This window comes from Eulemur rufifrons, chromosome 16 (assembly GCF_041146395.1).
Source record: "Eulemur rufifrons isolate Redbay chromosome 16, OSU_ERuf_1, whole genome shotgun sequence".
Lineage (NCBI taxonomy): Eukaryota > Metazoa > Chordata > Mammalia > Primates > Lemuridae > Eulemur > Eulemur rufifrons.
Window position 1 is genome coordinate 40586445 of NC_090998.1, and position 69916 is coordinate 40656360.

General features: G+C 48.5%; 2 protein-coding genes across 12 annotated transcripts; both read left to right on the forward strand.

Annotated features, from left to right (window-relative positions):
* Positions 1-10198: 10198 nt before the first annotated feature.
* Positions 10199-49103, forward strand: ACVR1B (activin A receptor type 1B). Of its 10 annotated transcripts, XM_069490970.1 has the most exons (10): positions 10207-10378; positions 11233-11308; positions 31819-32058; positions 32896-33144; positions 36639-36869; positions 39341-39508; positions 40739-40895; positions 42499-42623; positions 44508-44638; positions 45997-49103. In XM_069490970.1, the coding sequence occupies exons 3-10, from the start codon at positions 31884-31886 to the stop codon at positions 46120-46122; spliced, it is 1362 nt and encodes a 453-aa protein (XP_069347071.1). In that variant the 5' UTR covers positions 10207-10378; positions 11233-11308; positions 31819-31883; the 3' UTR covers positions 46123-49103. The 10 variants fall into 10 exon arrangements, with proteins under 10 accessions (XP_069347077.1, XP_069347076.1, XP_069347074.1 ...); XM_069490969.1 differs by lacking the exon at positions 11233-11308 and having other exon boundaries at positions 10203-10378; positions 36780-36869; XM_069490968.1 differs by lacking the exon at positions 11233-11308 and having other exon boundaries at positions 10204-10378; positions 44511-44638.
* Positions 49104-56932: 7829 nt separating this feature from the next.
* Positions 56933-65098, forward strand: TAMALIN (trafficking regulator and scaffold protein tamalin). Of its 2 annotated transcripts, XM_069489858.1 has the most exons (8): positions 56933-57258; positions 59316-59365; positions 60945-60999; positions 61102-61204; positions 62910-63003; positions 63105-63171; positions 63371-63437; positions 63923-65098. In XM_069489858.1, the coding sequence occupies exons 1-8, from the start codon at positions 57007-57009 to the stop codon at positions 64408-64410; spliced, it is 1176 nt and encodes a 391-aa protein (XP_069345959.1). In that variant the 5' UTR covers positions 56933-57006; the 3' UTR covers positions 64411-65098. The 2 variants fall into 2 exon arrangements, with proteins under 2 accessions (XP_069345959.1, XP_069345960.1); XM_069489859.1 differs by lacking the exons at positions 56933-57258; positions 59316-59365 and adding an exon at positions 60608-60678 and having other exon boundaries at positions 61102-61270.
* The last annotated feature ends 4818 nt before the right edge of the window (positions 65099-69916 follow it).

Genomic DNA, 69916 nt, shown 5'->3' on the forward strand with positions numbered 1-69916 from the left:
TAATAGAGTTGGGATTTGAACTCAAATCTGTCTGAACCCAAAGGCCATGGTCTTTCCTCTAAGGTGCCTGGAAATAGATCTGGGCTTTCATAGCTTCCTTTGAGTACATTTGCCCGTAAGCCTGGGAGGAGGGTCATGGCTGCTTAGGACAGCTTTAGAGGTGAGTGGGGCATGTTTCTGTGTCTTTAGTGCTGTGCCAGCCCTTTCCTAACACATACGCACTCACACATGTGCCAACCCTTTCCTAACACACACACACTCGGACATGTGCACGGAAGCATGGGCGTGAACACAAGCCCTGGCAGGCGGATGCTCCCCTCCTCCCAGCCAGGAGTGGGCCCGCCTCCTCACAATGGGCTTCCTGGGCAGGTGAGCCTGCCCACACCTGCTTGCCTCACCTGGGAGAGGCTGCTAGAAGGCATATCTCCCCACCCCAGCTCATTCTGCGTAATCAGGCTGGTGCTCCCCAGGGAGGGAGAAACTTAGGGAGGTCTGTGAGGCACTTGAGACTTTGGGGTTTTTTTAATTTCTAAACCAAGCTGGAAGCCTCAACTTCAGAGCCTGGAGCCTGGGCTGCTTAGGGTAGGGAAGGTTCTGTCTCCCTAAAGGACCTTTCCCCTATTGTGCATCCAGTGTTCATGTTTTACTTAATATATTTTATTACCTGTCCCTGATTAGCTTGCTTTCCACATGATGGCCTTTGATTTTAAAGTCTCCTATTCCCTGTGGCAAGTGCAATGGCCCTCTGTCTATATCTTTCAATTTCATCTCTGATTATTCCACATTTTCAACTGAGAGCTTACCTCTAAGGTCTTGGAATAAAATCATGATATTTGCATAAAATCAGTCATTCCACAGATAGTGATCCTATGGCTTCCTCCTCAAAGGTGGGGTGTACATGGGAAACTAAAGAGACATTTAGACCCACCCTTCCCACCTCCACAAAGTCAAGGGAGGCAACAGAAGCCTCAAGTCCTGCCAAGTTCCCGTGGAGATGGCGGGCTAGATAAGGGGCAGAGGCCTGAAGGCCTGTCTTGCAGCAAAAAGCTTCTACACGTTTGGTGCCTGGAAGCAGAGTTAAGATCCTCTCCCCAACTCTATCAGTCTGACTGTCTGCCTCCATCTAGCTCCCTTGTCGCATCGACTGAACATCCTTGGGGAGAACATGGAAAAATCGTAAGAGGCTTGGACACCCCAGCTTTGTCCAGCTTCCACACACCCTGCTCCTAGACACAAACCCATTTCTGTTCCATGCCAACTGCAAAGGACTGGAGTAGCACATTGAGCACACTGCAGCTGGCTCCCAAGTTCTCACTGGTGTAGAAGCTAGCCTTGAAGCCTTTCTTTGGAGGACCCACACATCGTCCACAGGACAGCATGTTCTCCAAAGTGGAGGTGGGCAAGGGGGAGAGAGGTTGCAGACTTGCAGAGAAGGAGAGCAAGAAAGTGAGGAGGTGGGGTCTGGTGGGAGAGAGAGCGGAGAGGTCAGAGTGGGGGACCGTGGCCAAAATATGTCGATACCATGTCTGTTTTTTCCTTTCGTGGGGGGAGGCGGGTGGGAGAGAGGGAAGGCCTCCCTGCTGCCTTGAGTATTGAGCACCTGTCTCAGCCCCCGAGCCCCCTCCAGCCTGGCCCAGGCACGCAGTGGGCATTTAGTAAGTGCACACTAGAGCTGGTGGTTCTGTTGATGAGATGACGGCACAGTACTCAGTCTGCAAAGTCCAGACTTCTGTCTCTCCCACCCCCTGGGAATTTCATAAATAAATCCCTGGACCTGTTCCAAGAAGAATTTCAAGGCTTCTCTGCATGTGTGTGTGTTTCCAGAAACACAACAATTTTTACATGATGCCTGGTGTGCAAACTCCTAAGCAACTCGTGGAGAGGAATGAGGACTAGGCATGGCAAAGAGGAGGTGGACGGACCGGTTCGGGCTGGGCTGGAGCGGGCCAGGAAACCAGCAGTTAACGGCGTCAGTCTGAGCCCAGGCTCTGCAGCTGGCGGCTGCTAACCTGGCTCCCCAGACGCCCGGTCTGCCCCAGGCTCAGATTGCCCAGCCTCCCCTCCCCCACCCTTGGGCTTTGGCAGGATTCTCCACCAGGTTTTTGCAAAGTGCTGGGGTCTTAAAATAGCATAAAGGCGCACGCGCGCGCACACACACACACACACACACACACACACAGACACACACACACATTTAGACTATAGTGTCAATTCCCGTACCACAGAATGAGGATCAAAAAGGAGAGGGAGTGGTGGGTAGAGTGAGGACTCCCGGGCACCTTCCAGAGCTGAGTGCATTGAGAGGCCAGGCAGGAAACAGGGTGGGCACTTGGGGTGAGGAAGGAGAGCAGGGAGGGGAAAACAAGAGACAGCCTGCGTCTGGGTGTGTGTGACAACGTGACAGGGCTAATAGTCATGTCTGGAGTGTGTATGTTTGTGTGTGGCTGGGATCATGAAACCAAAGTCTGCGTTGGTGTGACCAGTTTGTCAAGGGGGACCTATATTTCCCTCCTGCACTGTGAACTCCTGGAGGGAGAGAACTAAGAACTTCACCATCATTCCCAGGGCCTAGCCCAAGTGGTCTGACACATGGACACTCAATACATATTCCAAGAATAAATAAATGATGGATTGATCTGTGGATTTGCTAGCACATAAAATGGCAGCAATAAGGATAGAATAACTTCAAATGGCAAAATTGGAAATAGGCATCCCCTAAGTTAGAAGATTCAATCAACGAGTATGTGCCGAACATGGGGAGGGAAAGGAAAGTGACTGCTTGCCATGGTAGGGTTTATGATCTGTCTGGGAAGATGAGACGAAAACACACAGGAGGGGGAAGGTTTCCCAAGGAGTCAGGCCCTGAGCTGGTAGAATTACTTGAGCTGTGTTCTAGCCAGGGCTCACAGGCTACAAGGACAAACACGCTCAAGCCAGCGGAAGTGAAAAGCGGATTTCCTGGGAAGATAGACAGGAATCTCAGAGAACCCAGTAGTGGAAAGTATAGCCAGGTCTCACGGGATCTGAGAAGACTCCGGGCGGGGGATACATTGGGTGCTGTTAGAGTGGGCGAGGCTGGAGGGCGTGTGTACATGGACACCTCCACATGCACACCTGGGGTAAACTCTTGTGCCCACCTCCCAAACCCCTGTGGTCTCTGGTCTGTCTTTTCCCCTGGCCTTTGCTCCACTCTCCTGTCCTGGCCACTCTGGCCCAGGGTGTCTTCCAGGCACTAGTGTCCAGTGCCCGCCACCATCTAAGCAACTGGGTTTCTGCACCTTCTTAGGAGTTCAAATGTTCACGAGAGAGGACTCGTGTGGCTCAGCCAGTCTATTTATATTGCTTTCCTTTGGCTCAGACCCCCAACCCTGATGCTCTCATCTGTGGTCAGAGAGCAGACCATGCAAACTCCCCCAGGAGAAGTGGGTATGACAGGTGAGAGCTCTAGACTCTCTTGATCCAAGCAGGAGGAAAACTACAGTGATGGTCTTGGGGCATGTGTGTGTGTGTGGGGGGGGGCGGACAAGCCAAGGCAGTAGGGGAGCTGTCAGGACGGGGGTTAGTTCGGTGACCTTGGGCAAGTTGCTTAATCCCTCTATGCTTTGTTCCTCATCTCTACAATGGGGTGAATAATACTACCTCTCTCATGGGATTTCTGGGAAGATTAAATAAATAATCTGTGTAAAGTTCTTAAGAGAGTCAATGTTCAGTCTCTGAGTGCTATTTTTAGGCACAGGGAAGTCAGACTGGATGGATAGTAAGTTCTTGCCATGTGGAGGTCTTGACTGCCTGTTTTGGCTCTGTCTCAGCCTAGTCACTTATCTTCTCTGGGCCTCAGTTTCTCCATCCGTAACACAAGGGAGTCAGATAAGATAATTAAATAATTTCTAAAATCCTCTCTAGGTTTGGAACACCGTGCTTTTGGCTTGGAGTTCTGGACAATAGGGAGCCCGTAAGTTCTGGAGAAGGGAGATGACAAAATGAAGGGGACTTTCTTGGAACGTGGCATGCCACAGTGTACTTGGTGGACTGGCGGGAGGGTGTCCAGGAGGTGGGGATCTGTGGCACCAGCAGTACCAGAGATGCGTGGTGTGAAGTTCTGGACCATGGTATCACCAAGGGCACGGAGAAGAGGAGACCAGCCAGATAGGCAAGAGTTGTGAGGTCCACAACAAAACAATGACCAGGAGAGCAATTCTGTTTGGCTTGTGGGCATGCCTGGAGAGAAATTGCAGTATGAATCATCAAGGCTGAGGGCAGAGGTCTATTTACCAAGGAGGCACTGAGGCAGAATGAGGTCAGCGTGAGGGTTAAAAGAAAGAAGTGTCGGGTGCGGTGGCTCACACCTGTAATCCTAGCACTCTGGGAGGCCAAGGCGGGAGGATCACTTGAGGTCAGGAGTTCGAGACCAGCCTGAGCAAGAGGGAGACCTCGTCTCTACTAAAAATAGAAAAAATTAGCCAGGCAACTAAAATTAGAAACAAAAAAATTTAGCTGGGCTTGGTGGTACGCGCCTGTAGTCCCAGCTACTCAGGAGGCTGAGGCAGGAAGGAGGATTGCTTAAGCCTAGGAGCTTCAGGTTGCTGTGAGCTAGGCTGACGCCATGGCACTCTAGCCTTGGGCAACAGAGTGAGACTCTGTCTCAGGAAAAAAAAAAAAAAAAAAGAAAGAAAGAAGGCTTGCCTCTTAAACAATGCAATATCTGGAATAAAAAATGAGTGAGAAAAGCCTGGGAGGGATTTCTTTTTTTTCTTTTCTTTTCTTTATTTTTTGAGACAGGCCTCACAGAGTGCTAGGATTACAAGTGTGAGCCACTGCACCCAGTCAGGGATTTCTTAAAGTACACAGGTCAGCACCATCCCACGAGACTACTGAGCACAGACTGCAGGCTGCTGACCACATCAGGTCCCTGACACTGACGCAGGACTTGGGGTCCTCATGGCCATAGCAGTCCCTGTAACAGCCCCCCATCCTCAGCCACCAGGCGCATCACATTTAAGTTCTTTCAACTGCCTAATCTGTCCTCCGTCTACTTTCCCAAACACCCTGGCTCATATGCGCCTCCACCAGCCCCTAAGCCCCACGCCCCACAACTTCAACTTCCAAACAGCCCCTCTTCTGCTCCCACCCTAGGCTGCTGAGCGTTTCCAGAGGAAACTGTCCCATAAAGAGGCTTGTTATTACCTCAACCCTACGTTCTGCAATCCTGGCTAGGCCCTGGTGGCACTCTGGCAATCCCTTTCTGCTTTCCTATGTCCCTGGACAGCACTGCCATTATCCACAGTGGCTTTTACAAATTCTCCCCACTCTCCTCAAGCACGGCCACATCATGCGTCACTCTGCCTCCTGAGCATACTGTGCCAAAACAGAAGGCCAAGACTGTAACTTGACTGAGAACATCAAGGCCACCCTTCATGCCTATAAACTTTCTCTTTGTTCACCTGATTTCTCCAGCCTCTGAGAAGGCCAAGGCCTGTACATCTGGATCTTGATTCTGTGTTCCTCATCTACCCTGGGTTCTGGCTTCATGACTACTTCTTCTTCCTGTATCTTTGAACTCCTCTTGGCTCTTTTATTGCAGTCGATGCTGCAGTCACTCTCTTCTTATTAAAGCAACAAAACAAAGTAGACACTTCCTTGACCTTGTGTGTTCTTCTGCAATCCCCTTTTCTCTTTCTCTTGTCCAGTTTGGAAATCTTTATTTTAAAATTGGATTATTTAGTCCATTTACATTTATTGTAGTCATGGATATATTTGGATTTATTTTCACCATCTTATTTTGCTCTTTCTATTTATCCCACTTTACCACGGGGAGAGTATCCCTTACCTGAAATGCTTGGGATCAGAAATGTTTTGGATCATGGATATTTTTCGGTTTTGGTAAGTACAATGCAAATATTTTGGCAAGTTTGTATTGTACTTACCTGTTGAGCATCCCTAATCTGAAAATCTGAAATCCAAAATGCTCCAATGAGCATTTCCTTTGAGCATCACGTTGGTGCTCAGAAAGTTTCACATTTTGGATTTTGGATTTTCAGATTAGGAATACTCAGCATGTAGTGTCATTTTCCTTTCCTTTCTCACCTCCTTGTGAATTCTTTTTTCTCATCCTATTTCCTTCATTCTCTTAACCCAGAATTTATTCACTCTGTTTCTCTGTTAGTGAATACCCAACAATTAGTAAAGTATGCATGAATTCATATATAACTTACACATTTTTTATTTCACCCTCATTTTTTTTTAGAGACAGGGTCTTACTCTGTTACCCAGGCTAGAGTGCAGTGGCATCATCATAGCTCACTGCAACCTCAAATTCCTGGGCCCAAGTAATCCTCCCACCTCAGCCTCCTGAGTAGGTAGGCATGTGCCACTATACCCAGCTAAGTTTTGTAATTGTGGTAGAGATGGGGTCCTGCTATGTTGCCCAGGCTGGCCTCAAGTGATCCTTCTGCCTTGGCCTCCCAAAGTGCTGGGACTACAGGCATGAGCCACTGTGCCCAGCCTGTTCCCTAGTTTTTGACTTGAGTATTCTTCACTTTCTTGCTAGTTTAGTGAGCATTTTGAGTTGAAGGTTTGCGCAAGGAACCTGGTCTACCATTCTGAAGGAAATCCAAATCTCCCTCTTCCATCGCAGCCAAGTTCTTTTAAAGAAGAGATGACACACAGTCTTTCTAAGCCTTCTCCTCCTATTCGCTTGTAGCCCCCTGAATTTAGGTCTCCACCCCACCCTCCACTGAACCTCTTTAGGTAAACATCATCAGTGGGCTTTAAGTTATCAAATCCAGGAGCCTCTTATTCCTCACCTTGACCTTTTCTCAACACTAGACTCTGTGGACCTCTTGAAAGCCTCTCCCACCTTGGTTTTCATGATTCTTATTCTCTTCAGGTTTTCTTTCTACTTCTGTTAACTGTTCCTTCTCTGTCTACTCTTTCCCACCAGTGTTGCTGTACTTCCAGAATTCTCATGGTCCCTTGAACTGTTTGGACAACTATGATATGCTGCTGACTTCTAAATTCACATCTCTGTGGCTGCAGGTACTTACGAGGTGGCCCTTCAAACCCAGTATATCCGACAGGGAATTCATTTTCTTTTTCCCAAACCTGCCTTTCTTATTCTGCTGAATGGAGCCACTGGACAGCCAGTCACCTATGTCAGGTTATCCTAGAATCATATAGGGCTATCCCCTTTCTTCATCTCTCATGTCCAATCAATCTTGTCATTTCTACTTATCTAAAATATTGTATCTATTTCTCTTTCCCACCTCCATTGCTGCTGTCTGGGGTCAGGTCCTTCTCCCATCTTGTCTGGGCTATGGGAATTGCCTTGGTTTGCTTACCACCAGTCTTGTCTTCCTCCAACCATCCTCTGTACAAAGGTCACTTGGGTCAGCAAAGTGATCTTCCTAAAACACAAATATGATCACTCTACTCACCTGGTTAGAACCCTTCCAAGTATACTGGAGAAGAATACACTTCCAAGCGTACTTCCATGTCTGCCTATCTCTCCAACATTACCTTTCGGTTCACCACCAGCCCCTTCCAAACTGCACCCTCTGGGTGTGCTGCTATGCTGCTCACAGTTCCCTAAATACCAGACAAACGTCTCTTGTCATCCTCTGCTTTTCCCCTTTGCTCACCTTCTCTAGGTCTCAGTTGCCTCATCCATAAATTGGGCACACTGACATGCCTCAACTACTTCACAAGAATGTAATAAAGGCCAAATGGTAACAGTAATAGCTGTTCTTTTTATATTGCTTCCTATGTGTCAGAGATGATGTTAAGTGCTTTACATACAATATCTTATCAATCCTCACAGCATCTCTATGAGATAGAACTATGATTAGCCCCATTTTATAGATGAGTGAATTGAGCTTTAGGGAGGTCAAAGATCTTGCCCAAAGTCAAATGCTATCAAGTGAGCTAATGGAGGTGGCATTTGGTCTGTGGACCCAGCATTCTGGTTCCCTTTTCTGTATATTTAGGCATGTGGCTGACCTTACTCTCTAGGAGTAAAGTAACCACAGGTCCCTTCTGGGACCTCTGGTCTTGCAGCCACAGTGGCAGCTCTTAGCAAGCATAAGGAAGGACAGCTCCTTCCTCCTTGGCCTCAGGGATGTGCTCCTGAGGGGTTAGCTTTCCCTTCCCAACTGCAGGGGTTGGTGACTGTACTGGGTTGAATAATGTCTCCCACCACAGCCCCCCCAAATGCATGTCCACCCAGAATCTGTGAATGTGACCTTACTTGGAAATAGAATCTTTGCAGATGTAATCAAGTCAAGATTACTGGAACTCATACTGAATTAGGGTGGGCCCTAATCCAGTAACTGGTGTCCTTAAGAGAAGAAATTAGGACACAGAGGTACAGACAGAGAGAGGACAAGCATGTGAAGATAGAGGCACAAGCCAAAGAACACCAAGGATTCTGGGAACCACCAGAAGCTAGAAGAGGCAAGGAAGGATTCTCTCCTAGAGCCTTCGGAGAGAGCGTGGCCCTGCCAACACCATGGTTTCAGACTTCTGGCCTCCGGAACTGGGAGAAAATAAATATTTATTATTTTAAGCTACTAGTTTGTGGCACTTTGTGGTACTTTCGTACTGCAACCCTAGGAAACTGAACCTACCACTGTGTCCACCACAGCTGGGTGAAGACAGCATAGTTTGGGAGACCAATCAGATGGCCTGGGAGGGGGAGTGCGCCTATGGGGGGGGGGGAGATGAGGAGGGCAGAATAAAAGGCGTTTGCTCATCTAGCTGCACTAATCAACTTACAGGCAGTGCTTCAACATGACTTTGCACTGGTGTGTTTGTGTGTGTTGTATCTGGTGAGTGCGTCTGCAGTTTTGTTTTTTCCGGATATGAGGACGGGAGTTCTTCAGGTTGGTGACAATTTATAAGGTAAGGATTCCATTTGAAAAAACTTACCCCTAGTGGCCATCCTCTCCCCCTCTAGAGCTCAGATGATGAAACTGTGCTTAGAGAGGTCCAACCCTTGCCCACATTTTCACAGCCAGTTAGTAATAAGTGAAATTCAGATCCAGAACTCTGGAAACTCCCAAAGACCCTGCCTTTTCATGATCTCAAGCTGTTTCTCAAGCTAAAGAAAGTGAACTCTTTTGAAAAAGATAGGGGTGATTTGGTTTACCTTTTATAAGCATTTTTTTCTAAGTTTGAAAGTAACATTTATTTGGAAAATATTTAGAAATTACTGAAATGTTTGAAGAAAAAGTAAAAAATTATTCCTAGCATAACTACTGATAATACTGGGTAATACTGTTCCAGTTTTTTTTCTGTGCAAATATATATTATCAGTAAAATTTGAATAATACTGCAAACTGTTTTACATTTTGCTTTTCATTTAACATTATCTCATGAACATTTCCTCATGTTATTATTTTTTGTAAACATGATTTTTAATTGCTAAATAATGTTTCATCATATGGATGGGCCATAATTTATTTAACAGTCATCTATTATTGCTTTCTTAGTTTCCAGCTTTTTACAATGATAAATACACAATTTACGTTTTGCATAAATATTTGTTCTCTTATTATTTCTTGAAGACGGGATAATACCGGGTAAATCGCTATGAATATTTTAAGGCATTTGATACATCATGACAAATTGTTTACCAAAAGAGTTCTACCAGCAGAATGAGAGTGCCTCACACGGCACCCTCACCAGGATTTGAGTATCATCGTTAAAAAGCCTTGCTATGTTTTGAAAAGGAGCATGCCATGTTCCATCACACTGGTTACAGCGTCCAGAGAATTGCAGGGGGCAAGGCCCGGCAGGGAAACCGGTTAGGAGATCGCTGCGATGATCCCGGTGGGACGCGATGGGGGCTTGAGGCTAGGCAGTGGGGAGGGAGGAACGAGAACACGCGCGGGACTCGTAGAATATTCGACGCGGGGCGGGAGATCGGTGCTGATAAGATAATTCTGCGCTGCGCCGGGTGCAGGCGAGGGCGGAGGCTGCACGTCCGGCTCCGGCCTCCTCCGCGCCTCGCTCAGCACCGACCTGAGAGGTTGGCCGAGGCGCGAACCCCGCCCACCCCTTTAACAGGGACACTCCCCTTTAAGGCGGGCGCCCGCGCGCACCCCGGCCCCGCCCTTCGGGGGCGCGCGCGGCGGTCGCGGCGCCGGCTCCGCCGGGAGCGCACGTGCCGGCGCCGGGCGGAGGAGAGGGAGGCGGGAGCGGGGCCGCGGGAGGAGGGGAGGCGCCGGGGACGCGCGCGCGCGCGCTGGGCGCTGCTGGGCTGCGGCGGCGGCGGCGGCGGCGGCGGTTACTATGGCGGAGTCGGCCAGAGCCTCCTCCTTTTTCCCCCTTGTCGTCCTCCTGCTCGCTGGCAGCGGCGGGTCCGGGCCCCGGGGGATTCAGGGTGAGTCCCGGGGCTGGGGGCGGGGGCCGGGATGGAGAGGGCCGGGCGAGGGCGAGGCCTCGAGCCGCGATCCCTGGGCTACAGCGCGCCCCCTCCCCACGAGCACAATATGGCCGGGCGGGGGGCGCGGAGGAGTCGGGGGGACCCTCGGTCAGCTTCCCCCGTCCTCCGAGGTGCTGCAGCTCAGCCGCGACCGAGCTCACGCCGGGCCCCTGGGGACCTGTGCCCTCTTCCAGGCGGAACTGGATTCGGGGAGCTCTCGGGGGTCGCGCTCCCAACACCCTCCTGTTCCATAGAGGGAAGTCTGGGCTTCCCTCTTCAAGATTTGGAGGTCTGTGGTTTCTGCCCTTCAGCGTGTCCAGGGGCGGGGGGCTTTATTCTCTACCTCCAGATGCTCCTGGGGGGCGTCTTTTCTCCCGCCAAGATTGTGGGGATCGGGCAGTGGGGTCTTTGCTTCTCCAGGGTATCCTGATGTTGCGAGTCCTTGCGCACCTCAGGCTACAGGGGAAGGGGTCTCTGACCTTTCCTTCAGGTCCTGCACTTGGGGTGTTTCTTCCCCTCCCTCCCTAATGTTCTGGGAAAGGGAGTCACATTTCCCCTTCGCTCAGTCCCTTGAGTTCAGTGGGGCAAAACCCCTCACCTCCAGCACACATGTCCCGTGGCAGCTATTTGGAGGAAGTGGGACGAACAGGCCCCTAAACCTTTTTGGAGCTTGGCCTTGGAGTCCCTCTAACCCTATGAAACCTAGTTCCCCAAGGGTTAGTCTGAATCTAGATGTATTTGCTTTCCTCCTCGCTTCCCCCACCCTACCCCAAGGGGCCCATTCAGTTAATCAGTTTGTGGATGCCTTTCAGGTGAAATCCTAGAACCTGCCTCCAATCCCCAAGATTATTTAAGGATCCCACCTCTGGAGTGTCTCTCCAGACCTTGGTCAGTACTTATTTACCTTCCCACACGCTCTCTCTTCCCAGCGCAGCCCAACCCCCAGTTCCCTCACCCTCACACACCCCTTGCCTTCCAACCCCCACAGCCTGCTGCTGCCTGACACCACCCCCAGCCTTCCCACTACAGAGGTGGGTACCATTCTGTGGGACACTCCACTGGGTGTGTTGTTTATGAGGCTTTGGGGGCTGAGAAGAGTGGATGAAACCCTAAAATATTTCATTTAAGAGAGTCATCTCAAATGTGTTTTGGCATTGGGGTAGCAGATGAAGGTTATATTTGGCAATTATATTGAAGTGATTATTGACCCACAGATGGATCTGGGAGAGATGATCAGGACTGTATTCTCTCCTGATGTACAAAGCCTGCTGCTCTGACTTCTCAGCAGCCCCTAACCTTCCAGCGATGGGAGATCCAGTGTGTGTGCTGTGGCTCTCCTCACCACTAAAAAGAATGATTCTTAGGTGGGTTCAGGCTTCTTTAACAAACCAGACAATCAGGAAGAGACACCATGCCACTTTGGAGTCTCAAAAACAAATTCATTATCTCTGGCTTTGATATTTGTTCCCAGTGGTGTAGCCTGTGCAGTGGGGTCTTTGTTCACTGGTTAATGCTTCTGTTAAGCACCTCGTGTGTGTTCTTCGGTCTCGCTGCTCTGTGGCATGGGTATCTGCCGTAGGGTCTGATAAACATGGTGAAGGTGTGTGAACACTGCCTGACATTTGTGATGAGATAATGATTTTTACGAATGAGGATGTTTGCCGGGCCTCATTATGGGCCATGTTTTTGGAATGTGTAACATAATGTTCTCTAGTGGGGTAGTAAAAGAAAAAGGAGGCTCAGCCTTCAGGTTTGTCTTTTTATGTGTATAGGAATAAATCTTTAAATTCCTTGCATAGGAATTTTTAGCCTGCCCCTAATATATCCAAGATTTTTAACAGTTGTTTCCCCACTGATTTGGTGTGGTGTTTGTGGGGTTTTTCTTGTTGTTGTGAGCCTAGTTAAGAATGTTTAATTGATAATCCAACTGGTTCTGAATGGGGCAGAGTTCATTTTTTGTAACCTCGCTAAAATGGATGTTTGTTGGGGTGAAGGTGGGTGGGCATAATGGGGAGTTAGTTTCTTTTTTTGGTAAATTGGAAATTAGGTTGTGTGTCCAGCAAACATTCTCAAGGGCCTTTAAACTTCTTGGCCAGACACTACAGTTTTTTCCGGGACACATCTAGTTGCCAATAGTGCGTGTTATGGAGACCACTGTTGCAAAAGGCTCAAAGTAAAACGTCAGTTCTGGGAAAATAGAGGCTGTAGGATAACAAGAAGTTGATTTTTCCCCCCTCCCCTGCGTTTCCTATATAGTGCTCTCCTGTGTGGGCCGGAGGAGTGGCAGAGCCAGGTATCTCTGATGCCTGGAAGTTGGACATGATATGAGGGCAGTAAGGGATAGGTGTTTCTGTTAATTAATGAATTAAGTAGGACTTAGTAAGAGGCCAGTGATAAGGAGAGTGAGTTTAAATTAGAAACAGCATCCGTTTGGTAGGTGTACCATGTTTTAAGGCCTAGCTTTGGAATTTTCACATTAGTATTTAAAAATGTAAAATTGAGTTGGTAGCAGGAGAACATGACATTCATTTCTTAAGACAAAAGCAACAAGAGAGACATTTGACGTTCTCATAGGAACATTTTGAATTTCTGTGAACAGACTAAAAATCTAATTTCAAGCCAAGTCTTATAATTTTGTTGAGTGGACATGGATTTGAAATACAGTGGAAGTGAACTCTTGTAAAAGAAAAGAGAGTCTGTGATTAGTTTTGTTTAAACAGCTCCTGGAACAGATGTGATAAAACATATTAAAATGGCTACTCTGGTTAAAGGTTAGAGCCAGATGGAGGGAGGAGGCTGGTTTTCAGCCCTAGAACTTTGCTCCCTTACAGATTGTCCTTGAACAAGTAACTCAACCTTTCTGTGACTGCCTCAGTTTTCCCTCGGTAAAGTAGGGAAATATTCTGTGTCACTCTTATTGGGACATTTGTGAGACTGACTTACTGATAGCCAGTTGGCAGGGAGGTATTTTTAGACACAGTTTCTGACTTCAGTGAATAAGCAATGTTGAGTTACTTTTTATCTTATGGGGTAGATAACATACTCTCTGATTGATATATGCACCACGTCTCACAGTGTAGTTAATTTCTTATTTGTGTTTTTTTGTAGACCTGTTTCAGATTACCTCAAGTTAATTTCTGTCTCTGGCAGGCTCTTGCATCGGAGTCGGGGCAGCATACCTGTGCTAATCAAAGGCAGTCTGGAGGGAGTGACCTGCTTTAGGCTTTATTGGTTTGGCAACGTTTTAATTCTTACGCAACTCTGGGTATGTTTATGGCACTATGTAAATGTTACATAAGAACATGGAGGCTGAGAGGTGGCCAGAATGGTGACTCTGAACACAGGAAGGTTAGACTGAGGACTTCATCTGAAAGGACCTTGGGAATCTGCAGTCAGTCCAGGAGGAAGCTGTACTTTATTTTCCTCTAAAAACCTTTTTAGATGATTGTGTCTTTCAGGTGGACTGCTGTGTTATAAATAGGTTTATTCTCCACCGGTGAGCTAATTGTAACCTTGCTACCAAAATATGAATCAGTAAATGTTGAGACGTGCTGCTTCTTTCAGCATGTCCTGTTGAAGCTGCTTGTTGCATTTTGGAACATGAGTTGAATTGCATTGCAGTCTGTTCTCATAATAACTCAGGAGTACAGGGTGTTGAGGTGGAATGGAATTCTCAGTTCATGGCGCTTTAGGTCATCTTTATTTTTGAAGGTTAAATTAGAATACTGAAGTGGCTCTTTTGTTTTAATTTTGAAATCTTTATTGTTTACTGTTCAGTTTTTGCTAGAGCAGCAGTGAACATTAATTCTGGAATCTCGCGTCTTTATCTTGAGTTCTTGTGTTATTTGTCTATTGTAGCAGGAGTTGATGTAAGAGGGTCTCATCTCATTTTCCTTTCTGTATTTATAAAAAGAAAATCCTAGAGTCCTCTTTCTCCATCAATCCCTCTGATGCTGGACGTGCTGCAGGCATCCGTAGCCCATCAGTTCCACCTGGACTGGGAATGTGGAAACCTTTTAAATAATCAACTCCTCAGATCCAGTGTTTCCCTGCAGTCTAACTTGAATTTCTCTCACTCTGCAGGCACTGCCTCATGGCCAGGTTCAAATACCTGCTCTGGGTTTTTGCTCTTCTCAGTTTTTCTCTCTCATGCTTGGTTTCAGAGACACCATCTCTACTCTTGTCTGTTCTCTCTGCCTGCTGGCTTCTCCATTATGGATAAATGGAACACCAAGCAAAAATACCATTTCTTTCTCTTACTCTGTAGAGTTGCCAGAGTTTGGTTGAGCTGTGAAGTTTCCATCCCAGGCAATCTTATCTGCTCTCTAGCTTTCAGAGACGGTGCCACTTCAGGCAACTCTGGTCTTTTTGGTTTTCTTCTTTCTCCACCCAGTGTTGAGCCTGCATTTTTCTTGCTAAATATTTTGGATTTAACACAATGAAAGTAACTGCCTTTCCCTTTAAAGTATCACATCACCCCTAATATTTACACAGTTACATATAGGAGATTTCTTTATTCATTTTGTTGGGTATGTGCCTGGAATAGTTTTTGGCATGGGAAAATAACAGAGAACAAGATGAACAAAAGTCCCTAAATCTGTACTGTTGTGGAATTTACAATTGCAGTGGATTATACTGAAAATAAATATGTAAATACAATTAACAGCCATGAGTGCTGTGAAGAAAATAGGATGATGTGCTATAGTGTGACTGGAGCTGCCATTTCACACCTCTCTCAGTTTCATTGTTTGATCTGTAAAATGGGGCCAGTATAGTCAAGTCTCATTATTTGTAGTAGTTATGTTCTGTAAAGTTGCTGCTAACACTGAATTAGCAGATCCTGAACCATTGCTCCTAGGGGAAATACAGGGTTAGGTTCCTGTGAGCCTCTGGTCACATTTTTATCAACCTTTCAATATATAACCTTGTTTTATGTGTTTCTGTTTAAAGAGATCTTATTTAATATATGCTACTGATATGTTAACATTGAACTTAACTGACAACAGCATTATTAACTCATGCCTGAACCAAGCTCATCTAACATGTTTTCTCTATGTAAGGCACATTGTTATCTTCTTGTGCTTAGGAACACTATAGACAGCACTTCAGCACTATGTGTGGGGGCCATTTTAAACAGCAAAATCATAATGAAAAAATGGCAGTAAATATATGGCAAAAAGAACACTTGTTTACAATATGGGGGCTGAAACAAGAAGGCCGAGTATTGCTTTGTTTGACCTCAGTTGGGAACATGAGTGGCACAGATTTTTCACTGTTTTGTGCATGTCCATGAATGACCAGGAAAGTACCATGAGCATTGATTTTGGGGTTACAAATAAATTTTAGTGAGCAGGCAAATTCAAAAATATGGAATCTGTGAATAATGAGGATCAACTATATTTTGTTAGAACTATACAAAAGTGGGAGAGATAAAGTTGTACTGTGGAATTTCAAGAACTCCTAAATGGTTTTACTGAACCACAATTTTAATACATACAGTTAGAAGTCTTATTTCCAGACTGTAAACTAAACATGTATATGCATGTTGAGTACCTACAATGGGACTGAAAATGGTACTGAAATATTTTAACATGTATTTATTGAGCACCTGCCATATGCCAGGCACTGTTGTAGGTGCTAGGGATAAAACGGTAAAAGCTTACCTTCTGGCAGGTGAGATATATAGTAAACAAAGTCCCTTACTCTGTAAGGGATAAAATATAAGGTTGTTCCTACCACAGCCCACCCTGTGCTCACCATTTCCCCAAGATTCCCTGCCTTTGGTGCACACACACCTCCTCCAGTTATTCAGTCAAACACTAGTCTTTGCACATGTAATTAACGTCCCAGTCAGTTGACCTTCAGATAGGGAGGCTATCATGGTTGGCCTGAACTAATGAACTACCCCTTTGAAAGCAGAGAAATTTCTCAGCTGATTGCAGAAAAGGAAGTCAGAGATGCTCCAGCTGGCTTGGAAGCAGGCAAACATCTATGTTGTGAACTGCCCATCCCAACAGGCACGTGGCAAAGAACTTTGGGCGAACTCTAAGAAGCTCTAGAAGCTGAGAGTAGTCCCCAGCTGACAGCTAGGAGGACAGCGAGGACTTAAGTCCTTCATCTGCAAGGCAATGGATCTTGCTAACAACCAGTAGGCTTGGAAGAGGACCCAATCCTAGATGAGAAAGCAGCTCTAGGGGTGATCTAGTAAAGAGATGTTCTTGGAAAAGTTGTGTGTGGGGGGTGGGGATGAGTCAGTTGGTGATGGTGAAGAGAAGTAAGGCAGGAGAGGGGATATTCCAAGCCTATCTTGGGATATATAGGAAATATCCCAAGATAGGCTTGAGGGTACTTGAGGCCTGGTGCTCAGCCTTCTCAACACTTGCATATGAAAAGAAGTCCTTGGACCACATGTGGCTTTCATCTGCCTGTATCCTTTTTCTAGATATTTTTGACTGTTTGGAGGATAGAGGGGATTATGGGTGCTTTGAGGATAAACTTTTTTGGTGCTTAGGATGTTTGAGTTGAAATCTGGGAATTGAAAGCTTTTTTTTTTTTTTTTTGGTCTCTTTTTTTTTGTAGTCAGAGGACCCACTTAACCCCAAATCCTCATATATTGTCTTGGTGTATATTTGTGTATTACCTTTTATACTTGTAGTAGATAATATTGAATTGAATTCAATCAGTGTTCATTTCTGACATCCACCACCAAATGCTTCCATCCTCCCTACTTTTCCCCAATTTCCCCAAAAAGTTGATGTGAAGAACTGGCTTAATCTTCTTATGGCTTTGGCCTTTCACAGAGCCTTGTATACTTTAAGTACTTAATAAATTTGTTTAATTAAATTCATTCCTTTTCCATCCTCTCAGCAAAAATCCTAGGAAAAAATTCCAATTCTATTTTGTTATAATTTTATCATCTGTGTGTGTGTGTGTGTGTGTATTTATCCCAGTCACTTAAAAATGCTGTGAACATGTATTTGTAAGTTACTGGGAACATAATAATCTCTCTTCCTACCTCACTTCTTTCATCTCTGTTTATTCTACCACCTACCCATTTTATTCTGACCAAATGAACTTGATCTCTCAACCTCATTAGTTTTATTCTCAATTTGGCTATCTTTTTTTCTCCTTCATTGTCCCAGTTGCCTGAAACAGTCATTCCTATCTCTCTTCTCACTCAAAACTGTGACATACACTGTCTCCTCTCTACTCATCCATAGTGTAGTAAATAGGTCAGGAAGAAAATACCAGTGATAAATATTCTTCCCTGTCCTAATGAGCCAGAAGTATGTCTATTTAGATGCAACAAAGAAAACAGAATGGTTTTATGTGTTCAATATAAACTAAAAGCTAAGGAGAAATACAAGTTCCTGGTAGGTAGTCTGACAGCTGAGTCTGCACACTGTGGTCCCGGGAACACTGGACGCGCTCCCTCATAACAATGCCACTCATTCCAATTTTACCTTGACATTCTCCTAGGCAGCAGGTGGGCCCTTGCTAGATGTTCAGGTATTTACAGTCAGCCATAAATTAAGTTGCAATGACAGGTCTCCTTAGCATAAACATCAAAAGTCTCTTTTGAGTGAGAACAAAGCTTTCATTCTCTAGACCTGAGGCTTAAGGTTGAACTTGTTTAAACAGCTCTCTAGGGTTGGGTTTGTCTCCAAGTAGAATGTCAGAAAGGCGGTTTGCAGAATGGATATAGTGTGGAGCTGGCTTTTCAAACACCTTTCTCTTATGCAAACCCCATTCCAAGACCTTTTCCCAGATTGGAATTAAATACCAAGCTTATCAAGTGTCTTATTGTTAAATCTGTGGTTTTTACCCTGCACCCCCCATACAAATAGCTTCCTTTTATTAAGTCGGTTATATTTTTTTTCGTAAGTGCTTTTTACCAGTACTTTTTTTTTGTTTTTTTCTAGATAACCACCAATGGCACATATAAAATTTGACTTTATTGTAGCCATTGAGTACTTGAAAGCTTTCTGTTTTAATGTATTTTTTAAAAAAATCTAATTTTGATAATTACGAAAGGTGAAAATGTAACTTGGGTCTTTTTTTTTTTTTTTTAACCAACAGCATGTGATTGGTTACTGCTGCCAGATTTTTTAACTTAGGCTAGTTACAACTTTGGCTGCTGGTATAGTATCATCAATTCCCAGTTATTGCCTTCTCAACCTTTTCCTCCACAAGAGAACCAAACATTACCTCTATTTTGTGACAGTACCAGACACCTCTATTTTTTAACCTGATTCAGAGTTTCATAAACATTTTGGTGATTGTCTAGATGTATAGCTGTTGAATGATTTTTTTTCTTTGTAAAAGTGGGACCCTTTTAAAAATGGTAATGTAGAAACATATATAAAATGAATGAAAGCTGAGCAACTCTGGCAGGGTCCCCCTCTGTCCCTTAAATTATTGGGCTGAGATTTATTAAGCATAGTGCTGTTTGCCAGGCACTGTGCTAGATACAGTGAGAAAATGGCAGAAAGGACTCTGGTTCTCTCTTTGTGGAGTTCCCAGGTTCCTGGGACACCGTGGAAAGCCTAAGGATTCAGGAGGAAAACAGTTTGAAAAACACAGTACCTCCAGGTTTTTCTCCTGTGCATGTATTAGAGTTTTTTGTTTTTGTAACAGATTGTATGTACATACTGTTTTGCAAATAGGGATTTATGGTAGTAGTTTTAAATTATGGTAAAATATGTATAACAGAAAATTTACCATTTTAACCATTTTGAAATGTGCAATTCATTGGTGTTAAGTACCTTCGTAATGTTATACAAGCCATTGCCACTATCTAGTTCCAGAACTTTTTCATTATGCCTGAAGAAAACCTGTATTCATTAAGTAGTCATTCCCTATCCCTAACCACGCCGCCCTCCCCCCACTGCTAGTCTACTTTCTGGATATTTCATATAAATGGAATCATAATATGTGGCTTCTTTTACTTAACATAGTATTTTCAAGGTTCATCCGTATTGTAGCATATATCAGTAGCTTATTTCTTTTTATGGCTAAGTAATATTCTGTCATATGAATATACCACATTTTGTTTATCCATTCATCATTTGATGGACATTTGAGTTGTTTTTGCCTTTTGGCTATTGTGAATAGGTGAATAGTATTGTTACGAATATTCACGCACAAGTTTTTGTTTGAGCACAGTTCAATTCTTTTGTGTCTATACCTGGGAGTGGAATTGCTTGGTTATACGGTAATTCTATGTTTAACTTATTGAGGAACCATCAAACTTTTTTCCACAGCAACATACAGAGTTCCAGTTTCTCTCAGTCTTCACCAACACTTGTTAATTTTCTTTTTCTTTTTCATTTTCTTACGGCTTTCTTAGTGGGTGTGAAGTGGTGTCTCATTGTGGTTTGATTTGCATTTGAATTTGAAATGCATTTGAGGCCTGGCACTGTGGCTCATGCCTGTAATCCCAGCACTTTGGGAGGCTGAGAGGGGAGGATTGCTTGAGGCCAGGAGTTTAAGACCAGCCTGGGTAAAACAGGGAGATTCCACCCCCACCCCTCATCTCTACAAAAAATGAAATTAGCTGGGCGTGGTGGCACTGGTGGCATGTGCCTTGTAGTCCCAGCTACTTGAGAGGCTGCTGTGGGAGGATCACTTGAGCCAGGAGTTCGAGGTTACAGTGAGCTATGATTATGCTACTGCATTCTAGCCTGGGCAAGAGAGTGAGACCTTATCTTAAAAAAATGAAAAAATTTTAAAAATCCATAGTTGAAATATATTTGAGATGATGTTGAACATCTTTTCATGTGCTTCTTGGCCATTTGTGTATCATCTTTGGAGAAATGTCTATTCAGGTCTTTTGCCCAGCTTTTTATTGTGTTGTTTTAAGAGTTCTTTATATATTCAAGATACTAAATTATCATCATATATATGATTTGCAAATCATTTCTCCCATTCTTTGGGTTGTCTTGTCACTCTCTTGATATTGTCCTTTGATGCACAAAAGTTTTTCATTTTGATGAAGTCCAGTTTATCTGTTTTTCTTTTGTTGCTTCTGCTTTTGGTATCATATCTAAGGAACCATTGCCTAATCCAAGGTCATGAAGATTTATCCCTCTTTTCTTAGAGTTTTATACTGTAAGTTTTAGCTCATATATTTAGATCTTTGATGTATTTTGAGTTAATTTTTATACATGGTGTAAGGTAAGAGTCTGACATCATTCTTTTCCATATGGATATCCAGTTGTCTAGCACCATTTGTTGAAGAGACTTTCTTTCCCCCTGAATGTTCTAGGCACTCTTGTTGAAAATCAGTTAATCATAGATGTATGGGCTTATTTCTGAAGTTTCAGTTTTGTTCCATTGATTAATATGTCTGTACTTATGCCAGTATCTTTCTGTTTGATTAACTGTAGCTTCGTAGTAAGTTCGAAATCAGGACATGTGAATCCTCCAACTTCATTATTTTTTTTCCTTAATATTGTTTTGATTATTCAGGATCATTTGCAATTCCATGTGAATTTTAGGATCAGCTTTTCCATTTCTGCAAAAAAAAAAAAAAAAGCCACTAGGATTTTGATCAGGATTTTATTGACGCTTGTTGTATATATAATTTATATGTACTATATAATCACATATTTAACTATTAATAGTATACATTAGTATGTATAATCTATGTTGGAGGGCAAATTGGGTTGTCAATTTTTCATTATCACTCAATTTGTAAGAAAATTCCTCTTGAAAATATATTAGTGCATCAAAGAAACCCTGGAAGAATATACATCAAACATGTAATAGTAAATATCTCTGGGGCAGGAATTAAAAGGGCTCTGTGGTGTTTGAAATTTTTTAAAACAAAGCAATATGGATTACTTCTGTAAGCAGAAAAAACAAACTGGTAAAGATAAAGTATTAAAAAACCCAAACCTGGTATACAAATTCATAATTCCATAACTAACAGTTACAGTGACTGGACCTCCCTAGCAGGTAGAATTCTCCACAGTGAAATACAGAATTGGAAAGTAATTCTAGTACTAGCAAGTGAGAGTGGGTGGGAGGATGGCCAGGAAGTTGGAGATGTTAGACTGCAGGCCTGTGGGGAGGATGGGCCTGCGGCAGAGCATGACATGAGTGAAAGCTTCACCGGATAAAGACAGTACCATGTGAGCTCTTTCAGTGAGGTCTTTTCCTAAGATGGTGGGGTTGGGCTAGGAGAAATAGGGTATAGAACACCTGACCAGGATAATGAGCTTAGAGAAGCCCCGGACTTAGGCTAGACATTAGTGATTGCAGACTTTAAAAAAGAGTGAGAACTAACATCACAAAAAGAGACAGCTGGAAATTATGTGCCTTGTGAGTATTCTAACCAGAAATTTGAACCTGAATCAGATCAAACCTCTCAATCTAATTACTAGTTTATAGAAAATACAGAGGAGAGAGGAACATGTTAAATGACACCTCAGGAGTCAGTCTTAACAAAATCCAGAATGTGGGAAACTACAGGACAAATGGCCTAGGTTTTTCAACAAATAATTTGCAAGGGAAAATAACAGAGCAAGGGGGAAACCTACAGATTAAGAGAAGTTTAAGAGACCTATCAGTCAAGTGTAGGGAAAGGACCTTATTTGGATCTGGATTTTTTTTTTTTTTTTTTTTTTGAGACATAGTCTCACTCTGTTGCCCGGGCTAGAGTGCCATGGCGTCAGCCTAGCTCACAGCAACCTCAAACTCCTGGGCTCAAGCAATCCTACTGCCTCAGCCTCCCAAGTAGCTGGGACTGCAGGCATGCACCACCATGTTCGGCTAATTTTTTCTATATATTTTTTAGTTGTCCAGCTAATTTCTTTCTATTTTTAGTAGAGACGGGGTCTCGCTCTTTCTCAGGCTGGTCTTGAACTCCTGACCTCGAGTGATCCTCCCCCCTCGGCCTCCCAGAGTGCTAGGATTACAGGTGTGAGCCACCATGCCTGGCCTGGATCTGGATTTGAACAAGCCAACCATTTAAAAAACTTTTTTGAGACAATAAGGACTTTTGGACACTGGACATTTGATTATATTAAGGCTATTGTCAATTATTTTAGGTGTGATAATATTGTGGGAAGCTGGACAATTTAAAATGTAACTTGCAGAAGACTCCCATGTCACTAACAAAAAAGGGCATTTAAAAACATTCAAGGTGGCAGAAATCTGCTGGAGAATCAGTGGCTGATTGTAGTGGGAATATCTAAAGTTGAATTGTACACTTTACTGGCACTTTGTTAAGAGCTTTATGTACCAATTCTCTTACTCCTCTGAGCCACCCTTTGAAGTAGATTCTCTTGTTATCCCCATTTTATAGTTGGGCAGCTGAGGCCAGTGAGCTTAAGAAACTTGCCCAATGTTGCTCGGCTAACAAGTGTTGGAGCCAGGATTCAAAGTTAGGTTGTCTGACCTCAGAGCCCAGGCTGTTAACCACTAATGCTATCTCCCTAAAGGTGCTCTCAGAGATAGAGGAGATAGTAGAGAAACCAAAAGAATTGTTTCCTCCATTTTTATTGAGAAGCATACTATGGAAATATGCATCCCCAAATTCTTTTTTTTCTTTTTTTTTTTGAGACGGAGTCTGGCTCTGTTGCCTGGACTAGAGTGCCGTGGCATCAGCCTAGCTCACAGCAACCTCAAACTCCTGGGCTCAAGCGATCCTACTGCCTCAGTCTCCCAAGTAGCTGGGACTACAGGCATACGCTACCATGCCTGGCTGATTTTTTCTATGTATATTTTTAGTTGTCCAGATAATTTCTTTCTATTTTTAGTAGAGACGGGATCTCGCTCTTGCTGAGGCTGGTCTTGAACTCCTGACCTCGAGCAATCCTCCTGCCTTGGCCTCCCAGAGTGCTAGAATTACAGGCATGAGCCACAGTGCCCAGCCCCCAAATTCTTTTGAAGAAGACAAGTCATAGAGGTTGGATATCTCTGGAGGTGGTTAAAGGTTTAAAACCAATCTTGTCTTCATAGTTCTTTTGCAATGTTACTTTATTCTGAATTTAAGTAGTAATAAATGTATAGGATGTTTTGGAACTAATTAAAGAAGTAGGTCTTTGTGGCAAATTTTTAATCTCCTAAATGATTGCAACTATATCTTCCATTCCACATGTTGTTCTTCTTTTTAATTTTTATTTATTTATTTATTTATTTATTTTGAGACAGAGTCTCACTCTGTTGCCCGGGCTAGAGTGCCATGGCATTAGCCTAGCTCACAGCAACCTCAAACTCCTGGGCTCAAGTGATCCTTCTGCCTCAGCCTCCCGAGTAGCTGGAACTACAGGCATGTGCCACCATGCCCGGCTAATTTTTTGTATATATTTTAGTTGTCCAGCTGATTTCTTTCAATTTTTAGTAGAGACGGGGGTCTTGCTCTTGCTCAGGCTGGTCTCGAACTCCTGAGCTCAAATGATCCACCCGCTTACAGGCGTGAGCCACCGGGCCCGGCCCACATGTTCTTCTTACAGTGCAACTTTGATATTCCCACCAACAGGTGGGGTCTGTCCTGTTCTCCCTTGAATTTGGGTGGAGCCTTGACTGTTTTGACCTACAGTATATGGCAGATGTGATGCTCTGTGACTTCTAAGGCTAGGCCATTAAAAGGATACAGTTTTTGCCTCGTTCATTCCTTTTGGGGCCTTGCTCTGGGGAAGCCAGCTGTCATTCTTTGTGGAGCTCAAGCTAGCCCATGCAAAGGGACTACAGGTTGAACGTCCCTAATCCAAAATCTCAAATGCTCCAAAATCTGAAACTTTTTGAGTGCCAGCACGCTCAAAGGTCACACTCAAAGAAATGCTCATTGGAGCAGTACATATATGCAATTATTACAAAATCGGAAAAAATCAGAAATCTGAAACATTTCTGGTCCCAAGCATTTCAGATAAGGGATACTGAACTTGTACTTGGAGAAGACCATGTAAAGAACAACTGCTGTCAGCCACAGCCAGCGTCAACTGCCAGGTGTGAGTGAGTGCGCCTTCACATGATTCCAGCTCCCACCTCGAAGTCTTCATGTGAAGCCCCAGACATTGTGGAGTAGACATTAAGCTGTCCCTGCTGCCCTGCCCAACTTCCTGTTCCACAGAATCCTTGTAAGAATAAACAGTTGTTTTATGCCACAAGTTTTGGGGTAATCTGTTACACAGCCATAGTAACTGGAACAGTGTTCTTTTTCCTCCCCTCTTGAAGGACTTTAATGTTATCATCATAAATGGCCATTTTTTGTTTGTTTTGAGACAGGGTCTTGCTCTGTTGCCCGGGATACAGTGCAGTGGTGTCATCATAGAACACTGTAACCTCAAACTCCTGGGTTCAAGCAATTCTCCTGCCTCAGCCTCCAAAGTAGCTGGGACTATGAGACTACAGGCGCATGCCACCACACCCAGCTAATTTTTCTATTTTTTGTAGAGATGGGGCCTTGCACTTAACTCAGGATGGTCTCGAACTCCTGGCCTCAAGCAATCCTCCTGCATTGGCCTCCAAAAATACTAGGATTATAGGCATCAGCCACTGTGCCCAGCCAAATGGCCATGTTTTAAGCAAATATTTAGTGTGGGCCTATTAGAATTCAGCCCTGAAAATACAGAGGTGAATGGAACACAGTCTGTTTCTTTAAATGGCATTTTAGCCAGAAGACTGTTAGATTGACCTGTTACTCCTGTCCGTAAAGAGATTTCCAGGGAGACCCCAGTTGCTATGCTGGTGGGATCTATAATAAAAGTTAGTCCACTGAACCCAAGAAAACCTTATTACCCACTTGAGAGAAGGTTGCAGTGTGATTTCTCCAAGGTCGAGGCAGTCTAATAATTTGGAATTTTTTTAGGAGGCAAATATGCATGTGAATAAAGAGGGAAAGACTTGTTCTGGACTTTCAAAGACCTTCATAAGGTCTGTACAAGATAGTTATTTTAAAGTCACAAAGGGATTAAAGGAATTTACACCGTATGTACAGAACTGTCTTAGCTGGGTGCAGCGGCGCGTATCTTAGTCCCAGCTACTCATCAGGCTAAGGTGGGAAGATGTGTAAGGCCAGGAGTTTGAGGCTGGGCAATGATCACACCTGTGAATAGCCTGTGCACTCCAGCCTTGGCAACATAGTGAGACCTCGTCTGTCTCTCTCTCTCTTTCTCTCTCTCTCTTTCTTTTGGGAGACAGAGTCTTGTTCTGTGGCCCCAGCTAGAGTACAGTGGTGTCATCATAGCTCACTACAACCTCAAACTCCTGGGTTCACGCACTTCTGTTGCCTCAGCCTCCCAGGTAGCTGGGACTACAGTCATGCGCCACCGTACCTGGCTGATTTTTTCTGTTTTTAGTGGAGACAGGGTCTTGCTCTTGCAGAGGCTGGTCTCGGACTCCTTAGCTCAAGTGATCCTCCCATCTGGGCCTCACAGAGTGCTAGGATCACAGGCGTGAGCCACGCCTGGCCAGAGACCTCATCTCTAAAAAAATTTTTTAAAAAAGAACTGTCTTAAAAAATAAAGTAGGGATAAAGCGCCACTTCTGTAATACTGGTAAAGTCGCCAATATGAAGGAAGGAATTCATAGTGAAACTTTGGGGTTTTCAGTGGCACTGTTATCTTGGGCTGTAACACACCAAATCCCTGGAGATAAACTACAGGAAGACATGGTGAGGCCCTTTAGTCAGAAAACCAGCAGAGTAGATTTGATGCGGTGAGGCCAAGAATGCGTTGAGGGTGATGTAAATAATACTTGCAGGATGAAGAGTCTGATTATCCTGAAGATGTTCCTAGTGGTTGTAGCCCTGAGGGCCAGGAGTGCTGGACGTTGTCAGAAGGGATGTCGTAGAATGCTGCGTGGTGGTGTGGAAAACACCGGGCTCAGGGTCTGGAGACCTGAGTTGGAGATACGGCTCCATCATGTGCCGCTTTACCATTTGTGAGCCTCTTAGCTTCTCTGAGGCTGTGGGGCAGCTCCCCTGCCTCAGCTCCCTGCGTTCCTGTGGGGATCACAGAGAATGAATGTGACAGCTCTTGATAAAATAACACACTGTAGCTGTGCACAGTGTTTTCTTATGGGAAACAAAACTGAAAACATCCTACGCTAATATAAAACTGGTGTCTCTGATCCTAAAACCAGAGTCGTATAGAGTTACGGTCTTTGTTCTGTCCCAAGGAAACTGTGGGGGTTTGGGTGTGGTCCAGGTTGTAGTAGGCTGTCCTTAGCAAGGTGGCCTGTCTGATGGGTGCTCTCATTGGGAAGGATGAGGACTGAGAGGCAGCTTATGATCAAGTTATGAAATCACGCAGAGGAAGGACAACACAGGCTGATTTGGTCACCAAATCTTGGATACTCTAGAAGGTTGTCTGATGAAATTTGAAAGAGGCAAGTTTAGCATACAGGACAGCATTCTACAACTAGTAACTAAATTTATGAAATTTCTTATCCCCAAGGAATAATTAATATTTGGTAAAATTCATAATTACCGTAGCTTCAAAAAGTTTTAGACATTCCTGGACCTTCATTTATTAGGACAGTCTTGGATGTTTTGGTGTGTGCCTCTTACCTTTTAAGGGAGGCGCCATCACACTGCACTCTCCCACACCTGTTCCTGGAGTTGGTCTGGGATAGGATGTTGGGCCGAGTGGCTGTGAGTCCAACCCTGGGAATTCTTGGGAATTCCTGAGTGAGCCACGGTGTCACTGGGTGCCTGTCTTTTCTGAGGCCCGACTGTGTTAGATGCCTTCATAATACACAGCTAGACAGAGTCTGCCCAGGTTGGGATTTGTCAGCCCTTCTGAAAACACAGCCTCTCTCATGAATCAAATTTGCATTTACATCCTACCACAAACCACTTTCTAATCATACTTTGGAACCATGTTCAAATCCTGCCAGGGTGGTTTTGTCTTTAGGTGGTTTTTGTTTTTGTGTGTGTGACAGGGTAGGCTAGAGTGCAGTGGCGTCACCATAGCTCACAGCAGCCTCAAATTCCTGGGCTGAAGCAATCCACCTGCCTCAGCCTCTCCCATCCAAGTACTGACCAGGCCTGACCCTGCTTAGCTTCTGAGATCAGACGAGATCGGGCGCGTTCAGGGTGGTATGGCCATAGACTGCCTCAGGCTTTCGAGTGGCTGGGACTACAGGTGCCCACCACCATGCCTAGCAAATTTTTTTATTTTAAAAAATTTTTTGTATAGATGGAGTCTTGCTGTGTTGCTCAGGCTGGGCTTAAGTGATCCTCCCAAAGTGCTGGGATTACAGGCACAAGCCACCATGCCCAGCTTTAGTTTAGGTTTGTCTAGTTAATAACAAAAATCTGTGCTAGTGAGGCTTTTGTTCTGACCACTTTCTAACTTGTTTATGTGTAGAATGATTTTGTTACTTGTGTGATGTGGTTTTCCGCATTTTGTCACTTCTACTATGTAACTCTTAGACCACAGAATAAGGAGAGTTTTAGGTAGTATTGTTTATATACACGTGTGGACTTTTTTAAACTGATGAGTCACTATGAAACAGATTATAAGGGGCTGTTGTCATTAGTCCAGATTTAGCTTTTCAAAGGGAATTGAATTTAATGTTTGTGGTTTAGTGTACTAAAATTTATAATAAATTCAGATGTTTTTATAATTTTATTATAATTTTTAAAAAAGTATTTATAATTTTATTAATTTTATTTTAATAAAAATGAATATTAACAGAAGAGTAGCCAAAATGTCTGTCTCTAAAAGACATTTAGGGACTGGTAGAGGTGGCTCATGCCAGTAATCCCACACTTTGGGAGGCCAAGACAGGAGGATCACTTGAGGCCAGAAGTTCAAAACCAGCCTGGGCAACATAACAAGACCCGGAAAAATTAGTCGGTCATGGTGGTGTGCACCTGTAGTGCCAGCTACTCAGGAGGCTGAGGTAGGACGATCGCTTGAGCCCAGGAGTTCGGGGTTGCAGCAGGCTGTGATCGCACCCCTGCACTCCAGCCTGGGTGGTAGAGTGAGACCCTGTTTCTTTAAATTTAAAAAAAAAAAAAAGTTTAGGAAAACTATATAAAACAAAGCAGAATTGTCCGGTTGGATCAATGATTCAAACATTGTGAATTTAAAAACAAAACTAAATTCAAACTTACAGCTGGAAAGGATTTTAGAGGTCATCTAGTTCAGTCCCTTCTTTCTGGTTAATCATGAGGAAAATGAGGTCGAGAGAGGTTAAGTAACTTTCCCAAAGCCATGAGACTAGTTACTGGTAGAGCTGAGACTTGAATAGTACTTTCCTGCTGAAACTTGCCACTTCCTAATTAGTGGTTAAAGTGAGGCACATTTTACTTGGGTGGCATTTTTTTGTTTTCTTTTGTTTTTGGGTTTCACATTGAGAGGAGGAATGAATATTTATTGAATATTTATTTGTTAAGTGCTTCTTAAAATACATTATTTCATGTAATTCTTACATGGTCCTTTGACCTATAGTCGTGCACCACATAACGTTTGGTCAACAGTGGACCACATATATGATGGTGGTCCCATAAGATTAGAATACTGTATTTTTACTATACCTTTTCTGTGTTTAGATACATAAATACTTACCGTCGTGTTACAGTTGCCTACAGTATTCAGTACAGTAACATGCTGTGCAGGTTTGTAGCCCAGGAGCAATAGGCTGTACCATGTAGCCTAGGCATCCAGTAGGTTATCCCATCTAGGTCTGTGTGAGCACACTATAAGGGTCACACAACAACAAATTGCCTAACGTTACGTTTCTCAGAATGTGTCCCCATCACTAGGTAATGCATGATTGTAGTTATTAACAGTCCCATTTTACAGATTAGGAAACGGGTACAAGAAGGTTAAAACTTGCTCCAGGTCATATGATTAATATTAGAGCTGGTATTTGAGCCTTTCTGCCCTGTTCCCACCATGATACTCACTATGGCTCCTAGTGATGGTAATTCAGACTTTTTCAGGGGTGTGGGCAGCAGTGATGATTATCTTAAAACTATATCTTTCTCAGACTTCTCACGCATTCTGTAGAATATGTAGATATACACAGATATGTGTAGGGAGAGCTGTTCTCAGAGGACTCACAGCACTTACCGGATGTTTGGCTAATCTTTATACCATTTCTGTAAGATGAGTGGTGTTTTCTGGCTGGGCAGTTGAGGCCCAGATAGGCTCAGGGACTCACCCAGTTCCTTATCACAAACCCACATGGCCCAGCCCCCAGTTCCGTTCTTCGTCCTGTCTAGCATAGATTTCACCACTTTTGTTCTTTCCTGTCTTACACCAAGATTGTTTAAGTACTTCCCAAAAATAATGAGCCACGTGTGGGTGTGTTCATTCTCCAGAATGAATCACTGTGAAAGAGGCCGTGAACCAAGGAAAGAAGCATAAATATCTGGAATCAGAGGCTCCTGCCTATTCTGCCCCACTAATTGGTGGACTCTGAAGTGAGCTCTTTTCTGAAAGGCGACTGTGGGTTTGGCCCTGTGAGTCTCACTGTGCTCAGAATAGTCCTCTCCTGAAGTTGTTAATTTTCCCTTTCTTGCTTCCCCAAATAGACCCGATGCTGTTCTCTTTGCTGGACATCACAGCATGTGTATTGAGAGGTATGCTGTCCACAGGGACCCCTTTTGCGCCTGCACGTCCCCACTGATACAGAGAGGAATGGGAGTTAGCTGTCTTGGATCATTAGGATTCCAGTATGAGTAAAAGATGTTTAGATTAAGTATTCCAAGAATTGCAGAAGTAAATTTAAAAGCAAGAAGAATAAAAGAGGGAGAAATAAAGGTTTGGGGAGGAAAAATTAGGAGGTTCCTTAGTCTGGCTTGTGTACAAGGGTTGGAATCGAACTTCAGGAGAAGTTTACTTTTAAAACTCCCTTGTATGATTTGGATCCTAGTCTAATGGGTACCTACTTTAACTTTCTGCTTTTAAGAAATAACACTACCCAAACTCTTCAGCAGGTAGCTGCATGTTTTGGAATTTCTCCTAGAAGAAAGGGATCTGACCAAGCATGAAAAAATACAGCAGGCCATGCAGTGAAGATCTACACTCTCTGTCTACCTGTCAGTGCTGCCTCTCCTTTTTTTCTTGGGTGGGAATAGCAAGGGGTTGTCTCATTTATAGAAAGCCTGAGGAAGGAGGGGTTGGCCGTGGAGATATTTAGAATCTGTCTTTGGGTTTGAAAGCCAAGAGATGCCTTCCAGAGTATTGGAGGAAGAGACGAAGATAGACTATTTACAGCCTGAATGGGTGAGTTATGACAGGGTAGCTTTTCATGGGATTGGTCATAAATGTCTCTCTCTAGGGGCCTTAGTGTGAGTGTATTCCCATTCGGCATCCAGATAGTATTCACTTAGTGTGCTGTGCGGTCTGGGACTTGGGGGTCCCCACCACCTCCGTCCCCTGATGGGTGAGTGCTTCATTCAGCACTGCAAGTCCCAGCCTCAGTATTCTGGTGGCCAGAGCTACACTCGTGCCCATCCCAAGAGGTCAGGGCTAGGTTAGTCTCATGGGAGACAGTGTTGGGGAGAACCAACTGCTGCTGTCTGTGCTATTCTTGTTAGTCGGATAAATAAAGGATTTCAGATTCCAGGGCTGCTGAACAGGCTTTCAGAGGCGCCAAATTCGTTTACAGTAATTTCCTGTCAAATAGGACACACTGTGTATAATGCATACCCACCAAAACTCCTTAGTCCCGGAGGGGATTGTGTAAACTGTCTATTTGGAAAAAATATTGTGTGTGTATGTGTGCTATCCAGGGTCCTCTCAGGATGGGTTAAACTTACTGAGCACTGTTTTTTGCATTATCTCTTAGTCCTCACAACAAGTCTATGAAGTATGCACCCAAATTCTTCTCTTTGGAGGATATCCTTTTTGCCCTCATGAGAGGGGGACCTGACGTGGTCTAAAGGCAGGAGGATGGTAATGGAGTAGTCAGGGAAAGCTTTTCGAAGGAAGTGACATTTGAGTTGAATTTTGAAGGGTTTGTAAGAAGTAGGCAGGAAAAAAGCATTGCAGCAAAAGCATGTGTGAGAGCATGCATACTGCATTCAGGAAGCTGCAGGCTGCCGGGTGCCTGCCAAAGGAGGTGGGGTTGATGATGGCGCTGAGGCACCCTAGGTGGCTTTGCATGCAGTGTGTGGGTGTGGGTCCTGTATTCTCCAAAGAGAAGACGCCTTCCTCCTATCAGGCATCTCAATCTGAAGGAAAAGGTAGTTCCTCTGTCTCTCACAGGCATAAAATAGAGCACTTAGAGGAAAATGATGGGGCCCTGTTTGAGAGCTGAATAAACAGGTGAAAAGATATGCCCCAGTTGAAGATATCTTTCTGGCCCCATCTCTATAGAAGCTCCCTATTTTGGAACATCAAGTGTGCTAAGGGATTATATTCTAAGTTTGGAGAAGGACCTGGAAAAGATCTCACCATCGATGTCAATGTCTGCTCCCAAATTTCCTGCAGCTCTGCAGTGTGCGTGCACCAGCTGCCTACAGGCCAACTACACGTGTGAAACAGATGGGGCCTGCATGGTTTCCATTTTCAACCTGGATGGAATGGAGCACCATGTGCGCACCTGCATCCCCAAAGTGGAGCTGGTCCCCGCCGGGAAGCCCTTCTACTGCCTGAGCTCAGAGGATCTGCGCAACACCCACTGCTGCTATACTGACTTCTGCAACAAGATCGACCTGAGGGTGCCCAGTGGTGAGTGGACGCCCTTGTTGGACTATTGGCTCATCTTGGAGGTAGGGCACCCCCGTCGTCTCATCCTTCTCTACTCTTCCCCAATCCTTTGGTTTGATGTTAGGTGAAAGTGCCTTTGGGTGTTCCCTAGGTGACAAGGGATGGGGTTTCTGCCAAGTCAATTTTGTAGGTTAGAGGATGAAGGAGGCAGATTATCAAGTCGGTTCTAGAGATGCCAGCTTATTGTGGGCAGTGGCTGAGCAGCCATCGGCAGTGGTGAAGAGTGGAAGAACTAGGCAGGGATCCCCCCAGGATCATGTGGGACTAATCTAAAGGGAGATGGTCCCAGAGCCATGTGGAGGGAGCTGCTCTGGGGAGGGTGATGGCCAGGTGTGAAGAGGGGCTCAAATAGGAAAAGGATGGTGATCAAGGCTGAGGAATACTACATATCATCTCTTTGCCAGTCTGCCATTTAGAAGGTATTGCTGTGGAGCTCAAAGGAGAAGGGGAGAAACTAGAGCAGAACTTAGAGGAGCTATGGTAAGTGAAGAGTAGAAGCTGGCATCTGTCCAGGATGGGGTGCTGAGGTGGGAATAGTACCATGAAATGCTGTGAAGTTGCAAAGGGGGTTGTGGGTTTGACTGTTGAAAGAGGCGCCTTAACTAAAGAAGTTTGGCATTCAAGAGCATCTAGGCAGACAGACTAGCCCAGTAAGACCAGAGAGAGCGAAGGAACCTGAATGCCTTAAGAGGGAAAGGAGTCTCTTTCACTTTGGGGTAGGTGCTGGAGATAAATAAGGCCACGGCTTTGCCTTGTTTTTACTCTTGTTCTTTCCCTCCCTTCTCTCACTTGACCCAGGTCACCTCAAGGAGCCTGAGCACTCTTCCATGTGGGGCCCCGTGGAGCTGGTAGGCATTATTGCCGGCCCGGTGTTCCTCCTGTTTCTCATCATCATCATTGTTTTCCTTGTCATTAACTATCATCAGCGTGTCTATCACAACCGCCAGAGACTGGACATGGAAGATCCCTCATGTGAGATGTGTCTCTCCAAAGACAAGACGCTCCAAGATCTTGTCTACGATCTCTCCACCTCGGGGTCTGGCTCAGGTACTGAGTTCTCCGGGGTGTCGTGTCTGTTGTTGGCTTTCATCACTGTTTCCCAGCAAGACAGAGTGTTTATGAGGAAGGCCTGGGGCCCTGCATTTGTTTCCACCAGCACTGAGTCATTTGGATTCATAATTCCCCTTCTTTTGGAGGCTGACATATAATGAGATAAGATAATGGGTTTACAGAAAATCTTTCATTCCCTGGGATTCCAAAGGTCTAGTGCAAAACTCTCCGTTGCAGAAACCCTGCCTCTCTTCAAGTCTTGCAACTGTACATACAGCTATTAAAATTCAGCTGGTTCCACCTGAGCAGTGGGGTGCTCAGTTTAAGGGCCCCTTTTGAGAAACAGGAGTGTGCTGGATTCCTGTGAGGTGGTGACAGCTAATCATTGATCTCTGAGCAACCACAAGGGGAGTTTAAGGACATTGAATAAAGTTTAGAGTTGGGATTTGGTGAATCATTGACTTGTACCAGTTGCCCAGGGTTTTCTGGTGAAGGTTAAAAAAAAGGCAGCTTGGGCTTCCCACACAGCATCAGCGCCATTTCCTGTGCTGCCTGTTGTTGACCAGGTCTCTCTCAGATGAGGGAGCTGACCCAAACGCTGGACCTTGGCATGAGACCAGAATTTAGGATAAAGGGGATTGGGTCATTCAGGTCTCAGGGTGCAGCTCAGCTAGCTATTAGACGTGAGCATGACTGCCAAAGGTTTTTTTTAATGAAGATAAACCATTATTTTAATGACAGTGGTATTTCATTCTTATAACAGAAAAAATCATACACAAAGATCACTGTTGTCATTCTAGCTAAAACACACAGGATCTTATTTGTGAGCATTTGGTTTGTTTTTATGTATGTTTCCTTGCTGTGGGACAAGACTATTGTTCTTTAGGGAAATTATGCCATCAGTCATGGTCAGACATTCTTCCTTGACACAAGGAGTACTTTGAGCTGTGACATCTCCTGAATTTCAGTGGTTTTGCTTTTATTAAGCTTTGCAGAGAGAGAGCACCAAAATGATGGATGTATTTAAAAGCTGCATATTTTTAGAAACAAAAAAACTAGGGCTCGTTCTTTGTTGCGATAGGTAGGGCAGTGGTTAGAACTGCCTGGCTGACTGTGGGACTTGATTTGCTGCTAGAGGTGAGTAGATAGGGTTTTCTGGAGTCTTTTTAAGATGAAAACCATCTGAAGCTAGGAAAGGACCATGGTGGTTATTTAGTTGTCTGGAGTAAAACAGTTAATAATTATTTCTCTCTGATGGTTTAGTCCGTTCTTCAGAATATGCAGAGCTTCCAAGGTGGTTTTTAAAGTAATAAGCCCATACTGCTCATGTGACTTTCAGTTCATTTTAATAAATATATGCTGAATATCCTCTGGGTGATATAGGATACAACAAAAATTAAAAGGAGGCTGACCCAGGATTGAATAGAAGAGACAGGGATTATTGGGAAGAGTCTCATAGAAGAGGATGCATTTGAAGGGGTCTTGAAAAATGAGTTAGTATTTTTAAGAGAGGTGAGAGCAGAGAACATTCCAGGCCAATGAAAATACCTTGAGTAAAAAGGCATGAAGACTCTCTGTGTATTTAAGGAACTTATGATAAGGAGACCAGCATGCTGTGCTGATGCTGGGGGGCAGGGAAAGATAGGCTGGCCCAGGTGTAAAGGACTGTGGGGGCCATACTTTATCTTGTATGTAAGAGGCATCTACTGAAAAGTTTTCACGTGGGAAGATGAATGTTCATTTTTTCCTTTGGAGGGAATTCTGGCAGTGGTGTGGAAGATGAATTCATCCATGTACCAACCCTGTTCGGAAGGGTGGGGTGAGGCAGGGCTGTGTGTGGGTTTGCAGGGCCAGAGCAGGGTGAGATGGGAGGCAGAAAGACCTGTTGGAAGTCTTTTAAGGGCCAGAGGTAGTGGGACCAGGCCCACGGGGGATAGAGAGGAGAGGTCTAATTTGACAGCGTTTTCGTGGTTCTTTACTGTTGCTGTTAAAAGCATAGACTATGGAGTCGGTCCTAGATTTTAATCCCTATCTTGCCACTTGCTGCCTGTATGAATTTGAATGAGTTCCATAACCTTCCTCTTTGAGCCTTAGTTTTCTCCTCTGTAAAATGGGGATAATAACAATACCTTCGTTACAAGTGGTTGTGAGAAAATGAGATAATGTATGTAAAGCCCTTGGCATAGAGCCTAGTGCATAATAAGCATGGTAGTTCACATCTGCCAGACCTGGGGATTAATAACAAAGTTATTTATTTGGTCGGGGGTTGGGAGTAAGAGAGGTAGACTCAGTCATGATGGTAAAGGCGATTAGGATACACTGAATGCGTCAGAGGAAGCAACAATGAATCTTATAAAGACAGGGAAATTAATCTTGGAATAAGTATAGTGTTCTACATCTTCAGCTCCACCTGTTAGCAGAGTTCTGCTCTGGGTGAAGCGCTGGCAACCCATGGGCCGGGCAGCACCGCCCTCTAGTGGCCAACGAGCAGAGCGTCCGGAAAGCAGCTCCCAGCACACAGTTGCCCCTATGTGTTCCCTGCCCACTTTCCTTCCTCCATCGGATTAAAGCAGATGTGGGTGGATTGGCCCACAGGTGTCCCGCTGCAGAGTTGGTAAATCTGCCCAAACATTTGCATTCAAGGGGGGATGGTGGGAGGGGAATGAGGAAAGAGAAATTACGTATTGGGTATAATATGCACTATTTGTGACAGGTACACTAAAAGCCCAGATATCACCACTCTCCAATTCATTCATGTAACCAAAACCCACTTGTACCCGTAAATTAAAAAATGTAATCAAGATATATCTGTGATCACTTATGACTTCATCCGTATTTACACATTTTATTTATAAAAGTTCAGTCACTCAGTGTATGATAGGAGCCTTATTTTTCATGTAACATTATTTATTTCATGTAACATTTTCCTTGACTTTTTCTTTGTGTGTACGGTCTAAGTTCATACTTAACATTTTAAAGGATGGCTGTAGTATTTTATCCAGTTGATGTGACTACTTACTTTCTCAAAGATCTGCTCCTTATTGGACTCCCTGAACAACAACCACAAAACCAGCATTCATACTATCACTGACGGAAAAGTTTGTTTCATTGTATACCCAATGAAATACTTTATTTGAACATACTGTGAGCTCACTGTTAGACAATAAAACATAAAAGTGTTGATAGTGGCAATTCTAAAAAAAATTTACATTCAAATCTGTCGTCCATATTAACTGAGAGGAGCAGTAGTTTAGCTAGGGAGCAGCTAACCGTATGTGTTTACCTGCCTGTGTTCACTCACTCCCGGCCGCCTGGCTCGGCCCTCTGGTAGATGATCTAGACGTGGTGCAGGGGCGGCGGCTCTCCGTGGGTAATGGACCAGTGTAGAACAAACGCTGTTTTAAGGGCCTTTGCACTGTGCCACTGAATGTGGGAGTCGCAAAGTTTAGCAGTTTGCAAGGTCGGGTTTCTTTCCATTCTTTGGTCCGCAGGGTTACCTCTTTTTGTCCAGCGCACAGTGGCCCGAACCATCGTTTTGCAGGAGATTATTGGCAAGGGTCGGTTTGGGGAAGTGTGGCGTGGCCGCTGGAGGGGTGGTGACGTGGCTGTGAAGATTTTCTCTTCTCGCGAAGAGCGGTCTTGGTTCCGGGAAGCGGAGATATACCAGACAGTCATGCTGCGCCACGAGAACATCCTTGGATTCATTGCTGCTGACAACAAAGGTAAAGGCTGGGCTTGGGAACGGTGTCCCCAAAGTGGCAGCATTCCCAGATGGAGGATGGCTGGGGAAGGTGCCCAGCTGTGGGACACACAGCTCTGTTTGCCTTCATCGTTGTTACCTGCAGAAATGGGACCTGAACACGGTCATGGTTTCCACATTTTTCTTTAGGTGTGGAGCCTTCTGTTTCCTGAAAAGCTTATACAGAAACCCAGGTTATCAAGCAGTGCTATTAAACAGATAAATGCCACTCAGTCCCTCACCTACCTGCTCAGTGTCTTTTTTATCACTCTCCCAGACCTACTTCCGGTGTAGTCCCTGCAAGGGCTCTAGTAAGTTTATTTTGAAAATCACTAGGATGAGGAACTGTGGCCTCAACCCTGCCAGGAAAGGATACCCACGGAAAAGCATGTCCACGAAGTGTCATCTAGTGGCCTTCAGACTCAGTTTTTGGTCTGGCTTGTACCTTAGGCCCCTTTTTTTCTCCTTCCTCTGCCTTTTCTTGCTTTAATTTTTGAGTCTGGCTTGTGTGCCCAGGCACATTCCTATTTTTGAGGACCTCACTGATTAGCAAAGAGGTGAGCACAAATTGGGGGCGAGTCACACCTGAGCTTGATTGAGACGACGGTGGCAAGAGTTGGTCAGGAAGAAAAACCAGCAGGACGGGCACTGTAGACACATGCAGAGGTGAGGAGTAACTTGGGCTGGCAGTGCCACAGCAAAGGATGTGGGTGGAGAGAGGTAGGCAGAGGCCAGATTATGAAGGGCTTTCTGAGAGGATTGTATTTTATTCTGAAGATAGTGGGTAGAAATTGAAATTTCATTCATTAACTCAGTAACATTTATTGACTGCTGTGGGCCAGGACCGCTGCCAGCCACTTGGATCATGACACGTAAGAGCAAGACACGGTCACAGGCCTTGCCCTTACAGACCTGGGGGTGGGGTGGGGAGCAGACGTGCACCTGGAGTGCAGAGAGGATGGCCAGGACGTGACTAGGTTCACATTTTAGAAGAGTCTGGCAGTTGTGACACAGCTTGCTCCTGTGGTGCAGTGAGTTTTAGAAGTTAGCGTCTACAAAGCCTATGGAAGATGCTAAGTATTTGTTTTTTGTTCCCAAAACAATAGCAGACTGCTCATTCCTCACGTTGCTGTGGGGGGTTGTAATGGCCCAGCTGCCCCCAAGCTGAAGAGTCTTGGGCTGGTAAACAAGGCAAGAAGGGGAAGAGAGTTATTTACTCCCTCTGAGTAAGCTGTTCCTTTTTAAAACAGCATCACCTTTTGATAAAATTGGAATCTTCCATATATCTTAAAGGATCAAAACATGTTATTGACTGTTTTGATAAACATGATAAATAAGTTAAAATGGAAGCCGTTTAACTTACCTGCAGGGTCGTCAGGACTTTGCGGCTGGTGAGAATGTGAGAAGCAGTGTGCTGGGTGGGTCCCTTGTTTGTGATAAGAGAAGCCAAGATTTGTGTGTTTCCAGGACCACTCCCTTTACTGACTCTGGCCGCGCCCACATTAGGGCCAGGGAAGGAGAAAAACCAGACTCCTTCGTTCTTGCCTTTAAAACATGATATATGTAGTCGTATACCCTGGAACTAGCACCAGCCTGGGATTTGGGAGATTTCAATCCAATTTCCAGTCTTCCTATCATCAGCAGCATGGCTTAATTAGAGTCCTGCTTTTGGTGTTTTTCTCCCTCCCTCCTTCCTCCTGTCCTCTCCTCCTCACTGCCCCATGTATGAAAGAGAGGAAATCAGGTGTGTGCTGTCCACCTTCCATTGCTCTTCTGAAGGATAAGATGACCTCTCTGGGAATACTTGGAAGTAGGTTATTCATGCGTTGAAAAGCATTTTTTGTCCTGGAATACAATAATGTATAAAGGAGATCTTTCCTGCTCTCACAGAGAGCTCATGGCCTGGTAAGAGCGACAGACTGAAAAGAAACATCACAGATGAGACAGGTGCTGGGGGTGGGCTGTGTTCAAAGGGTCCTGGGACACAGAGGAGGACCTCCAAGGCTTTTCTCCTCGGCGGTAGTGAATGCAGCCCGTCTGGTCCTCACCTGTAGGTGAGCGGGTCTTGTCAGGACCCAAGCAGCACTGCACACAAAGCTGGCGATACCTGTCACTTTCTCTAAGCATATGCTTTCTCTTTCCTGGACACCTCACATTTCAAATTCGGCATAAAAAGGAAGCGCTGTTCGGAATCCTACTGCCCACCTAAAAAACATGGGAGCAGGCCTAAAACAGAAGTGGTGTTCTCCTGTCCTTACTGGAGCCTAAAACTGGTAGACCACTGTAAATGAAATGGCATGGGTGGGGGGTGAGGGCCATCCAGAGGTGTGGAGGGGAGAAATGTGAATTCAGGAGTCTGACCGGATTTTGTGTCGTACACATTCATCCTTTCCAACTTGAACCTTTTTGCTGGTAGTGGTACCTGTTGCAGAACTCATCTGTGGTTCTCTGCAGATAATGGCACCTGGACACAGCTGTGGCTTGTCTCTGACTATCACGAGCACGGCTCCCTGTTCGATTATCTGAACCGGTACACAGTGACCATCGAGGGCATGATCAAGCTGGCCTTGTCTGCTGCTAGTGGGCTGGCGCACCTGCACATGGAGATCGTGGGCACGCAAGGTGAGCGCACCAGCTGCAGCACCGTGAGGAGGGGGAGGCTTCCAAAGGCCGTACCGTCCTGATCTTGTTCCTGGAATTCCATTTCACTGAGGAAGTTGGGACTGGACTTTAGGAACTCTAGTCTAATCTAAAGGAAAGAGATTTGAGCTTTGAGTGAGAACAAGAGGCATCTGCAGGGTGTTCTCTTCACTTCTGTCTTTAGAACTCCCTTGGGAGCTCTAGAATGTCAGTATTGACTAATTTGTCAATTGATGTCCTGACACAGTTGTTTGGTATTAAGGAGTAGTATCTCAGAAGCTCAAAGTATGCATGTAAAAGAATGCAACTATGAAGCTAGGTGTGGTGGCATGCCCCTGTAGTCCCAGCTACTCAGGAGGCTGAGGCAGGGTGATCGCTTGAGCCCAGGAGTTCAACGCCACAGTGAGCTATGATAGATACTGCACTCCTGTGAATAGACACTGCAGCCTGGGCAACCCAGTAAGACCCCGCCTTTAAAAAATAAAAAAAGAATGGAACTAAAAAGATAAACCAATGCAATAGAAGCATCAGTTTAGTAATTTTAGACATTCCTTGTTGGGGACAGCTGGCTTCTTGGTGGATTAGACACTGGGCTTTACTAATCTAATAAGGTTTTCCTAGAGGAAAAAGACCTAAAGCTTTACTGCCTGTTGACTGTGATGTTGGCTCTTTGGGAGATCCTGGGTCTTGTCACAGTGGCAGGTGTGATCCCTGATGCCTGGTTGATGAGGGCAATAGCTAGCTCTTGCTGGCCATGAAAGAAAACCACCCCTGAAAGTTGGATCCTGTTAGTAGTTTTTGCAGTGCTATCAGTAGTCCTTATCTTTGGGCCTCTTTGATTCTGAGACTAGCCAACACAGCAGCTTGTCTTGGAATTCCTCAGCAGTTCTTTACCTAAGCATATTTGTTCAGGGAAAGTGAGTAGTAGTGGTATTAATAGTAATATTAGCTAATATGCATGTACTTCTAAGGTCTTTACTTACCTACATCAGTGCACTTAATCCTCACAACAGTCCCATGAAGTAAGTACTGTCATTCTGATTTTATAGATGAGAAGACCAAGGCACAAATGAGTTAAGTCATTTTTCTCAGGGTCACTGGGTTAGTGGGAGGCAGAGCCAGGACTCAAACCCACACAAACTGGCTGCAGAGTCTATGCTTTTAACATTTATACTGTCTCTCTTTAAAGATCACTTGTTTTTTCCCTGCTAGGGAAGCCTGGAATTGCTCATCGAGACTTAAAGTCAAAGAACATCCTGGTGAAGAAGAATGGCATGTGCGCCATCGCAGACCTGGGCCTGGCTGTCCGTCATGATGCGGTCACTGACACCATCGACATTGCCCCAAATCAGAGGGTGGGGACCAAACGGTAGGAAGCCTGGGCTTCTGCCCTTGCTCAGCAGCTTGTGCTGAGTGTCCCATGTGTACCCTTTCCCATATGTGCAGGAGAAGGAGGTATAGAAAAGGGAGGTGAGGACCTCGTCCTCACCCCGCTGAGGGTTCAGTTGAACACCCACTCTCCACACCGGAAAGCTGCACAGTCCCATCTAACAGATACAAGTGCCACGAACACAGCTCCATAAAATTTATAGGTGTTGGGGGTATTTGGTGGATGAAGGGGAGAAGGAGACTCTGGAGCAGGATTTAGAAGGGTGGTAGGCACCAGGCTTGGCAGGAGGAAGAGGGAAAATATCGCGGTCCACAGGGGCAGCTTGTGCAGAGAGCACTGAAGGAGGCAGACAGCGTGTTCTGCCTGGGGGTTGGAGCAGGTTTGCCAAGCTGTAGCAGAGGGAACCGAGCAGGGTGGAGAGATTGGGGCACCTTTAAGGATGATGGGCCTGCTTCTCACGTCATACAGAAGTGAAGTAAGAAGCGAGGACTCGTGATTGCAAATTGACTATGTGAGTTAGAAATGAGACTGCCTTTTAATTGGATGGAAAAGGAGGGATTTGTTTGCTGAACCTAAATGAATTTCATTAAATTGTGCTGCTAGTATTTTTCTTTTCTTTTTTTTTTTTTTTTACCTAAATGGTTGCAGCTACCCAGACCCCAAAGTGGGGCCAGAGGTGGTCCCTGATTTGTTGTGGGGTGGGGTAATTACTACTCAAAGTCACTAAGGATGACACTGAATTAATTTTCACATATACAGGTGCCATTAGCACTGACCTTTCTTTTTCTCTTTCTTCTCTTTCTCTCTATTTAAAAAAAAAAAAAAATTTCCCCCCCACATATCTGGCCAGGCATGGCGGCTCATGCCTGTAATCCCAGCACTTTGGGAGGCCAAGGCCGGAAGATCACTTGAGGCCAGTAGTTTGAGACCAGCCTGGCAACATATTGAGATCCCATATCTACAAAAAATTTTAAAAATTAGCCAGGCATGCTAGTGTGCGCCTGTAATCCTAGCTGCTCAGGAGGCTGAGGCAGGAGGATTGCTTGAGCCTGGAATAGAGTTTGCAGTGAGCTATGATGATACCACTGCACTCCAGCCTGGGTGACAGAGGGAGACCCTGTCTCTTAAAAAAAAAAAAAATTTTTTTCTCCCTATATATCTGCCAAGTCAGGTAAGATAATAAAAGAGGTTCAGAATGAAATTTAAGCTCAACCTATCACGGTGACGACACTCAGTAAAGTGAAAGACCCCAGTACAACCAGATACTGTGTGCTGTTACTGCCCATGTGACCCACAGTACAAGTGCCTCTGCCCAGCATGCTTCAAATAAACAAATCTTGATGGTTAAAAATAGAGATACACATAAGAGTAGTCTGGTCTTGCCAGATCTATGCTGAAGTGTTTAGATTCAAATCTAAAACATGGGACTTTGCAATGAAGAGATGTGCTTACTAACTGCTCCCCAGGTGACTTCATTGGGGTGATGCTCTGTCGCATTCAGAGGGCCCCTGAATCAATACTTTGATTTAAAGAGAGCAATCATCATTTTCTGTGAATGACTCTGTTTGTTTTGCTGTTGCAGATACATGGCCCCTGAAGTACTTGATGAAACCATTAACATGAAACACTTTGACTCCTTTAAATGTGCTGATATCTATGCCCTCGGGCTGGTATATTGGGAGATTGCTCGAAGATGCAATTCTGGAGGTACCTTTCTTTTTTGCCTTCTCTTGCTCCTGCCTCCCAGTTCCAGAGTCCTGGATCACCCGAGGGGCTGGTATTTACTGCCTCCTTACTTTTTACAACCTGTTGGATGTGTGCTGCCAGAGCCTGATCACACACTTACGGTTCTCATCAAAGGAGTGGGACCTTGGAGGCAGCTGTGCTAAGGGCGTGTTTACTCTTCGGACCAGTTTGTGGAATGGTGTTTTTTGTTGTGGCAACCATTCTGACGTCTTATTTGGCTTTTTTTAAAAAAACACGTTGTCTGTATTGTTCCATGGAGGTGGGAAATGCCCTGGTCGCAATAGTAGAGGATTCATGCAGGGCGTCCTTTACATCAGAGGCGGTGTATTCTAGCACACCGGCTCTCAAGCCACTTTCCTGGGGAGCCCTGGTGTTTCATCGCTAAAATAACAGTGATAATTTCTAAGTTTGCAGATATGCATAGAATATTCTGAAAATTAGTTTTTTCCTCCCATAATTAAAAAAAAAATCTTTTTTTTAAAAAAAGTGACATTTTCAACTTCTTATTCATGTCAGAATCTAGTAAAAGATAGTATCACATTTAGCAGAAGATAACTTTTTATCGTCAACTTAGTATATCAGTATTTTATGATAATCTCCAAGTATTCTGCCACATGGTCAAGTTCAAGAACCTCTAGAGCCCTGCCCTCAGCCATTTCTCTCTAATGATAAAGATTCCAAGGCAATGGAAGTGGTTGAATTGAAAAGAACTGGTAAGTCTTCCAGCAGAACCTTTGTGTATTACTACCCTTTTCCATCTATGATATGTCTGGTAAAATCCACATTATGGAGAAAAGGTGCCCAGGCATTACTCATGGAATTGGACCTCTTAAATTTTGATCAGTATATGCAGATAAAACAGATTAAGACAAATCTGGACACATAGGTGAATAAGTTCCTTTCTTCTTTCTCATGACATCCAGAAATTGGGGCTAAGTGTAGAACAATATTAACATTTTTTCACTACCCTGATGATATATATCAATTCCATATATTAGCTAGATTTCTTCTTTAAAGCGAAACTTCCCCTATTTATGTTTTTGGTTTCCAAGATGTATAGTTTGTATAGGAAGGCAAGAAAAATAGTTGATTTTTTCCATTTATTTACCATTTTTCAAAATGATGAAGTCTTCCTAGCATCCTACAAAGGTGACTGAGGTTTTTTTTTTTTTTTTTTTTTTTAGAATTGTTATGAATCAGTGGATTTAAAAATACTTGTTTCCATTGAGGTTATTAGTCTTATTGTTAGGTATTCTTATCTTTGGCCAGTTAGGTTTTCAAGTTGGTGCTTTCTTTTCCCTCTCTTCTTAAAGAGAGAGAGGGTCTTCCTCTGTTACCCAGGCGGAGTGGTGCAGTGGTACAATCATAGGTCAGTGCAGCCTTGAACTCCTGGGCTCAAGCGATCCTCCTTCCTCAGCCTCCTAAGTAGCTAAGACTACAGGCACACACCTGCATACCTGGCTAATTTTTTTAAAAAAATTTTTATAGAGATGGGGTCTCACTAAGTTGCCCAAGCTGGTCTCAAACTCCTGGCCTCAAGCGATTCTCCTGCCTTGGCCTCCCAAAATGCTGGGATTACAAGTGTGAGCCACTACACCCGGCCAAGTTGGTGCCTTTTGACATAATCCCAGTAGTCTTTGATAGTTTCCTGCTTTTTTGATATGATAAAGATGTTCCTGGCTACTCTTGTGTATTTCTTATCCCATACCTACAGTCAACCAACTTCTCCAAGGAGCCCTAGTTTATCTTAATGATGTTTACAGATCTCAGTGTGAATGTTGTCATTGGCTTTTGAATAATCTTCCTTCTGTTGATAACTCAGGTAGATATTTCCTTTTCTCCCAGGAGTCCATGAGGAATATCAGCTGCCATATTATGACTTAGTGCCCTCTGACCCTTCCATTGAAGAAATGCGAAAGGTCGTATGTGACCAGAAGCTACGTCCCAACATCCCCAACTGGTGGCAGAGTTATGAGGTAGGAAGCTTCCCTGCCTCCTGTGGCTCTTCCATCTGCCTGATTCCTCTAGCTTAGAAAAGGGTTTCTTGATAATGGGGTCAGCCTCCAGGGACACCCTGTGAGTGTCAGTTATTATATACTGGCATATGCTACTGTATACTGAGCCCTTTGGGGCTACAGTCCCTTGTCCTGGATACCATGGGGTGCCCTTTGGAATTGACAGCCCAGTAGAAGAAAAAGACTTCATCCCAGGACACAGATAAAGAAAGTGGGCAAACAAGAGACAGAAACAAAAACTGAACTTGAAGCTGTTAGACATATCAAACTAGGAAAATGGCCCTGGAGCCCTGGGGCTGAGCTGAGCTCTGTAGGAGGGCTAGGAAGAGGCTCCTAGACTCAGTGGAGGGGATTGAAAGTCGCACTTAGCAAGAGGACATGCCTGTGAGGGAAGTGGCCTTTCCCAAGACTCAGGAGAAAGGAGCAGGGTGTCATGTGTGACGGGGTTGGGATTAGGGTGGAGAATTTGAATTCAGGAGAGATGGCAGATGAAATGGGAGCGGGTGGATGACATTTGGTGGAAAAAATTGAAATGAGGACAAATTTATGACATAGATTCCTGCTAATCATAGAATTCTGGAGTCTCTGAGTCTTCGGGGGAACAGTGTTTGCCTAGCTAAGTGCACATGGGCCTCCTTTTCACTCGTGGCTGTTTCTCTCTCTCTTTTTTTTTTTCTAGGTTTATTGAAGTATAATTGATAAATTGTAATTGTACAACATGCTGCTTTGATATATGTAGAGAGCGAAATGATTACCACATTGAAGTTAGTTAACACATGTGTCACCTCACCCAGTAGCCTTTGTGTGTGGGGTGAGAGCAGTTAAGATCTGCTCTCTGCAGATTTTAGGTTTACAGCACGGTGTTGACTCGAACCCCAGAACCTATTCATCTGGTAATGACATGGGGAGGGGTTGGCTCTGCTTTTAGAGTATAACCACTAGAGGGCATTTTGCATTTAAGAACAAAATTGCTTAGTACACATTTTGGGGGATGCCTTCTCGTTGCATAATTGAGCAGCATTTTTCAAAGTGTTTTTGAGAACCCTCAGGATAGGGTTTGCTTCAGAGGATGAGAGTGAGGCTGAAAGAGCTGGTCTTTAGCTGTAGCTTTTGCCTCGTCCCTGCACAACCTGTCCTCTGTGGAAAGAAGAGCTGAGGGGAAAGGGAGGTGTACCAAGCATTTCCCTAAGGTTGGTTGGTGGGGGTGGATTCCGCTAGACTCCACGTTGAGGGGGAAGCAGTGGGGAAGTGAGCAAGGGCCTAGGGAGCAGAAGGCTTCTCCGAGGCATTGTTGATGGCCTGTGGGTCTCTCTGTGCAGGCATTACGGGTGATGGGGAAGATGATGCGAGAGTGTTGGTATGCCAATGGTGCGGCCCGCCTGACTGCTCTGCGCATCAAGAAGACCCTCTCACAGCTCAGCGTGCAGGAAGATGTGAAGATCTAACTCTGCTCCCTCTCCCCCATGTGCACCTCTGGGCAGTGAGAACTACATACAGCTGCCACGTTGAGCGTACGATGGAGGCCTACCTCTCGTTTCTGCCCAGCCCTCTGTGGCCAGGAGCCCTGGCCCGTAAGAGGGATAGAGCCCGGGAGACTCGCTCACTCCCATGTTGGGTTTGAGACACAGACATCTTTTCTATTTACCTCCGAAAGGCATGGAGACTCTGAGAGCGAATTGTATGGAGAACTCAATGCCACAACTCAAACTGGTTGTAGTGGGAAGTCCTGCAAAACCCGGTGCATCTGGCGTATGTAGCCAGGAGTGGTGAAAGGGGTGGCCTGGGAGGGGGGGCCGGAGGAGCTGAAGCTGAGGGTTTCCTCCGTGGACCAACCCACAGCACACCAAGTGGCCCAGAGGAACTGGAGTGCAGCCCCCTCACAGGCAGCTCTGAGCCACGCGCTCCCCTCCGCCCCGTGTGGACATGTGGAGGGACTGCCAGTGGAGACAGAATCTGCCGCCTGTCTGTCCAGCGTGTGTGCATGTGCCGAGGTGCGTCCCCCACTGTGCCTGGTTCGTGCCATGCCCTTACACGTGTGTGTGTGTATGTGTGTGTCTGTAGGTGCGCACTTACCTGCTTGAGCTTTCCGTGCATGTGCAGGTCGGGGGTGTGGTTGTCATGCTGTCTGTGCGTGCTGGTGCCTCTGTTCAATAGTGAGAGCATCTAGTGTCCCTGGAGGTCTCTCCCTCCCCTCCCCCTCCCCTCCCCCTCCCCCCAGAGCCCCTCATGCCTCAGTGGTACTCTGTGTCTAGCAGGTTGCTCTGCTCACCCCAGTGTCAACACAGCTCTCCTCCTCCATTTCAGACTGTGGAACCAAAGCTGGCCCAGTTGTCCATGGCAGAAGAGGCTTTTGGGTCAAAATGTGAGGGAGGGGTTGGGGTGGGCAGGGAAGGAATCTCGGCAGAAGTCTTGGTTGTGGTCAGCGTCAGCCACGGGAATGAGCCAGCCCAAGGGTGTCATGCTCAGCACCATGGAGGAAGGGCCAGGAATGTGAAGCCAGGTCTTGGGACTCAGATTGGAATGTCACATCTGTCTTTCACATCCCAGATTGTGGAAACAGCAGTGTATATTTTTGGTGGTGGTGGGTTTGGGGAGGGGAAGGGGAGGGGGTGGGAGGCGTGGGGAGGGGTCTGGGAGGGAGGGAGCATCTGCATGGGTCTTCTACTGGATTACCTGATGGGTGGAGGGAAGAGGAGAGACTGGCATCTACTTCAGGGGCCCTACTAAAGGGAGCAGCCTTCTCAGAACATGTCATTTAACTGAGTGTCATATTTAATGAAGTCTAGAAGCACGGCTGTGGGTGGTGATTTGGTCAGCATATCTTAGGAATATAATAACTTTGAAGCCATAACTTTTAACTGGAGTGGTTTGATTTCTTTTTTTAATTTTATTGGAGGGTTTGGATTTTAACTTTTTTTTAATATTGTTAAGTTTTTGTAAAAGGAAAACCATCTCTATGTGATTACCTCTCAATCTCTTTGTTTTTAAAGAAATCCCTAAAAAAAAAAAAAAAAAACCAAAAAAATCCTCTAATCAAGCGCACATAGCTCAGTCACACTGGAAATGTTTGTCCTTGCTCCTGAGCCCTCCACACTCAGTAGTGAGGTTTCCTCTTTGCCCCGGGGGCTCAGTCTCTTGGGCATTCTGCCTCCACCCCCATTCCCTGAGCGGCTCTTGCTCCAGGGCCCTCGCCTTTTGTGCTTTGTCCAGCTGGTTGCAGCCTCTCCAGGCATTTATTCAACAACTGTGTGCCGAGTGCCTGCTGGGTGCCAGGCACTGCGCCAGGCGCTGGGAATACCGCCTGGAACAGGACAGGCTTGGGTCCTCCTCCCAGAGCACTGAAGAAGGAGCTGATTCAAGTAAGTGGGTGCCTGTCTTGAGACCAGAAAGTTTCATAATTGGTTCTAAGACCCTTTTGAGCCTGGATTTACTGTTCTTACATAAGATCACTGAAGAAAGAGGAACCCCTGCCACCTACTGCAAAGAAGCCAGTGGTGGGCAATGAGGCCTGGGGTTTAGAACCCCAGGTGAGACCCCAAATCACTGCATTCATTCTGAGCCCCCTTCCTGCCCCCAGGGAGGCGCATCATGTATGCAGCCTTAGAGCATCTCTGCCTCCAGCCCAGCAGTTCTCTGCCAAAGCCCGTGGAGGAGGGAGAGCCCTCTCCTGCCTCAGTCTCCCCAGTGCTCCTGCCTCTTCTATTTATTTGCCTGATGTATTGCTTCTTTCCTTGCATTAAAGGAGATTTTCCTCTAACCCTTTGGGCCAATTTACTGGCCACTGACTAACTTTCCTTCAATACCAATTGTGTCATTAGGGGGCCCTTCTTTCCCCCGGCTGACCTCCCACCTGTCCGCCCTGCAGCAGAGCCTTGGTGGGTTATAGGTGATGACGGAACTTAGACTCCTGCCTGGAGTCAAAACTAGCCTCTGGGATCTGCCAACACACGTCCACCCAGCCGCTCCCAAGCCACTAGCCCACTCCCCAGGTGGCCCTTCTGCCCACACCACACAGGTAGTCCAGCTCCTCCACCTCTGGGGAAGATGGAGCAGGTTTGGGGGAAGCTGCTACCCCCACCCTTGCCACTCTTAACACCAAGCAAGAGTGGGGGAGAAACCCAAGCCGTGGTTTTGGCCCCTGAGGCTAACCCTGATCCATAGGGCTACCGGCACCTCTGGATTCTGGATTCACAGACCAAGTCCAAGCCCGTTCTTACGTCGCCACTAAGGCCCCCGAACGGCGTTCTCGGTACTTCTGTTTGTTTTTGTACATTTTATTAGAAAGGACTGTAAAATAGCCACTTAGACACTTTACCTCTTCAGTATGCAAATGTAAATAAATTGTAATATAGGAAATCTTTTGTTTTAATATAAGAATGAGCCTGTCCAATTTCTGCTGTACATTATTAAAAGTTTTATTCACAGAGCTTTCCTGGTGCCATCTGTCTTACATATGTAGAATGACTGCCTAGATTTTATCAGGGGATGGGCAGTTGGGGTTGGGCGCGTGGTTCCAAGGTGGTGTTTCCATGCTCCTGCTGGCCAGGGGCAGATGTTGACACCAGCTGTGGCAGATCACATTCAGCAGAGGTGCTGGTCTGAACATCTTGGGTCTTCCTGAGACTTGCTGTGTGTTTCACAGAGTGGGGGCCTGGTGTTGGGGGAGCAGGAGATACCCAGGCACCCTTGGGCTCTGTCTGAATCTGTCTTTTCAGCATTTTTCTCTATTTACAAAAGAGGGTCTTGCTCCTGGTTCATCACACGCTCTCATGTCTTGGCAGCATGAGCCTCCTCGGTTTTGCTTCCTTTCTCCTAAAATGAAGCATAATCGTGAATTCTGGGGCGCTTAGGTGACTGAGATGGGAGTCTTCAATGGTTACTCTGGTGTTTTCAGTGCATGGGTGAGTGTGAATGTCCTTTAAGCTGAGGGGATCTCAAATAGCCAGTCCCAGAATCACAGTGTCCAGTTTAGATGGGACCCGAAAGGTCCCCCTAGTTCACCCCCATCAGGCGCTTGCCTGCCCTGCGGCGTCCCTGCCAAGTGGCTGTGGCCTCCTGCTCTAGCACTTAGGGGACTACAGCAGACCGTGCTGCTCAGTAGAGAGCTCTTCCTTCTGTAGGACTGGGCAACCTCCATGTGACTTCCACAGAGTTCGCGGAACAGTTATTCTCTCTTCCCTCATAAGGTCCCTTAAAATATTTGAAGGCAGCTGTCATGGTGAATCTTCTGGCAAAGCTCTGAATTTCTTCAGTTATATTAGCAAATACTTATTGAGAACTTAACTGTGTGCTAAGCAATGTGCCAACATTTGCTTTACATATATTAGTTGCTTTCATCCTCGAAACAACCATATGAAGTGGCCATTATTATCTTCTCTGTACGGATTAGGAAACGGAGAATTAGAGAAGTCAGATAAATTGCCCAAGATCACCTACCTTGTGGGTGGAAAAGACCCTGGGTCAAGGATGTTGACCGCAGACCACAGCCCCCTCCCCACCACGCTGCCGTGCCTCATGGGTCCATGTTCACCCAGGCTGGCTGCTCTCTTCTGAGCCTAGCTAGAGCCTGGGGCCAGAAAGGACGCATAACCCTCCCTCTGGGTATTAACTGACCACACAGACTAGAATGATAAGCCTACGGACTGTTCAGAACCCGCAGATCACATCCCAGAACTGCACCTCATCTCCTGGGTTGAGTAAAATCCAGCTACCTTCTCCATCTGGTACATGGGAAGCGGGTATTTTGAACTCAAGTGCAGGACCTTATATGTTTACTAAATTTCACTAGAGAACCTGCCTATTGCTGCAGCCTGTCACGATTTTTAAATCCTGATTATCACCCTGAGTTTTCCATTGTTCTCAACTGTCTTGAGACTCTGTTGGGCTGCAGAAAATCAAGGAACTTACCTCCAGAAGTTTGCTTCAAGTTTGGCATCTATCCCAATTGTCCTTGTGTTCTGGCCATAATTATTCTGTTGACAAAGGTAACAGAGGCCCAAGTAGCTGAATTGTCATCGTGGCTGCTGCAGCTATCTCCCTGTTCATCGGAAGGAAAAGCAAAGTGCTTAGTAGTGAATCTCAACCTAGTTCAAATGAAGGCCCCTTAAAGGCCATCGTGTGAATAATCGGTCATCTTGCCAGGCATGGATCTAAGAGTCACTAGGCTATGGATCACAGGCTTACCTTTCCCATTTTGAAGTCAGAATGGCAACCCTTCCGTGTGCCCTTGAAGGTTACCAACGTGTTTCACCTTTGTAAGGCTTGTGACACAACTGATTCATCTGAATGCTGTATCACTTGGGTTTTTGTTTCACACATCCTAAATTTCTGTCCCTCAGGTCTTATGTCTTCTGACCTTTATCGTCCTGAGAACATGCTTGCTAACCATAACCAAAACAAAATCAGAAGTAGCAGAGTTCAAGAGACTGGCTCAGGAACGTAAGAGGGATGCCCAAGAAAGGCAGGGGAGGGGGGAAGAGCGCTTTGGATCAAGCCAGGAATGGTGTTATTAGGGTTCTCCAGAGAAACAGAACCAATAGAATGTACATAGATTCATTTTCAGGAATTGACTCATGGTTGTGGGGTCTGGCAAGTCGGGAATCTGCAAGGCAAGCCAGCAGGCTAGAGACCCCGGGAAGAATTGATGTTGCAGTCCCGAGTCTGATGGCAGAATCATTCCTCAGGACACCCCAGTCTTTTAAGGCCTTCAGTTGATGGGATGAAATCCACCCACATTATGGAGGGTAATAGGCTTTACTCAGAGTCTGCTGATTTAAATGGTAGTCACATCTAAAACACCTGCACAGCAACAGCTAGACTGGTGTTTGAAAAAACAACTGGACACTAAAGCCTGCAAGTCTTTGGGTATCCCACGGTCAGGGAGGGTGGGATGTAAGGAATATGGAAGGTATCCCTGGGTCCTTCTGAGAATTCTTGGAAGCCAAAATGGGGGCTAAGGGAGTAGGAAGGTTTAAGGAACAATTGGATAGGCTGGGCTCTAATAATTATTTGTTGAGCAACTTTAGTGCATAAAGCAGTAGGCAGAATACAAAGATAGTCCCTTCAAGGAGTTTATAATCTGGGCTGAGCGATTCGGATTTGTACAGAGGTAACAGTAAGGTGGATTTTGGCAAGTCCCAGTACAGAGCAATATGCAAGGTGTGGTGAACCACAGATGAGATGTCTAGGGAAAGAAGGGGTGTGTCCCTGCCCTCCAGGGGCTCCCTATCTGGTGGAATGGGCTACTAAACATAACTACAATGGAAGGAGTTAGGTATTATAACAGGGATGGGGAGAATGCTGTGGGAACACAAGAGAGACAGGAGGTTGGGGCCAAGCGAGGTGACATCTGTTTTGGAGTAGGCATTGGCCTGCTTAGGAGAGGAGGGGGTTCAGGTCAAAAAGAGTGTTGTCATTCAGGGACCACAGATGTTCAGCATGGCTAGAGAGTGTGAGCCAGGGGTGTAACGGGGGAGTCTGTTGGAGCTGTTCACATGCTGAGAAGTCAGCACTTCCTCCTGGGGGCCAGAAATGGCAAGTATGTAGCACCAATGCCATCATTTCCCTGTGACAGCTACCTCAGACTGCGCTAATCTATCAGTAATTTTTCCTCTTGACTTGGTCCCCAAAGTTTTCTCATGATCTACTCACCCCCTAAAGGCCCCCGTCTCTTAATACAATCACACTGGGTGTTTAGTTCCAACATAGGAATTTGGGGAGACACCAACACTAGCAGCGGGTTTTAAGCAGGGAGCGATGTGATCCTGTCTTTGGGGAGGATCACAGTGCTGACGTCACAAGGCAATTGCAGTGGCCGTACAGCAGGAAGAGCTGGGAGGAAGGAGACTGTGGGTAGAACACACAGATTTGGGGCATAATCAGATGTGGACGATGAGAGGGAAAGGGGAGCTGACTTCAGTTTGGGGAGCACGGGTGGATCTCAGCCTGGTGGACTTGCATGTGTTTGGGGGCTGGGGAGGTAGGTGCATGAAGCTGTCCCCTGGGAGAAGGAACCAGGGATGAAGCAACGGAGCAAGTGTGTCCACCAAGAGGGAAGAGATCTGGGGAGTCTGGGGCCCTAAGAGCTGTCATTGTCCATCTTCACTATCTGCACCTGTTCTGAAATGAGGCGGGTAAGATAACACATACCCTATGTCTCATGAGTGGAGTGCAGATACTGCAAGGAAAACTGGAGAGTTAACCTTCCTTCTGCCACACCAACCTGTTCAAGCCAGAGACACCCAGCCTTCCCCGTCCAAGAGGCAAGATGGTCCCTGGCCTCTGGGCAGGACTAGACCCAGAGACCACCCGTATCCAACGCAAATGAACTGCTACATCTACCTTGCCCCTACTCTCAGACTCCTAGCAATGGGTCTTTGGGCTGGGCTGGATCAACCCTGCCGCTGTTCTCCCTCCCCCAGGCCCCAGTACATGCACAGACACCACCCCGTGGAAATTGTTAGGTAACAGGAGCCGTTAAGAACAACCACTCCTTGCCCAGTCAGCTGCCCACCGGCTGTCCATGCCTCCTGCAAGAGGTGATGTCATGCAACTGGGGGCCCAGCCCCTCATTCCTGACAGCCCAGGGAGCCAGCTGAGCCCCAGGCTTTCCCTTCCCACCTCCCCAGCTTAGGAGCAGTGGCAGTACCCAGGGAGGAGCCCCCAGCGAGCTGTTCATCCCTGCCAGTTCCGGGCCCTGAAATAACTATGCTGGAGCTCTGAGACTTGAGTCAGGCTCCTCTGCCTGAGCTGCTACACTCTGGACTCAAATGCCCCGACTTCTGGTGGTACGCTAGAGCCCGGGCAGGCCAGTGGGGCAAGATTCAGCTCTCCTCACTTCTGCCACGGGAGGCTGCTCTTGCGTATCTGGCAAGGGCTTGCCCAAGGGGTGTCGCCTACACCTTGTCTGTCAGTTGGGCCCCCGCTGTCAAGCCCCCAGCCCAGACCAAGCCCCATCCTGAGTGCCTGGAGTCAGGGCAGCTGCAGCAAAAGGAAGCAAACCTGGGAGCTCACTCTCAGGGGGAGAGACTTGCTTGGGAACAAGGTACAGATTGAGTGCAGATGTCTGAGAAGCCGGAACGATGGTTTGTTCAGGGAGGTTTCCCGGAGGGGGAGGTGTCCTGGAATGAAGTCGCAGGCGTGCAGAATGTCTCCCCCACCCCCAAGCTTTAAAGGGTTGCAGGAGATAGGATGAGAAGAACAGATGCTCAAGAGACTCAGGCTTAGGGGGAAGTCGTGGAGAGTTGGAGAAGGCACAGCTTTGGGAGCCTCGTGTATACTGCCTGGGGTGTGAAGGTTACTGCACCTAGAAGGCCCTCCAGCTGTCTGCCTTCTCCCTGCTGATTTTCACCGGCGGCGGCGGCAGCAGCGGTTTCAATCCAAAAACCGACTTCCTAACTGTGACAGGTGTGAGATTCCAGAACTCGGTGACCAAGGTGGAGCTTGGCATCTCAGTTGGGCACAGATCCTCACAGGAGGGCGAGGAACCCTGGGGCATCCGTAAACCGGGCTGGGACTCCAGGTGAAGTCTGGTACCAGCCAGCCTTTCCGTCTGGTTTGGAGATTTTCCACTGAGAGACTCATGGCCACCAGAGGGCATCACCACTCCATGGTGTGGCATCCTGAGCCTCCCTGTCCCCTCCTTGGAGAAATTTGGGAGATTGGGAGGAGGAAGCAGACAGGAGTCTCTGAGCTCTCAGGGAGCTTGCAGCAGCTGAATAAAACAGTCTCTGGAGTCCGGAGAGCTGGGTTCTAGTGGGTCCTAGTGCCTGTTCTGCCACCCTCTTTCCCTCCCTTCAGTTGCCTCTGTTAAATGAGGGCCTGGACCACACAGTACCCTTTCAAGACCATAAGGCCCTCTGTAGCTCTGAAATCCCAGGATTTGAGGAAATCATGTAAAGGGCTTGACAGTGCATTTCCTGGGCCCACCCGTACTGTGGGGTTCTCTAGGGCTCCAGTCCTCTGGCGGTGGCCTCTCCCGTGGTGGCAGGGAGGCAGACTGGCCTGCATAAACGGAGGGGCAGTCTCCGCCTCCATGTCAGCCTGGAGGAGGAAGGGCTCAACAGGGCTGTGAGACACAGGTGCGCTGCCCCACACCTGTGGAGTCCACTTCTCCAGGCTTCAGGCAAGGAGGTGTCCACTAGGTAACTCTCTGGGATAGGCGAGGTGGTTACATCGTCACACAAGAGGCTGTGCAAGACACCCTTTTGATGGGTCTTTTCTGGGATAAGCGCTGGAACGAACAGAATAGAAACCATTGCCTCTCCCATCCCCACCCCCACCACAGATGCCGTCTGTCAGGAGCAGGCAACAGACGGTCCAGGGGTCCATCTGTGCTAATGCTTCACAATAGAGTCCCATGTTTCCCCACTGACACCCCCTCGCCCCTCAGCTGATGGCCACTTGGTGGTGCGGGGTTGGGGGAGGGGGAGGAGGGAGAGGAAGGCACTGAGGAAGCCGGCTCTGGGCTGCCGGCAGTCCCCAGCCCCCCTACCCCCATCCAGCACGCAGCCTGCCATCTGGATTTGTGCGATCACTGAGGGGCGGAAAAGCACCCTTTCCCACCCACACCTCCTGTAGGGGCTGGGGGCCCAGAAGCCTGGGAGTGGGGAAGAGACACAGAGTCAGGGAGACGAGTCAGGGAGACAAGACGGGGAGGCGAGGGGACGGGGAGGCGAGGGGACGGGGACAGACCTGTGAACTGAGATGGGCGGGAGACAGAAAGCCATCCCTGGCCTCCTCAGGTGGACGCGGCCACTTGTCCCTCCGTGCTCCTCATGCCACGTGTCTAACACAGCACATGTACAATGTACCACTCCCTACCAGACCAAGAGCCTCTATGACGCCAGTGCCTCACCAGTATCCGGCACACAGCCGGGCTTAAGTGTTGGATGAATGAAGAACTGAAGGCTGCCTGGGTTTGGATCTCAGCTCTGCCACTGAGTGTCTTAGGGCAAGACCCTCTCTGGGCCTCCATTGCCCCATCTGTAAGGGATGATGATGGCACTTACTTCACAGGGCTGTTATGAAGACCAAGTGCGCTAATACATGTATGTAAAAGCACACCCAGAACAAACAGTGTGCACAGCACACGGTAAATGCTCAATAAATGCTAACTATAAAGGTGTAACACAGATTTGGGGGGACTGGAGAAGGGTACAGAAAGGGACAGTGCATCCCTGGCCTCTGCTTAGTGGCTGATGTTGGGACACGGCGTCCCCAGCTTGTGGTGCTGATGTCCTGTGGTGGCTAGCTGCTCTTTAGACACCAGACGCCGCCTTCCACTTCCTCCTCTCACTTCTTATTCGGGCACCACTGACGACAGAGACTCAGCTGGGCCATCCCCGCCCGTCTCTCCCACAGGCTGGCAGTCATGGTAACAAACATAATGGGGGGATGGTCCCCAAGACAGGGTCAGAGAATGGCTGAGGATCGCCCCCCGAACCCTGAGCACCCACTCAGCTGGGGCTCACCCCCAACCCCACCAGTCAACTCCACAGTAAGGCGCTGCCTGCGGGGAAAGGGGCTCTGAGCCCGGCGTCAGGAGCAGAAGAAAGGGGTAAAGCAGGGACCATTCCAGACCCTCGGAGGGGACAGGCCAGAATTAAGCCTACTGCTTTTAGGATTTCCACCTCTTCTCTTTCCCCTAGATGTGGGAAGGGGAGGCAGCCTCTTTCAGCTCTTTGGGGCAGCTGTGTAAAGGGGAAATCCCGGGCCCTCTCACTCCCGGGGTGGGGGGGGGGGCTTCTGTGCTGTCAGTTCAGGGGCGTCTCCCCCCTCCTCCTTCAGGGACCTCACCCCTCCCGCTGCACAGGCCTGCTGCCTCTCTCCCCTGGCCTAGAGTCTCCTGCAGCCCCCTGGATCTCCTCGAATCCTCCCCTGGAACCCCCAAGCTTCCTTACAATGACCCCTTACTGTGCCCCCCTGCCCCATGAATCCACAACGCGCAAGGCGCCTTCACAGAGCCCCTCCAGGCAACGCCCCTTCACAAACCCCCTCCAGGTATCGCGTAGACACCTGGCCCGCCCGGGATAGCCTCTCCCTCCTCCCCTCCGCGGCTAGGTTTCCCCCATTGAGCGTCGCCTGCCTGGCCGGCCGTCGAGCGCTGTGGGCGGGGCCTGCCGAGCGCTGTGGGCGGGGCCTGCCGAGGGGCGGGGCCTGCCGCGCCTGGGGGCGAGGCCACCGGAGGCCGCGCCCGGCGGTGGGGGGGGTGTTCCTGGAGCCTATAAAGCGAGGCGACCCGCTGCCCGCCCGGCTGGCATCCCCAAGCCGCCGCCAGCCCCGCCGAGCGGAGCCAGCGCCGCCACCGAGGGGCGCCCGGCGCCGGAGCCATGACCCTCCGCCGACTCAGGAAGCTGCAGCAGAAAGAGGAGGCGGCGGCCACCCCGGACCCCGCCACCCGGGCTCCCGACTCAGAAGTCGCTCCCGCCGCTCCCGCCCCGACTCCGGCCTCGGGCCCCCCTGCCGCAGCCGCCAGCCCTGGGCCCCCCGGGGACGAGCTGTATGCTGCGCTGGAGGACTACCACCCTGCAGAGCTGTATCGCGCGCTCGCCGTGTCCGGGGGCACCCTGCCCCGCCGAAAGGTGCGTCCCCCAACCCCAGCCTCAGCTCCCGTGACCCCCAGCGCCCCGTCCTCGGGACCTGCTCAACCCCACCACATCCCCCATCACTGCCTGCTCACCTCACAGCATTCTCTCCTTGGGGTCCACTGAGTACCCCACCTTGTTCCCCAGCCCACCCGCAGGCCCCCGTAGACTCCCCTCGGCCCCCTCCTCAGAAGGCGCAAGGCCCCCGCCCGCGCCCCCGCTGCTCTGAAGGCTGTGGCCCTCGCCTCCGGGCCGCCCCCAATCCGGCGGCTCTCGACTGCACTCCCCACGCGCCGCCGCCCCGTCTGGCTCCCTCACGCCTTCCTGGACTCTCCCCCAGCACCCCTTTTCCCCTGCTCGCTCCATCTGGCTTTCTGCTCCGTGCCCCGCCTCCCGTGTCCAGGTGTGTCGAAGTCCCCAGGAACCCCTCGCCTGGGCCTCTCCGGTTGGAGCCGGGAGGGCTGGGGAGGCGGTGCCGCCGCTCGCCCCAAACTAGTTGAGGGTCCCAGAGCCCTGGGTGGGAGAGGGGGGCCGGCGGCCGCGCCGTGTGCGTTCTCACGCTGAGCGGTGCGTGGGGCGCCACGGACTCCGGAGAGCACACCCTTCGAGGGGACACCCGGATTCCTGGGCTCGGGGCCGGCGGCCTTGCCCCGCGTCTGACGTGCGGGGTGCGACGGCCAGAGCTCCCTGGACTTCAGCCGGAACCGGACGCGGTGGGAGGGGTCGCAGGGCGCCCGCGGGGCAGGAAGGATGCGGGCCGCGCCCGCCCCGAGTCTCCCCCTCCGCCAGGCTCTTCCTCTGGCCCGAGGGGACCTGAGCGCTCAGAACCGACTTGAGACCCAGGTTAAGGAGAGGGGCCTGGTGGCCTTTCCCCACTCAGACCCCTCCTCCTACCCTAGCCCCCGGCTCCCCCCACACAATGAACAGCTTGTTGAGAATTTGCATTTTATGAAAATTGAGTTGAAAGACAAAGGGGTCTCTCTGTGCTGCCCAGTCCTTCCTCCTTGGCCCATTTGGGAACTGTCCCCTCCCCTGAGGCTAATCTTTGGTTCTGGAGAAAGAGGGCCCCCTTCTTCTCCTTGCCTTGAGGCAGCTTGGGGGGAGAGTTAACAAGCGCACAGACCTGGAAGGCCCTGGGCTGCTTGGCTGCTCTGAGACTGGGCTTCCTCCAAGGACCAAAAATTTAGAAAGGGAAAGAGACTAGTTTTTCAAGGGCCCTGAAGAGACAGGAACCTTCAGCTCTGTCACTTCTCCCCACAAAAAGAACTCCCAATCTCTCTTTGTAAGACTTACTGTCAAGTTTGACATCTAAGATTTTTTTTGTCCCAGAAAACAACAAAATATATGGTAATGTTGAGAGACCAAGGTGTAGCTGGGCACAGCTGGTCATAGCCAGTCACCTGCAGCTGGGATCCATAGCTGGTCCCTGAACAGCCTGTACTTTAGGAAACATGGCACCTCTGTCTCCTTCTCTTACACGTTCTGGCTGGGATTGCCAGTCCCGTGACCCCAGCTCTCCCAAGCCACACTGTCTTTGGCTGAGAAATTAGGTAGAGAGACCCAACTGTCAGGGGGTCCCTGGAATACCTTGATAGGTGAGCCCCGGGCTTTGGATACCTGCCCTTCTTTGAATCCCGCTGGGGAAGAGCCCCCGCCTCAGCTTTCAGAGTCTGGAAGGCCTGATCCCCTACAGACATGGGCCTAGGGGGTGGAGACCATTCTAGGGTAATGACCCCCATGCTTACCCCTGCCAGTGTGGAAACCAGCAGGAGGCTTAGAGATCCATGCATCTGGACCCCAAGAGGATGGTTGTGACCCTGCAGTCCCAGGTATGGGAGTATAGCCGGGGAAGAAAGCTAAGGGGTGACACCAAATAGTAGCAATCGGCACCAAAGCAGGTGTAGCACTGGGAAGGGACAGACAGGCAACAGGAAGTGCCGTGTTGTGTCCAGAGCTGGAGCCCAGGTGAGGGGCCTCCTAGAGTAGGGCTCTCAGCATCTGCTCAAGGACAGCCCCCCTCTCACCTGCTCTTCCCTGACTATCTTCCCACCCAGGGCTCAGGATTTCGCTGGAAGAATCTCAACCAGAGTCCTGAGCAGCAGCGGTGAGTCACCTCCACCCAGCTCCTGCCACGGTCCAAAAGGGTGTGGTGCTAGGGTGGGGGGCACACAGCATCTCAGCTCTACTGGATGTGACGAGAGTCATTCTCCCACCCTTTAAGCCTGGCTCCCCCACTGGGAGAGAGGGGCAGGTGGGGGTGTGGGCTGTGTGAAGGGGTGGCAGAGAAAGGAGGTGGGGACTTTTGAGTCATTAGGTGCTCCTCAGCTCACCCCCAGCCTCTGCCAGTTACCCCTCCCTGGGAAGATCTGGATCATGAGAGCTGGGAGGTGGAGGAAGCAGGCGAAGTTTGTGGGGATGTCCTAACCAGGCCTCCTGGGCTCCCCTGAGCCCTCCCAGCCCCAGCAAACTCCAGGGGCCCAGTCCCTCGCCATGCTACGTCCAGCTGCTTGGATCTGGCTGCCCTGCCTCCAGTCCTATTCTGGCCCCACCCTGTGGCAGCCCTCTTTGGAGGGATTTAAGGTGTGGGCAGAAGTAGGTGATGACCCCAGGACCTGGGACCCCACAGCTTCCCTTCTCTGCCCATATCTGTCCCTGATTTAGGCTTGACTTCCTCTCAAATGGATCAGCAAACTATGCCAGCTGGCCAGATTGGCCTGTTTGGCCCTTGAGCTAATAATCGTTTTTATATTTTTAAAAGGGTTGCAAAAAATAAAAGCAAAGAGCAGTATGTGACAGCGGCCATATGGGGCCCACAAAGAAAGCCTAAAATATTTACCATCTGGCCCTTTGCTGACCCTTCCAGAAAACCAGAGAACACTGGGGTAGACATGGAACTCCCAGTCACCCTGCTCCCTGCCCCAGTACGGGCAGAGGGGGAAAGGCCTGTGGTTCAAAGCGAGAGGAGCTCAGGTTGGAGCTGGGAGGTGCTGCTCAGCATTTGGGGGGAATATCTGGGTCAGGCTGGGAGCTGAGGGGCCTGGGCTCCAGGGCCTGTCTTAGGCTGTGAAACTTGAAGGGGCCTTTGGAGGCGGCTTTGACTCTGCCTCTGGCTGGGCGGGAAGGAAGGGGGTGGGGGTGGGCAGAGGAAACTCTGGGCTCCCCCAGCAGGCGAGCATCTGGAGTGGCTCCAGACCATTGTGTCCAGTGGGCAGGCCTTTAGTGCGGGAAGGGGCGGCCTGGAGTCTCCCCTCCCCCAGCCCCACATCTGGTGGGCTGGCCCCACTGCAGCTGGGAGGAGCAGCTGTGGTCTGGCTGAGCCTCGTGACTGGCCTCTGGGGGAGGGGCCAGTCCTCTCCCCAGTGCTGTAGAGCAGAGGAGGCTCCTAGCTGGGGCTGAATTTGGGGCCTCAGCTGGTCAGTAAGTGGCACTTGGGGGGCCAGCCATTCCCAGTGCCACCCTCCCCACAGCAGAGGCTGGACTGATTCTGTGCAGCTCCACAAAGCTGATTTCAGCTGGGTATGGGAAGGACATTCCCATAATGTGTGATGAGAGGGAGTTGTCACTGGAAACCGTGAGTCCTGCTGGAATGTTCTAGACCAGACCCCAGCCTCCCTGGAGGCCCAAGACATGACACCGACATTATCCTTTCAGTCCTGATAGTCTTAACCCTGTGTCTCCTGCAGGAAAGTGCTGACTCTGGAGAAGGAGGATAACCAGACCTTCGGCTTTGAGATCCAGGTGGGAGAAGCTGTGTGCAGAGGGATGAGGGGTTGGAAGGCCAGTCTGAGGGATGCATAGACCCACGCTGCCCCCAGCTGAGGGTGCCCTTGTCTGTTACAGACTTATGGCCTTCACCACCGGGAGGAGCAGCGTGTGGAGATGGTGACCTTTGTCTGCCGAGTTCATGAGTCCAGCCCTGCCCAGCTGGCAGGGCTTACACCAGGTGGGGCCTGGGCCTAGGACACAGGGCTTTGGGAAGGGGCTATGACCTTACTCCCAAGCAGAAGGGGTGAGAAATCCCTCCTGAAATCAGTCCCCTTCCTCCTCTTACTCTGAGAAGGCCAGAAAGAAGAATGGATAGAAGCCAGGGTTTGAATCCAGTAAATTTGCCATTTACTGTGTGATCCTACACTGTCCCATCTGCAAAATGGCGGTAATAGTATGTTTCCCCATCCCCCCATCACAGTGAGGGGATTCCCTGGGCACAGCACCAGGGCCTGGTAAATAGTGGATGTTGCTGCTGCTGTTGTTTTGCTCCCTCCTGGCAGTCTGGCAATCCAGCTGGCGCAGGAGCTGGGGAAGAAGCCACATTCCATTAGATCTGCTTGATACTGGAGGTCACGTCCTATTCAGCCCCAACCTGGCCCAACTCTGGGGAACCTATGTTACTTCCTCGAACAAGGAAATGATGCCTCAGTAGAAGACCCCCGGGATCAAGCAATCTAGAGTCTTCAGGTTCCAGGAAGGGGCAGGCTGAGACTGCACGAATCACTGCCCTCCCCCCAACTCTATCGCCATTTTTGCCCCTAAGCCCCTTACCTCCTTGCCCACTTACCAGAAACCTTTGGTAGCTGTCTTGGTTCATTTTCTGTTGCTATAATAGGATAGCTGAGACTGGGTAATTTATACAGGAAAGAAGTTCATTTAGTTCATGGCTCTGGAGACTGGGAAGTTCAAGATTGAGCAGCTATATCTGGCAAGGGCCTCATGCTATGTCATAACATGGTGGATGGCATCTCGTGGTGGAAGCACACACAAGAATGGCGAGCAGGCACATGCAAAAGAGACAAAACACAAGCGGCAAGCTCACTTTATATTAATAACAATCTGCTGTTAAGGTAACTAATTGCTGTGCCAGAGCAAGAACTCACTCCCAGCAAACAGCATTAATCATGAAGGCAGATCCCTCATGACCCAAATGCCTCTCAAAGGTCCTACCACCTCTCAACATGGTTACACTGGGGATGAAGCCTCAACCTGGGTTTTGGTGGGGACAGACCATATTCAAACCATAGCAGTAGCCCAGTGGTATATTGAAACTTTGCAAAGTAGTTTCACACTTTTCCTGCTGTCATCCCTGAGGTAGCCACAGCGGGGATCCATACCCCCTTTCACAGATGGGAAAGAGTCCTCTGAGACAGTGGCATGCCCTGCCTGAGGCACGGAGGCCCAGGGTATCAGAGGCTGAGGCCTCATGCCTGGGGCCAGGGTTTCCAGCTGGGTGCTACTCCCCCTGTCTCTACTGGGCCTCATGACAGGCGTGGGCCGGACAGAAATAACCAACTCTGGGGGAAGCACAGGGGCCTGGGAGTGCTCAGCCTTTGAGGACAGCTTCCTGAGGGTAGGGTTAGGGTGTGGGTGTATGAGGGCCCAGCCCCTGTGAGGTTCCCGGCCCTCTGCTGGGGTGCTGGGCCAGGACAAGCTGGTAGTCACTAGAGGCAGGGAAGAGTAGCTGTGGTTCTGAGTGTGTGATCTGAATGGGGTGAAAGAGATGTCAGAGGAGGTCTCCCCCAAACTGTGAGGAGTCGGGGAAGGGAGTTCAGTAGTCCTGGGGCTTGCTACCCTTTCCCTTTCCGGCCAAGGTAGGGGGCTGGAATTCTTCCATCACGCCCCGTGGAACAGATGCTGAACCCCTCTCTGCCTGGCAGGGGACACCATCGCCAGCGTCAATGGCCTGAATGTGGAAGGCATCCGACATCGAGAGATTGTTGACATCATTAAGGCGTCTGGCAACGTCCTCAGGTATGTCTATGTAGGTCCCGTGGTGCCTGAGGGTTCCTGGGCTCAGCCTCTTGGTTTCCTCCGCCTGAGAGCTCACTTGGCCTTTGATCCCCTAACCTCAGACTGGAAACTCTGTATGGGACATCAATCCGGAAGGCGGAACTGGAGGCTCGCCTGCAGTACCTGAAGGTAGGGGAGCCCAGCGATGTCCAGCCTCCTCTTCCCAAGCCCCTGCCCTTCAGCTCTACTCTTTTTGAGGGGATCATTTATGTCTGAACCTCCTTTAACCTTAAGTTTCTTGTGTGTATTCCATGATCCCTCACTCTGTACCCACATCCTGCTAGTTTCCTGGTGGCTCCTGACAGTGGGGTGGGGCCGTCTCTTGCAGCAAACCCTATATGAGAAGTGGGGAGAATACAGGTCCTTAATGGTGCAGGAGCAGCGGCTGGTGCACGGTGAGTAGACTTCGGGGGTGAAAGGCCACTTGCTCCCCTACCGACACCCCCACCTGTGCTTCCCCCTCAGAACTCGTGGGTTACTCCCCTCTCCAAAGTGAAGAAAGGTTTGTTGAGCTACTACTTAGGGTACAATACTGCCCCGGGCTGCTGCACACACGTTTAGTTATTTTCACAATAGCCCTCTGAAGGTAAGTACTAGACAGTATCGTCTCTGTTTTACAGGTGGGAACACCCAGGCTCAAGGAGCTTGTTTCAATCCTTTCCGAGGCCCTTGTGTCCTAAGTGGTCCTCCTAAGGCTCTGAGTTATAATTCCTGTTTTACAGACCAGGGGAGTGGGGCTCAGGTTTGTGACTAGCAAGGGCCACACAGATGGTCGATGGGAAGGAACTAAGATCCCGCGCTCATGCCCTCTGACCCTTTGCCGAGGACACATCCGGCCCCAGGCCTGACGGCCGTCCCTGTGCATCTTCTGCCTTTGCAGGCCTCGTGGTGAAGGACCCGAGCATCTACGACACGTTGGAGTCGGTGCGCTCCTGCCTCTATGGTGCGGGCCTGCTCCCTGGCTCGCTGCCCTTCGGGCCTCTGCTCGCCGTGCCCGGGGGCCCCCGCGGGGGCGCACGGCGGGCCGGGGGCGACACCGACGACGCCGTCTACCACACCTGCTTCTTTGGGGACTCTGAGCCACCCGCGCTGCCACCCCCGCCGCCCCCCGCCCGCGCCCTGGGGGGCCCCGCCGAGGTCCCGGACCCCGGGTCGTGTCCCGGACCGCGGGCCGCGCTGAGCCGCAGCGCCAGTGTGCGCTGCGCGGGCCCCGGGGGCGGCGGGGGCGCGCTCTGGACTGAGGCCCGTGAGCAGGCCCTGTGCGGCCCGGGCCTGCGCAAAACCAAGTACCGCAGCTTCCGCAGGCGGCTGCTCAAGTTCATCCCCGGACTCAACCGCTCCCTAGAGGAGGAGGAGAGCCAGCTGTAGGGGCGGGGGCGGGCGGGGGAGGTATTTATTTATTTATTCATTCGTATCCGCCAGTGTAAAGTGGGGGTGCTGGGCCAGGAGGACCCCAGGAGCCCAAAGCAGCGGGAGAGGGTCCTTGTGTGCCCTGGCCGGTTCACTGAGGGAGTGGGGGGCCCAGACCCCTTCTCTCCTCCTCCCCTAAACCACAGTGGGAGCGGAGGCAGGGGGAGAACCAGGCAATCAGGGTTGGGAGAGGTTTGGGGGCTAAAGATGGGTCGTGCTATCGTACAGTCTGGGTCAGTAGTGCCTTGTGGGGTGTCCAGGAACACTCCCCCACCGGGGAGTGGCGGACCCTGTCCCACGAAGCCCTCTCCTCAGCTTTACCTGCTCCCCCAGTCCTTGGCCCTGGGGAGAAATGGCCCATGGTGGGCCGTCCCCCGCCCTCCACACACACAGTTCCAGTGGACCAGTGGGCCCCAGGGGGCATAAGGTGCTGGTCCCCTCCCTGCTAGCCTTGACCCCTAAGGGCTTGGCCCCTTTTAGAGGCCTGTAACTACGTGGGGTCCTGGGACAGGGGTCCTGGGTTCTGTGCGCCTTGGGGACAGGAGCCAGCATATTCAGGTGGGGTGGGGGCAGCACAGACTGTTCCACCATTTTGCATATTGTTGCTTCTGAACCACAAAGTATATAAAATTGACGGTTTTTTGCATCTGTGTCAGCGTGGTGACTGCCTGAGGGGGAGGACTGGGCTCGGGCAAGCTCTGACTCCACCGTGCAGCCCCCTCCACACACACACACACACACACACACACACACACTGTTTTACATCTTATTTTCTTGCAGCCTGAAGCCAGGGAAATAGTCTGGGAGATTTTAATTTACACGTATGGGCCTGAACTAGAGGCGCCACACCCTCGTCAGACCTTGGGCCTCTTGTTTAAATACATCTTGAGCCTCGCTCCCCAAATACCCACAACAGGTGGCAGCCAAGGCTTGTCTAAAGTGGTTAACTATCCCTGTGGAAATAAGCATGCTTGCCACCCCTCTCTTCCCAGTCTGAGGTCCCCCTTGAGGGGCAGAAGCTAGATCTGCAGGGCATCTTAGCCATCATCCCCCCAGCCTGCGACAGGCCCCCATCACTGCTCACTCCACTATTCTAGAACTCAACAGTTTCCAGTACTCTTAGAATGAGATCCAACTCCTGTGCTGTGGTGTCTGACCCCTGCTGGCCTCCCCCCACTCCCTGCTCTGGCTGCAGCCGCTGCCGTACCTGGTGCTCTTCAGACCCCCTTCCATTGGGGTCTCTTCAGTGCTCTTCCCTCCCGGGGCTCCTTCAGTCCTCAGCTCTGCCCCTCAAAGGCCTTCCCACCCAGTTGAAAAGACAGTCGTACCCTCCTCTGTGATAGATCCCTGTTTTATTTCCATCATAGTACACATCACCATCTGAAATTGTCTTCATTTTTATGGGTTTTGAGTTTTGCCTGCCCTCCCCACCCATTGGGATGCATGCTCCTTGCCGCAGGACTCAGGGACCTTTTCTGCGTGAGTCACTGCTTGCTTCTTGCCTGCTACTAGCACGTAGTAGACCCTCTATACAGTGTGTGCTAAAGCATCTCCAGGAGGTGTTCACCACCTTCTTTGAGGTGACCTAAGGCAAGTAACCTGTCTGGGGTCATACAGCAAGCTAGTGGCACAGGTGGCCTTGGGATTTGAGACTCCTGCTCCAGTGCTCTTCCCTGGTAGTAACCAGCATACACCGGGTGGCTTTAAGAGAGGTCTACAGGGACCTTCCCACCCTCTTCCTCCTGCACCACTGTATTTGCCTCCTGAATGGGTTCCCTGTTTCCTCTCTTGCCCCTGACCCATCCCTTTTCTACACAGCAGTCAGAGCACAGTTTTTAAAAAGGAAGATGGATCACAACCCTCCTCTGCTTAAAACTCTTTATGGCTTCCCCTGGAATAAAAGAATAAAGTCCAAACCTTTACTGTGGCCTGTCCATAACACATTGTCCCTCTGGGCAGATAAATTACAAAAGGGCATCCCTTTCTCTGGGTTAACAGCAGCCACAGAGGCCCAACAATTTGGCAGCTGGGAGCTTTTGTGCAGTGCCCAACTTCTGCAACTATATTGGAATGCCCTGCATGAGACTCTCCAGGATCTGGTCCCCGTCTCTGTCTTCAATCTCAAGTTGTTTCTCCTTCCATGTCACTTATATCTAAGCCATACTATTCTTTCTGTTCCTGATATGCCAAACCCTTTTCTGCCTCTGGCCTTTGCTCATGCTCTTCTCTCTGCCTGGAATACTCTCCTTTGCAAGACTGATTCCTCCATCCTCATGTCTGAGTTTAAACATCACCTCTCCAGAGAGGTTCCCCTGATCTGATCTGGAGTAGTTCCCTGTCCCCATTATGGTTTCCCTGGAGTCCCCTATTTTTTTGTTTATGGCTCTTTCTTTCAATTGGTAATATACTGGCAACTTTTGTATCTGTCTCTTGTCTTTGTGAGGGCAGGAACCCCAGCCTTGTTTAAAGTTGCACCCCAGGGCCTGACAGGGAGCCTGGCATGCAGAAGGGATTCAAGAAACACATGTTGAATAAGTGATGCCCCCCTGGGGCCACCCTGCATAGGAGTAACCACTTCCGGCCCCTCCTCTGCTCCATCTGTAGCTGGCAGGTGTGGGCCCTTCTCCTCAAATCCCCTCGGGGCTGGGTGGTGGCTCCAGCCAGGGTACCTGCACCTGGCTGCCCTGCCGTCCCCAGTCCTGGGAAGAGAGGACATTTGATTAAGAAAATGGAGCTTCCCAGCTCCCTGTTTGAACAGCTGCTATGCAGCGATGACAAACATCAGCTCCCAGGGGCTCAGGTCTAGGGGAGGGGCCCTCTCACACCTTTGTTCCCAGAGCCCAGGGCTGCCAGGAGACCAACTGTCTGGGCACAGCCTAGCACCTTACTGGGCGGGGGTGGGGGTGGGAGCTGCAGGGAGATTTTTCCTCCCAGAGTAGATTTCCAACCCCTCTCCCACCAGTCTGTCCCCACTCCCTGCCATGCAGCTAGTGTTGGGAGTGATGTCAGTGTTCCCTCACCCCAGCTGATGGGGGCTCCTGGCTGGTGGCTGTGCGCACCCAGGGGAGGGTGAGGGGTGCCCAGGGCGGGTCTGGATCCCACCTCTCAGCTGATGAGATGACGGCACCAGCACAGCAGCCTCCTGCCGTGTAGGTGGGTGACAGGGAGTGACTAATGTGCGAGCTGCGATGCTAAAAATTAACCCAGGGATCGTGTTTGGCGGAGGGGGTGGGGGTGGATGGGAAAAGGAGCAGGGACTCAGAATATTGTGTGGTCGGTATTCCCCCTGCCCTGCCTTCCCTCCTTCGCCTCCCACCAGCCTTCTGCTCCTCTCAAAGCCTCAGGGGACTCTGAGGGAGCCCTTCCCCCACCCCAGGACAGAAGGGGCCCCCAACAATTGCAGGGGAGGAGAGAAGACCCCACTCCAGGTCTCATGCATGGGGGGGTGAGGACACGGCCCTGCAAATGGGGTTCTGGTCTGAGCTCCCCACAGACCAGAGGTAGGAGGAAGGGCTGTGAGGACAGGGTCAAAGAGATGGAGAGGAATCAGTTGGGCCTGCAAGGCTGTGGGGCTCACTATGGGAGAAGAGGCGGGGGCCTGACGGGTATATGAAGGCAGGATCTGAAAGGTGCCAGAGAGCAAGGGGAGGAGGGCATGGTCCAGAGGGATCAAAGTCCCACGCATGTGGGTGGTGTCCTCGAGTGGGGTGAGAACATCCCATCAGAGTGGGGGAGAGGGGAGGGCTCTTGGGACTTGGTTCCGGGCCACAGAAGGGGCGTGGGCTTAGAGAAGAGCTTCACTGGCACATGTGAGAAAACCTGTTAGGAGTGAGGCCATGAGCACTTCCATTTCCCCTGGAGACCACAGCAGAGAACTGGGGCTGAACGCAGCAGGAGAAGGTGAGACAGCAGGAGGCACTGTCTGCCCACCAGCCAGACGCTCACGCGGCGGGGGAAGTGAGGGAGGCTGTGGGATTCCCCGGGTCAGGAGAGACGTCAGGTCGCTTGGTAGGGATGTTTTCTGGTCCTGCATTGACGGGTGGATGAAATGACCTTAAGGAGGGGGTGATGAGCTCAGAGAAGTACGAGAGAAAGGAACCCGGGGCGGTAGAGAGGACAGAGGGACCACGGAGGGCTTGTCCGTAGAGTAAAACAGCCCAGCGAGGAGGCTCTGCGGAGTAGAGCAGCGCGCTGACCCCTGGTGGTGACCGCGAGCACTGCGCCTCTCTGGGCCTTGACCACACCAGGCGCAGAGCGGGCTGGAGTAGGGGTCTCCCACAAGCCAATGCTGTGAACATCCTCCCCTCTCCTTCCTCAGCCCTGCTCCGCACTCTGACAAAGTGGAGCCTCCTCTGAGCGCCACAGCCCCTTATCTGAAGTACTCTGACACCCTCCCATCCCACCTGCTCCCCATTGCCTCTGCTCATCCCCCAGTGTGGGCTCCCAAAGGCGTGCGCACTGCCCCATTTGCCTCTGTGTCCTGAGCTGTGCCTGGCACCGAGTGGGCATTCAGGCAGCACTGACTGACGGCCGGTGTGTGCGAAGGAAGGAATGAACAGAGTTCAGAAGATCGAACTTAATTGATTTCAACCAACATAACTTTTCTGCGCAGAATCCTGCATCGTGGATTGCGGTGCGGAGGGGAAGGAAACACACTTGCTAAACTGCAAGGCACGAGAATGAATTTATCTATCTATTTTATTTATTTATTTAGAGATGAGGTCCCACATGGTGTCAATATGGTGACCTCCCAGAAGGAGGGGGACCACGAGGTTGCCTAACACACAAGAAGTTTTGCTGTAGGGGAGACCTCCCAAACCTCAGAGAATCTTCCCTTCTTGGAGTTTGGCCTTTCAGTAGAAAACGCACAAATTTATGCAAAAAGTAAAAATCATGCAAATACTGCCACTAAAGGCTGGGGGTCTCTTTCCCCACTGCTCCCCTACAGAGTCACATCTGGTGTGTCCATTCAGCAACCCCCCAGAGTGACAGTCCACGCAGGCCGCGCGGGACATGTAACACCTTCTTTCGGAGCCCTCCAAATCTCTCTGCACTGCCCGGCTCTAGCCGCACTCTCTCTGAGGAACGTGGTATCTGGTTGAACGCAGGCAAGGGCAGCGTTACCAACTACAGCCGCGGATCGCCTGGGGGACGTGTAACAGCGGACAGGGACCTACCCTTACCTACCCTTATGATTCTGATCCAGGAGTTCTGGGGTGGGCGGGGGCATTGGTATTTTTAAAAGCACCACAGTTGCTCCATAAGGATTCATTGAAAGGATGCGGAATGAAGATGATTCTAGATGAATCCACACAAAACCTTGGAACTCGAAATACGGACAGAATTCGCCCCTCCCGGGGTTGTTTCTCCCGGAGGAGCTGAAGACCTGCGCCTCCCGCTGGTGCAGAACCACCTTCTGCTTCGTGGTATACGCGTCGGTATGGATAGTGGCCATATCCCCTAC

Coding starts and splice junctions, on each gene's coding strand:
- ACVR1B (XM_069490967.1), top strand. CDS start 10,288: ATGGCGGAGTCGGCCAGAGCCTCCTCCTTTTTCCCCCTTGTCGTCCTC. Junction 33,145..36,638: donor CACCTCGGGGTCTGGCTCAG/GTACTGAGTTCT, acceptor TTTGGTCCGCAG/GGTTACCTCTTTTTGTCCAG. Junction 42,624..44,507: donor TCGAAGATGCAATTCTGGAG/GTACCTTTCTTT, acceptor CTTTTCTCCCAG/GAGTCCATGAGGAATATCAG.
- TAMALIN (XM_069489858.1), top strand. CDS start 57,007: ATGACCCTCCGCCGACTCAGGAAGCTGCAGCAGAAAGAGGAGGCGGCG. Junction 61,205..62,909: donor GCTGGCAGGGCTTACACCAG/GTGGGGCCTGGG, acceptor TCTGCCTGGCAG/GGGACACCATCGCCAGCGTC. Junction 63,172..63,370: donor CTCGCCTGCAGTACCTGAAG/GTAGGGGAGCCC, acceptor CGTCTCTTGCAG/CAAACCCTATATGAGAAGTG.